At 41.6% G+C, this 72,089-nt stretch overlaps 1 protein-coding gene across 1 annotated transcript; it reads right to left on the bottom strand.

Moving 5' to 3' along the window:
• Positions 1 to 36,152: 36,152 nt before the first annotated feature.
• Positions 36,153 to 71,638, bottom strand: HEPACAM2 (HEPACAM family member 2). The gene is made up of 10 exons (XM_084786919.1): positions 71,461 to 71,638; positions 63,840 to 64,190; positions 59,995 to 60,279; positions 51,359 to 51,655; positions 43,674 to 43,799; positions 43,542 to 43,566; positions 43,417 to 43,454; positions 42,047 to 42,120; positions 38,959 to 39,065; positions 36,153 to 36,938 (listed from the first exon to the last, which is right to left on the bottom strand). The coding sequence occupies exons 1-10, from the start codon at positions 71,537 to 71,539 to the stop codon at positions 36,935 to 36,937; spliced, it is 1,386 nt and encodes a 461-aa protein (XP_084643045.1). The 5' UTR covers positions 71,540 to 71,638; the 3' UTR covers positions 36,153 to 36,934.
• Between the last annotated feature and the right edge of the window lie 451 nt (positions 71,639 to 72,089).

The following is a 72,089-nucleotide window of genomic DNA, read 5'->3' as shown; positions in this document are numbered from 1 at the left end:
TTATGAGTCCATTGGGTGATGATATAGTAGCGGTAGCAGTCTGAATGAAAATGGCCCCCATAGGCTCACAGATTTGAATACTTGGTCATCAGGAGGTGGCACTATTTGAAAGGATTACGAGGTGTGGTTTTGTTGGAGTAAGTGTGTCACTGGAAGTGGGCTTTGAAGTTTTCAAAATCCCATGTTTGAGTTTTATTGCTGTGAAGAGACACCAAGACCAAGGCAACTCTTATAAAAAAAAAAAAGAGACATTTAATTGGAGCTGACTTATAATTTCAGAGACTTAGTCCATTATTATCATGGTGGGAAGCATTGCAGCATGCAGATAGACATAATGCTGGAGGAGCCAGGAGTTCTACATCTGGACCTGCATGCAGTGGAAGGAGATTACACATCACACCAAGGATAGCTTGAGCATAGGAGACCTCCAAGCTCATCCTCCCAGTGACGCACGCACTTCCTCCAACAAGGCCACGCCTACTCCAACAAGGCCACACCTCCTAATAGTGTCATTCTCTATGGGACAAGCATTCAAACGCATCAGTCTATAGGTGCCATAACTATTCAAACCACCATACCAAGCCAAGCCCACTGCCTCTCTCTTCCTGCAGATCTGCTTGTAGAATTCTCTACTACTTCTCCAGCACCACATCTGTCTGCACGCTGCCATGTTCCTGCGGTTTGCCAAGATTACTCAGATTGCGAGACCCCCAAAAAAGACCACCAGGACTCAATACTGATGTAACAAACACAGGGTCCTGGATTACAGGCTCAGAGCTCTGCATCACAATCCTTCCTGATGGAGCAGGATAGGAGAGTGATCCTGGAGCTTCAAGGGTAATGGGTTTATAAGGAAAAACTGTAATCAGGAGTGGGGGGTCACAGAGAAGTAAGGAAAAAACATAAGCAGAGGTCGTGAGTCTCAGGAATGCAGTCCTTTAGGCAGGTTGGGTGGAGGCTGCATCTCAAGGGAAAGTTATGAGTCTCAGGAATATAGATCTTCAAGCAGGTTGGGTCCAGGAAGCTGAATCTCCAGGGCTCATTGGGTGTTAATTGTATTTAATTGCTCCGGTGCAGTTTCTGGAGAGTGCTGGCAGGTGTCATTCCCAGAACACAGGCAGAAGGGCACCTAGAGGACAAGTTCTCATACAGACCATCATTAATTACACAATATAAATTACATATAGGATATGGCATTAACTTTGCCCCTACACTGCCACTGTGGGGCGTGTGAACCTTGCAACAGGAAGAACCAACCTGGAGTAAGAAAGACTGAGGTTGAGACATGTTCAGACCTTGAAAATGTCATCTTGAGACAGGCAGGAGTAAAGACTGGTCCCTCCTTGTTCTGGGCCTGCATGCCCCGGTGCGCATAGCCTTGCCATCCCCACCTAGCCCACCCTTGAAGTAGTCACACAGACTAGTGACTGGGTTTCAGGTTTCCTTATAAAGACATGTCCAGGAAGCACCTGAAATTCTTCTCCATGCAAATGAAGCATTCCCAGCACCTCAGCCCCAGCCAATGATGTACACTCACCCCCAAAACTTTTACCCACTTCCCTAAGGCTTATGCAACCCCTATTCCCCTTACTAAAAAGGAATTGTATCACTGGAAGAACCGGGTACTGAAAGGGCTATATCACTAAAAGAACTGTACCAGAGAGGTTTTCTCCCTTCCCTCTCCTGGACATTGAGCAGCAGTCCAGCATCCTGCTAACCTGCCCACCCAGTTAAGCGTCATTCCTCCAGCTTGTGTAAGCATCCTTGCCTGGATGCCCCCACAGGGAGAAGCAGTACCCAGGCTGAGAAACCACATGCCCACTTACCACAATGACAATGAACTAATCCTCTGAAACTGTAACAAACCCCAATCAAATGCTTATCTTTATAAGACCTGGCATAATCATCGTGTCTCTTTGCAGCAATAGAACTCTGAATAAGACAGAAATTGGTACTAGGGAGCAGGGCATTGCTGTGACAGGCCTGACCATGCCACTTCTTGGCAGAATGTGGACCTTTGAGTTTTGGATTAGAAAAGCAGTTGAAGGTTGTAAACAGAACTTAATGAGCCATCATTTTAGGAGCCTGGAAGGCAGTAGTGCTGAGAGCTGTGAGGGCTGCGAAGGCTGCGCTCACCATAGTTCAGAGGGGAGCAATGTTACCATCTGGCCTCCAGTCCATTCTTGTACTATTTTGACAAGCAACGTTTCTGCTTTCTGTCCTCGTCAGAAGACATATTCTGAAGCTAAGTGGAAAAGTAATGGATGAATTTCTTTGGTGGGGATTTCAAAACAGCCTCCTACTGTCTCTGTCATGGATGCTAGGGCTCACCTCAAGGCGGTAGCCAAACTTAGAAGTGTCATCTATGTGGTACTACCTTTAGAGTCATGGAGCATATACTAGCTAAGGAAACGTGGAATCTTCCTTCAGATTTATGGAGAACCACTGAGGCCACGTGTGTGGCAGGGGAGCTCCCCGAGAGGCCCCTGGGAGAAGCTGTGAATATGATGCCCAGATTGAACTGGAGACTCAAAATGTTGGGGATTCCAGAGCCACGACACATATGCCAAGAAGAGCTGCACACGGGTAATAGAACCGGCCCCAAAGAAAGAAGTCTGTCATTGCCAGTAAGACCCGAAATGCAAAGCCATGGACCCTCTCTGGTGTCAGTCATGAAGCTCCAGAACTTGATACTTTGCTGAGTTTTTGTCTTGCTTTGATCCAGTATTTGCTCACTACGCTCTCATTCCTCCCTTTGGAATTATAATGTTTATTCTGTGCCACTGTATATTGGAAGTATGTAGTTTGCCTTTGACTTTACATGGGGTTATAGTTAAGAGGTTTTTCAACTTTGGACTTCTAAACAGTATCGAGACTGAAACTCTGTGAGAACTTTTAAACTTGAACTGAAAGAATGTTGCATTATGATATGGCCACGAGCCTATGGAGGTGACGGAGTAGGATCCGATGGTATGAGTGAGAATGTCATCAGCTCATATTTGAATACTTGATACCCAGTTGGTGAGAGGGTTTAGAAAAGATTAGGAGGTGAATCGTTCCTGGAGGAGGTGTGTCACTGGAGGAGGGCCTTGAGCTTCCATGCCAATCCCCGTGTGTTTGTGAAGGGAGACGTGAGCTCTCAACTGCTCCTTGAGTGCCCTGCCTGCCTGCTGCCATCTTCTTCACCATGGTGCTGACGGGCTCTTAACCCTCTGAAACTGCAAGCCCCAAATAAACTCTTCTATAAGTTGTCTTAATCATGATGTTGTATCACAGCGGTAGAAAAGTAACTAAGAAATCACCAAAATTTTCTTTTCCTTCCTTCCTTCCCTTCTTTATTCTTTTTTTAAAAACTATTCAATCACATTCCCTCCAAGTTCTTAAATATCCGGTTAATGGTTGTCGACAGCTCAGGAATAGGTATATAATTTCCTATTCGTCCACGTCTCATTCCAAGTATAGTTAAAACTAGGTGTGCTACTGCCTACTGGGAAGATTTTCTTTCACAGCTGTCCTAGAAAGGGACTGCTATTCTACAACTGTCCACTTTGTGATGGTGCCTACACACAGGGCAGAACCATTAACAGAACAGACCCAAAACTTTGTGTTTGTTTCAGTTGATTATAGGGAACTTTATATAAGGCACCTGCAATGCTTAGGAGAGAGAAGCCAGGCTTTCTAGAGTAGGGACAGTAAACATCTTGGATAGTTCTGTATGTAACTGACTAGGGCCATTGGGACTTTCTTGGATTGCATTGCCTCCCCTCCCCCTCACTTAATGATAGATATTGTCATACATATCCAAACCATTAGCTTGTTAAATCAAATGACATTCAGCTCATTCAAGTTGCTGGGTAACTTGTCTCATGATAACTTAGTGGAACATGCTTAAATGTATAGTCTGTGTAAAGATCCAGTAGCAAGTTACAAGCTAGTTCTCAAAAGTAGACCAGTTACTTTTGGAGGATTTTGGGGCCCTGATCCATCACCTAGAAGATCTGCCCTGTGATTTACCTGTAAGTGTTTGCCAAAGACTAAGTGGTGTCTACATCAGCCACTGTCAAGCAACTTTGGGTCTGCTGGATCCTACTATGGTCTAAGTGACAGGTAAATCTGCATAGCCATTTGGATCAGTTACAGAATCATCTATCTGTCTGTGCCCACTGAAGAGCAGGAGCCTTTCAGGATAGTTAATCAACGGACTTTAGTTACACACCCAGATGAGACGTCCACTCACAGGATACTGTTCCTTTTTTATGGTTTTAAGCTGTAATACTTGGAACTTTATTTTAGAAATGTTAACTTGATATGATCCAAACTTTTGGACTCCTAGAAATTTCTCTAGGCTAAAAGGCCTCTGAATTTTTGTTATATTTATTTTCTACCCAGTAGAAAATGGGCCAGAACTGTAATGGGCAATGTAATATCTTGTGCTGATTAAGCCGTGACATATAACTGGAGAACACGCATATTTCTGAAGTCAGGAAATGATGCTATACTGTTAATGTTGGCAACTGAATCCTAATTGCTTCATTGGAATGTAGGGGTGGGTACAGAGAAAAGATTGTCTTATCAAAAAGCTGCAGACAGGGTACCACGAGGTGTGTTGATTTGTTTAAGCTGTGAAGCCACATGTAGCACTGTGGCTACAACTGGAACGAGCTGGTTTGAATGTGAGTGACTCCCAAAGCTTACATATCTGAATGCTTAGTCATCAAGGGAGTGGCAACATTTGAGAAAAATTGGAAGGATTAGGAGATGTGGCTTTGTGGGAGTAGTTATGGCCTTGTAGAAATGCAAAAGTAACTTTTATTCTCCTGGCTCAATTGTTGTCTAGGAGGCTAACTGCCTCTGTCTGCTAACCTAGGCCTAGTCCTGGAAGCTTCTAGCCTCCGTACAATCTAACCTAGGCCTAGAATGTTCTCAGCCTCTGAGAACTACTGTTTAATAAGCTCAGCCTTACTTATTTTTTTCTTAGCTTTGGGTTGGCTGGTTCAACTCAGCTGTTCTGGCTCAAACTCTTCTCCCAGGTGATTTATTTAATCTGGCCTCTCTCCTGGCCTGGAATTGCTCTGCGTGGCCTCAACCTAACTCAGCAATCTGCTCTAATATTCTGGCTTTTTCTCATTTTCTGGCTTGTTATGTCTTTACCTGAGTTCTCTCTCTGCAACCAATCACTCTATTACTGTCCTGGTAAAAACTGCTTCTTCTCTCTTTCTCTCTGCACTGCCCCTTAAGTAGCTTCCCTTTCCTCTCTCCTCTTGTGAGAATTGGGCATATCCTATTCTGTCAAATCTTCTCAGATTCCTTACCTTTTCTGCCATTCAATTGGACATCACTTTCAAACGTGGATGCTTCTTTCTACAAACTAACTTTACCTTCATTTGGGATTAAAGGCCTGTACCACCATGCCTGGACCTAGCCTTTCTCTACCTGATACTTGTCTATACCAGGCTGGACTTCAATTTAGATCTGTTTGTATCTGTTTCCTGGATTAAAGGACTCTAGAGACTTTTGAAGTTGGAATAAATACATTTTGCATTATGGTATGGCTATAAGCCCATGGGGGCCAGGGAGTATGGGAGTTTGAATGTGAATATCTCCCATAGAGTAGAGGAATTTTAATCCAACAACAAGACTGCTCTGTCATATCCAAAGATATTCAGACACACCTTTAATCCCTTTGGCTGGAATACACACCTTTAATTGCAAACAATGAATGTAAGCTTAGTTTATAGCAGGAAGCGGCCATGCTTGAAAGTGAAAATCTAGCTGAGGGGCAGACAAAGTGACAAATCAGAGAAAGATTTGGCAGAATAAGTTAGTGGTAGGATATGCCCAACTCTCATGAGAACAGACAGGAGAGGTGACTTAAGAGAGTAGTGGGGGGAGGGGAGAGAGAGAGCGAGAGAGAGAGAGAGAGAGAGAGAGAGAGAGAGAGAGAGAGAGAGAGAGAGAGAGAGACAGAGACAGACAGAGACAGACAGACAGACAGACAGACAGGAGGCAGTTTTACTGGGACAGTTTTACAGAGACAGGGTATATATATAGGTGAAGACAGAATGAGCCAAAGAATGAGAAGGAGCTAAAAGAGGAGAATAGATCTACAGAGTTGGCTTGAAACCAAACATAGTAATTAAGGCAAAAGCTGAGAGAAGCCAGTTTGAATCAATCATCTTGGAGAGGAGTTTGAACTAGAACAACTAAGTTGAGTGAGCCAGCCAGAGTTCAGAAAGAGCTAGAAAGGGTGAGCTTATTCAGCAGCAATCCTCAGAGACAACAGTTAATTCCGCCAAATAAAGATTTGCCATTGTTATGGTGTCTCTTCACTTCCTCACAGAACAGTGAGGAAGATTATTAACTAGTCAAAACTGTAATAATCCATTAGACCCCTAATCTTTTTATTTCTACCTATCTTCTTCACAGGATGATGGACTGAATAAAATGGGGAATAAGGATACATCACCACTCATATCTCTCAAGAACTTGGGGTCACCAATCTTAGCAGTTCTAAGTCTGATGTGTTGGCTTTCTTTTGCTATTTTGGTAGACAATTGTAGAGGCTTTTACTTGGAATATGGAAGAACTGTAAATACTCTCACTCATCATGTCAGTGAACCAACTATGCAATACTGTGCAATACTGAACTGGGAAAGTCACCAACGATGTGTCTATAGGCCCACTGGCTTACTGTGAACCAAAAGTTAGTTACAATTGCATTGATTGTTTGACTTCCATAAGCCTTTTCCCTGTGTGCAAGGTTATAGTGATATAGTGGAAATCAGTGTAAGTTCAGAGTCAGTGTGCAGTAGTTCTCCAAATATCTAATTCCATTTTCCTTATCCACTCTGATAAAGGCCCTAAATATTTTTTGGAGAATTATGGAATATCAATTAAGATTATAAAATTTGGTGGCAGATTACTGCCTTTTTTTTTTTTTTGAGAAGACCTAGCTTCTGCTTCCTTTAAAGGATTCTATGGTTTGTATTGTTTGGTGTTTGTTTGTTTGTTTGTTTGTTTGTTTTTTAAGACTGACTGAAGTACATAAATTGATTGAGAGATCATGGCTTTGTATTTATAATTTAGATTAGGCTTTGTTCACACAACCTAGAAGTTTTCTGCTAAGAGATGAAGTACAAATTTAGTAGGCGTCCTACTTCATTTCTGAGAACATTTGACTAAGACTGGGTAGTTACATATACTTTATCTTTGACCATTTTTAAATACCACCATTTCCCTCTGTCACCCTGGGATCAAGTAATTCAATATACTTGGATTTTCCAAATAAATGCTTGCTGTTTTTATTCTGATGTCTGTTCTACAGAGAAGGGCATCACAGAGTTTTTCAAAGGACTCCCATAAAAGTTTATTGCTCATAGTAACTGTAAAGGGTGTGTGTTCTTAGTCTCATAGTGTTAATGGGCCAAACCCAGGTTAACTCTGTATTTTCCTTAGACTTTTAATCCTTCTTGTTAGAATGCATGCTGCACCTTTAGGTGAGACCTCATAGCCTGAGTCAGGCTATGCCTCATGCCTCTCTGCCATTCTCTCTGTGACTGAGGGTTAAGAATCTGTCTGTGCAGGGTAAGCAAGTCCTCAATAGTTCCTGCCTCACAAATATGTCTGTCAGATATATTGGGCCAGAAGGCTGAAGAAGATGCTCCAAAGTTATAATTTTGGGTGACTATTCAGGTAGAAAACTCTGTGTCATCTTTTCATTTGGAAAACTACTAACTTGCACTCCTGACATACTCAGATAATCAAATGTACTCCTTCTCAAGTCTCTGAGGGAGTTGAAGACCAGGTGGTTTACTTTTACAATGAAGCTTAATTATTTATGGGTTACAATGCTTTTAGGTCTAGATAGGTGTTCTAAGTTGATAATGACAATATGTGATGGAGATTGATTTACATTCAGAAATTTAGACGCACCAAGATAGGAAAGATGTCTTCTTCAAGGCTGTCAGATACAAAGAGCCAAAACACTAAGGACGTAACATTTATATAATTCTCCTGATTGTGTCACAGTTCTTCTTGCCATAGGCAATCTATTGTATATATGTGTAATAATATAAATGTATATGTACAAAGATAAAATAATTTAAAAAAGAATCTGTCTGTGTATTACAACAGTAGTCCTAGGATTATGGTCCTAACTAGGACGTGGGTCCTCCATGTTCTTTGTCATATATGCATGTTGAACTAAATTACATGACATGAAACTTCTTTGTAGAGAACAAAAATGTCCTTCTTCACACAGATAAACAGTGGAGAAGCCAGGAAAGTTTGCTCAGGCATCCTTCAAAGGAGTGTTTAATCTGTTCTCCTCCTGCAATGCTGGGAATGGGCGTAGTTTGCAAACTGGTGATCCTTTTCTGTCCAATGAGCTAGGCACCACCCATATCTTCCAGAATATATGTTTTACTTATTTCAGACCCTTTCTCCCTAAAACCTTGGGCATTACTTTCAGGCATAAAACTCATTCTTGTGAGAGATGTCACTTATACTTTACAACAGCCTTAGTGATTTCTGCATCATCTTAGGGCCAGGGCAAGTTGACCCCAACGGGAATTATAGTCACCTCAGGCATTATTGAACGTTGTTTTTAAGTCAACAAGAACCATTCTCATGGATGAAGCTGTAAGTGCTTTGTAAAGAGCTTCAGGTAAACATGTCTTAATCTTTGTTGTACTCACAAGGCTGAGTTAATTGTTATCTGAAAACTTTGTTTTCTAAATTGTCCTGGCCCAGCACTGGTACCAAAATTGGGCCAAACTGAGTTTCATTCTTGTCTTTTCATGGATCCTTTCCCTACTGACTGTAAAGCCTGCAGAGACCTCCCACACTACTTGCCTCTCCTAAAAGGTCTTAAAAAGTAGGTTTTTCTCTTTTGTTTCAAGGGATGGTCTGAAACATGAAGATCACAAGAGAGATTGTCTGAAGACTGCTTTCTGAAAGAGGCCTCTCCAGCCTCCTTCCACCATCCCTCTCATGGCAGCACTCTCTCTTCTCTTTTTTTCTCTTTCACCATCTCTCTCTTTCACCCTTTCCGTATCTCTTTTATTCTCGCTCTTAAGGAAGCTCCATACCATCTTTTAAAAGGCAGCCTCTTTATCCCTTTAATGGCCCATCATGTTTAGATTGCTATATATTGTATTAATTCTGTCTAATGCTCTCCCTCTCACCTTGAGGCCCAGTCATAGCCTTAAAATCTTTCAGTAATAGTAAACCTCATATGTCAATGAAATTATGAAGTACGTGTCAGCTTTTTTTTCTGAAATGACCACTGCTGTTATGTTCCATTATATTTAGCACTTTTATTTATGCTAAATCAAGGCATGTGTATATTTGCCAAGACATTCACAATGTTTTAAATCTTAAAAATATTATTGTATTATTTTATGAGTATAGGTGTTCTGCTAATGTGTATGTTTGTGTACAACATTCATACCTGGTACCAGTAGATGCCAGAAAAGAGTACTTGAGTTATAGGAAGTTGTGAACCACCATGTAGGTTGTTGGGACTCAAACCTAGGTCTTCTGGAAGAGCAGCCACTACTCTTAACCCCCGAGCCAGCCCTCTAATCCCCACTCACTCACAAGTTGTAGCCAAGCAAAAGCCATAATAATGATGATATTGATGATTGTGATGATGAGCACCATTGAATAATACTAACGCACTATAACATAGAAAACCATTACAGACTTTACTGATGCCCTCTGCTGCCATGCTGTAGTATCTCTTCTCAGTGAATCCATGTCAATAAATTAATCCCAAACCAAACTTTGTCTTTTTTCCCCCACTATTTTCTCCTTTTATTATCTACTCCTAGTCTTGTCCCAGAGTTTTCTGTCTGCATAAAATCTACTCAAGGGAAGTAGAATGATGGTGTGAAAATTCAAAGAATATAAACCCAAAACACAGTACATTTATTGCTAGGGAAATACTCTTCCATGATTCCAAGTTTAATGTCCTGGCTCAGAGATAATAATGTCTTACAATAAAATAGGTCAAGGTTATGGAGGTGCTTTGGAAGAATATTTAAAAAATGATCACAAGATGCAAAGAGAAGAATAATTCAGAATAGACATATTGTATTCTCCCAGAGATCCCACTATTGACTTATTTTTTCTGACAGATCATAATAGGATATTCCACAGCAGTTTGAGAAGCTTAGTGATGCCTGTTTGCTGAGGGCCAAAGTCAATTGCAAGAGATAGAGCCATAGAACACGGCTAAGTAAAGATAATACTGTTTTAAAATGGCAGTATCCAAAGGGCAGCACTTAAGTAAGGAAATTGTGTTGAACAAGAATGAATCACAAGAGCAGATTGGTAGCAACAATCTTGTGGTTATCTAAGGTTGCAGTGTGTTCCTGGATATAAGATTCATGCAAACAAACAAACAAAAAATATGCCAAGCATACCCAAACTCACTTCAAGAAAACGATTAAAAGTTAGATAGAAGTCATTGGATAGTAGTGATGCTGTAGCCATTTTCAAAATGTTAACCAGTTAATAGATCCAAGTGTCATGCCCCATCAAATAAATATAATTAGACCTGGGTCCCATAGAAGAGGGAGGGTAGCAGAGGGTGCTGGTACTAGTCCATCTCAGAGTGGAGATCAATTTGCAAATTCACGGTTGCTATTTCTTCTGATATCAAGTATGCAATTGTGATAGATAATCATTATTCCCTCACAATATTATCACTTGATTTCACTGCTTGTGGGATGAGCAGAAGTATCTGAAAGCTGTGTGGAAGCACCGCAACCTCTAGAGCCAGCACAATAAATCAGAAGTAAGTAATTCTTCATCCTGAAGAGAGATAGAGGTTAGGGTTCTTTTCGAAAACTTGAGTTAATTTTGTATCCAGCCAATTTGCTGAAGGTGTTTATCAGCTGTAGGAGTTCTCTGGTGGAATTTTGAGGGTCACTTATGTAGACTATCATATCATCTGCAAATAGAGATAATTTGACTTCCTCCTTTCCCATTTGAATACCCTTGATCTCCTTTTGTTGTCTTATTGCTCTGGCTAGAACTTCGAGTACTATATTGAAGAGATATGGAGAGAGTGGGCAGCCTTGCCTTGTTCCTGAGACAGAGGGGGAGGACATTCTAGTGGGACTCTAGATGAGAGAATCATGGGAGAAAGGCAAAGTAGAAGGATCCAGAGGGTCCTAGAAGCCTACAAGTAGAACATTATGATAGGCAGATTTGGGCACAGGGGTCCCGCTCAAACTAAGGCACCAGCCAAGGACAATACAGGCGGTAAACCTTAAACCCCTACCCAGATCTAGCCAATGGACAGAACACTCTCCACAGTTGAGTGGAGAGTGGGATATGACTTTCTCACATACTATGGTGCCTTACCTTTGACCATGTCCCCTGGAGGGGGAGACCTGGTGGCACTCAGAGGAAGGACAGCAGGTTACCAAGAAGAGACTTGATACCCTATGAACATATACAGGGGGAGGTAATCCCCCTCAGGAACAGTCATAGGGGAGGGGAATAAGGGGAAAATGGGAGGGAAGGAAGAATGGGAGGATACAAGGGATGGGATAACCATTGAGATGTAACAAGAATAAATTAATAAAGGAGAAAAAAATGAAAAAAAAAGAAAAGAAAACTTGGAGGAAGAGTGAGTGGTTATGCTTAAACGATTTCCATTCAAATCGCCTGCAAAGACATTGCAAAAATAGGTGGATCAATTATGTGGTAATGGGCTGCCATTACCTTGGTGAAATGGCAGTCTAAGCCACAGCTGCTGTGCAAGATTTGGTGTCTGCTCTGAAATGGCCAAAGCATTTACTTAAGCCTCTATCACTAATAACAGCCCAAACAAGTTTGCTTTCACACGGGGATGAGAGCATACAAGTTCTTGTCGGCGTTACAAAGATGTGTTACATCTCTTAATGTAGCCTGCAAGGATGTAGCTCGTGCTAATACTCCACAGGAGATCACATTTGTCAACCGTCTAAACTTTGGCTTAATCACTAAGTTAGATACATGCCAAAATGCTAGGTAACACCTCACACAAATCCACCATCACATCAGTACAGTGTGTTAGAAACCTTATGATGGGAAGAGCTCTGTAGAGCCAACCAAGCTGCTTTGCTGCTGGAGCAGACATCCCGATACTCTCTGTGGATGCAAATGCTGTACATAGTCCCCAGAAATGAGGCAAGTTGATGATTCTCCAGGATTCTTGAGTAGTAGCAGGAGTTCTGTGTAAAACATTATTTGATGTTTTAAGAACACCCAGAAGATACCTAGAAGAGGCGAGGTGCCTAACCATGGAACATTGAATGGTTATATGCTTAGAGTGCCCCAACACAAACAGGATATTATCATTTGAGTATGTGTTCTGTTCGAGCAAACACAAGACAGAATATTATCAGACCCAATTAGTCATTAGGGCCATCACATAAAATGGCAGTCTGTAAAAGAGTGCAATAATGTGGCCACGTCATATCTGAGGAAGTCCAGAGGGCACAAAGCAATATCAATAGTAGGCAACGTGAAATTCCACATGACCTGTTTCAGTTGGATTCTTGCCTCTCCCTCAAATTATCCTTATGCTACCACAGATATTCTTTCCACCTAAATGAGACCAGGCTCATAAATGGGCCAACTAAGTATGTTAACATTAAGAGAAAATAAACAGTTACTGTGTGTGAGCCATACTTAACAGTAATCTTGACAAAAATGATGGAAGAAAATCTTTTCAATGATATCGTATTGACAGTGATCGTTCATTCATGTAAAGGATTAAATTATTCAAGGTATGAATGTTTACAAGTCCTTGATCAGTAGTTCTTCATGAATCTTGAATGAGCGAAATGGAAGTATTAAAAACAAAGGCATTTGGGGAAGAGGCATACAGATAAATCCTTGGGTATGGCTACCTACTTTGAGCATTCTTTTGCCTTCTGTTTTAATCCGGGACCATCTCCTGAGAAAAGGTGTGGGAACTGGGGAGATGCTATAGCTGGTAAGTGGCTGTCAAGTAAGAATAAGAACATTACCTCTGAGCCCCAGCACACACATAAAAGCTGGAAACCGTGGTATGCTTTGATTCAACACTGTATTGGATTTATTACAAGGTCATTTAGATGAGAAGGTATGTAGATTGGGAAATTAAAAGTATTAACACTATTAAAAGTAGTAAGGCTGCTGAGACATAACAGTGACCCAGATCTGTATGGTGGTGGAGATGCAAAGAAGATGCAGCTGAGAAGTTGAAAACAATATCAGGGAGATTAATTAATGCCCATATGAAGACATAGAGGATTAAAAAAGACTTGTAATATTTGGGCTGCATAATTTGATGGTTTGTGAGGCCATTTGTAGAACTGAAAAGGAGCACTGAGAGAATAGATTTGAAAGGGAAATAGGTTAGCAGGTTTAACAGAAGTTGAGATGTTCTAAAGAAGTGAAATCTTTAGTAGTGTGTGTGTGTGTGTGTGTGTGTGTGTGTGTGTGTGTGTTGGGGTGATTTTTCTGGAGCCCAGATAAATGTCCTGGGTTTGAAATTAAAGTTTAAGATTTATTTGCAAATAGATGGTAATGGAAACCATTTCTATGGAGAAGTTGACTAGTAAAAGATTAAAGAGCTAAGAGGTCAGACCATATATGTCAGCCCTGACTACTACTATACCTAACAAAGTTTTTAATCACCATAGAGGGAGAAAACAAGATATTCCATGACAAAAACAAATATAAACAGTACCTACCCACAAATACAGGCCTACAGAAGATACAAGAAAGAAAACTCCAACCCAATGAGGCGAACTACACCCAGGAAAGTACAAGAAATAAATAACCCCACACCAGCAAAACCAAAAGAAGGGAAGCACACACCCACACACTCTACCACCATCAACATCAAAATAACAGGAGCTAGCATCTTTGGTCATTAGTATCTTTCAACATCACTTAAGCAAAGTGGAGTTAGTTACTTTGGTCCACCATTCCCCCCTCTAACTAGTTCCTTGAAGGCCTAATCATTAGTCTTCTTTGAGCTCCTATTCTATACTACCCATGTTTTGGAGGGAATGGGAGTAGGTTCTCATTACTATCATCTGGATAGCCCCCAATTGTTTTTTCTTAAAGGAGACTAACTTGTTCAAAATACAGGGTCTGATGGTCAAAAGCATAATAAAAATAAAGAGGGGGCCAAGCAAGGTTGAAATTAAAGTGGTTAGCCCAGGGGAACTATTGAGCAAAGTCTCAAGCCATCCTTGCTTGGCCTTATATTCATTTTTAACTCTAGCTACATTTTCTTTAACTTTAGCAAGAAATTCTTTAACAATCCCTCAATGATCTACACAAAACCAACATTCTTTGCTAAGGGCAGCAAACAGGCCTCCCTGCTGCATGAATCACAGGTCTAAACCTCTTCTGTTCTGAAGAACCACCTCTGCCAATGAGGTTAAAGATTCTTGTTGGTTGATACACACTTTTCTAGATTATGGATGTCTGTGTCTATCATTGCGCTAAGACTATGATAATTCTAATTCTGCAAAGTCAGAGCTGAGATTCCTGCTTCTGCTCCTGGAGAACAGACAAGGTAACAGCAGTGATGGCTTCTCTTTCCTGGTTGAGTTAAAGGGGTTCCTGCCCCATCAGGGCCCTGTTCGTATCTTGGTCTGAGTGATAAGTAATTCTGGGAATCAGCTGTACCAGGACAGAGAAGTCTGGTGATTGCTTAAGGAGTCCTAGATGAACACACAGAGTCAATCCAGAGGAACATGCTCACCAGCCTTGATCAGGTGGTAACAAGTATGAATCACTAGCTAACATTGACAGGGTCTGGAGGCATAGAACAAAATAACTACTAAGGGGCCTGCCTCTCCAGAGTCCTTGTCCTCACACATCTTGCAGAGCAAGTCTAGTTTGTGCTTGTTGAACCCATCTACAGATGTTAAGGTGGTATTTCCATAATTGCAATTCCCTCATAATATGGAAGCTTTGGAGAGTAACATAACCATGATAAAGAGGTGAAGTCTTGGAGCACTGAGTATACCTGGTAAACTTGGACCATCAATGACCAGAATGAATTTGTAGCCTCCATTTGTTATCTGCTGGGATAACTACTATTCATCTGTACCGTTCACAGGTGTGGTTCAAAGGTGGCCCCCAAAGGAAATATTAGGCCTCAAGGGGGCAGGGAGGACTCAATGTTGGGGGACTTCAAGTTTTAATTGTATAGAAAGCAAAGTTCTTGGGTCTGATTCAGTTCATCCGGCATAGAGTCTTATGTCCCAAGTTTTGCCTGTTTCCCAGCCAGCGGCTCTTTTTCCCTCTTCAGTAAAACTAATATGAAGCTTCCCATTCTTATGAGCATTAATGGGCTGTGCCTGGTTTCATGTTACTTTAATAAGGTTTGCCCCCTTAGTCTTCCATCCTACATGTTCAGTTATTTCACAGCCCCAATGAGCACAGTATGTGGCCCTGTCTCCTCCACATCTGTTTCTTTGAGACTTATGCTTTGGGGTTCCAGGTCCAGGGCAGACATAAAACTGGCCTAACTATGTATATGACCCTGAAAAGTGGACAGGACATAAGGGTATGCGCTTCCCAGGATTAAAATAAAAGAAAGCCCCCATACTGGTGTGCAAGTTTGAAAAGCAGGTGGCTGAAAGTAACACCTTTGAAATCTGAAATAGATTCTTGCCTCCTACTACATCTTGGAGGATCCAAGTTAAATTCATAGGTTGGTGCGGGTTTACAGAAGCAGAAGCAGTTATTGGGGAGGCAAAACACCCACAATTAGCACTTTTAGGAATGGATGCACTTAAACTTGAGTGGGTTGTTGGGATCCTTTGAAGTCTTCCATTTTTGGAACTGGAGCCACGTAGTCTTCCTTTACAGCGAACGGGTCTGCAGATGTGATGTGGGTATAATGGAATCTAAGGTGCCATGCCATCCACGTTTAAAGCTATAGGAGTGGTCAACAAGATGACAAACAAAGCCGCTCCCATCTGTGAACCAAATCACATCTGCATCCGATAGTGGGGTGTCGATCAGATCTGACCAGACCCCAGGATTCCAGCACAGTCACGTGGAGGGGCATCCAAGTCCGGATCTGGTAGGAGTGTAGCTGGGTTTAAGGCTGCTGGTCCCTGAAAAGTAATTCTGGCAGGATTAAGTAGCAGTGCTTGGTAATGAGTTAATCGGGTATTTCTTAGCCATCTGTCCATGGGCTGTTTAAAAACCCCTGCAGTAGTGTGTAGGGTTGTAATAGTTACATTTTGGCCCAGGGTCAATTTGTCAGCATCTTAAGAGTGCATCAGCAACAATGATACAGGAGGCAAGGGGGCCAGCCTGCAGCCACTGGATCTAATTTTCTTGACAGACATGCCACTGGGCGGCGCCATGGACTAATCAGTTGGGTCAAGGCTCCCTTTGCTACACCTTTGTTTTCATCCACAAATAGGTGAAATGGTTTAGTTATATCTGGCAATCCAAGGGCAGGAGCAGACAGCAGGGCCTGTTTTAAAGTCTCAAACAATTGTTCATGAGTCTCTGTTCAGGAAAATCCTTCTGGCCCTTCCTTAGTGACTTCGTAGAGGGGCTTAGAAATGTCTACAAAACCTGGTATCCACAATCTACAGAACCCTGCAGACCCCAAGAATCCATGTACTTGGCGTGGGTTCTTTGGGGTGGGGATCCTGAGAACAGTTTCTTTCTGAGCACCCGAGAGCCAGCACTTACCTCCTTTAAGGATATAGCCTAGGTCCTGGCCCTGTTGTTTGCGCAATCGAGCCTTTGAGGCAGAGGCTCTGTATCCTAGGTCTTCCAATGTCTGCAGCAAACATCCTGTGCTAACCATACAGGCTTCTTGGCTGTCTGCTGCCACAAGTAAGTCATCTGCATACTGTAAGAGAGTGAGGTGGGGGTGCTGAGCATGATGCTCACTCAAGTGTTCATGTAACACCTCATCAAAAAAAAAATGGTTGGAGAATTCTTAAATCCTTGAGGGAGCCTGGTCCATGTCAGTTGTCCATTGAGTTCTTTGGCTGTACCATGCCATTCAAAGGGGAAGTAGTCCTGAATTTTTGGTGCTAGGAGGAGGCTGAAGAAAGCATCCTTAAAACGTAGGACTGTGTACGATTGGTGTTCTGGGGGGAGCGCACTTAATAGAGTGTAAGGGTTGGGTACTGTGACATGAATGTCTATCACCCGCTTATTTATTTCTCGCAGATCTTGCACCAGTCTGTGATCATTGATCTGGGGGCATCTTTACTGGTAGCAGAGGGGTATTCCAAGATGACTGGCAGGGCCTTAACACCCTCAAGTCCAACAGTCTCCTAATATGAGGGGTGATGCCTATTCTAGCTTCCAGGGATATTGAATACTGGCAGATCCTAATTGGATCAGCCCCTGGGTTAAGTTAGAAGAAGATTGGGGCCTGATGTTTGGCCAGTCCTGGTCCTCCAGTTTTGGACCATGCTGTAGGAAGTTTCTTTAGCCAAGAGTCAATGGCTGAATCTGGTGTTAGGGCCGGTTTGTATAACCGATATTCATCCACTAACGTGGCAGTCAATACATGAGTAGGCTCCCCTGACTCGTTTAATATTCGAGTGCCCTCTGGTGAGAAGTGTATCTGAGCTCCCAGTTTGGTTAACAGGTCCCACCCCAACAAGAGGGAGGGGCATTCTGGTATGACCATAAAAGAGTGGGTTACCCGGCCCATTCCCAAGTCCACTGTCCTCCTTGTAGTCCATGGACATTGTTTCACCCCAGTGGCTCCCTGTACCCATGACACTCTATCAGACAGAGGCCATCTGACTGGAGGAGCACTGAATGTTGGGCCCCTGTGTTCACCAGAAAAACTGGTGGGTTTCCCCTCCACTTTTAGGGTTACCCTTGGTTTGAGGAAGGGGGGCCAACCCCGTCTCCCCTAGTCACAGTTTTCAGCCCCAAGGTTAAGTACCTTGGGGGCCTTCTTCTTAGGGTGTTCTCTTGCCCAGAGTCCTTCTTGCTTGCAATATGCACACTGATTCTTCCCTAACGAGGGTCGCCCTTTCTTCTAGAATTGTTCCTTATCTTTTTTTCCTGATACCGTCTGTTTCAGACGCCCCCCTCGGGTCTTCTGGATGTGCGGTGACTGCTAGCACGATTCTCGCCAAGACCCTGTTCTGCCATTATTTTCTTTCTTTCTGATTTTATCTGCTTTTCCTCTGCGCTGTGCCCATTATTATACACTTTTTCTGTCACAGTTACTAAATCTCTCAGACTCTTTTCACCCAATCTCTCTCCTCTCTGAAGCGTTTCTTTATGTCTGTTGCAGACTGATTGACGAAAGCCATGGCCAGAGCAGCTATCTTTTCTTTGGCCCCCGGATCGAATGGAGTGCACCTGTGGAAGGCACCCATGATTCGCTCCAAGAGTGCAGCTGGGCTTTCGTCTGGTTCCTGACTAATACCATATACCCTAGACTAATTAGTTGGCCTAGGAGCGGCCACTGAGACCTGCCAACAGAGTCTGGAGGTAAACCAAGAGATCTCCCCTTACCTTCAACAGTACTATAATCCCATTCAGGTCTAGTCAACAGAAAGCCAGCATCAACTGGGGCCTGGTCTGTAGTGGGAACTCCGGTGGTGCCAGGCGCCAGTTTCCTGGCTTCCGTTTGGATACCTTCCCTTTCCTCTGTTGTAAACAAAACCTGGAACAATTGCTGGCAATCGTCCCATGTTGGCTGATGAGTGAGCAGAACAGTTTCTAGTAAACTAATAAACTCCTTGGGATTTTCAGAGAACGGGGCATTCGGGTCCTCCAATTACAGAGGTCATTAGTAGGAAATGGCCAATAATGATAGGTCTGACTGCCGATCGTATTTGCAGGACCAGCAGCTCTTAAGGCAGAACACTAGAGTCCGGTCTTTCCGGTGTGCCCCCCCCCCGCCCCCCCTTTTTTTTTAACTTGTAGTTCCCTGAGCCAATCCTGATGATGTCTGGGTTGTTTGTATCTGGCAATGGTGGTACCGGAGGAGCTGACAGGGGCTTCTATGGAGCCACAAATTGCTCCTGCGGAAGTGGCTGCTGCGAAGGAGAAGGATAGGGAGGGGAAGGAAAAGTTAACTCTTCATCTGTATCACCCGGTAAAACGGGATACAGCAGTGGTGCTGATGCTTTGGCCCCAGATTTAAATATTTTCCGGATTCCCGGTTTCCGCTCTGTAGCTGCCAGCACTTTAGTCTTCTGTGGAGGAAGAAAAGATTTAATCCAAACAGGAGGGTTGTTATTGACTAAATTTTCCCAGACCACAATGTATAGCACTCGGTCTGGGTGTCTTAGGTATGGGCGGAGAATAATTTTCTCAATGGCATGCATGACGGCGGAATAGAAGGTTCTCTCTGGTGGCATCCCACACTAAAATTGGGCCATTCGGAACTACAGAAAGTAATTAGTCTGTCCTGAACATTGGCGGAGGGGTTCTGAGCACGAGTTTTAACCTTCCAAAAGTGAGCAAGCATTAGGTGCAAAGGTGTGGAAGAAATTTATTCCATGTCGTCCGTCTTAGTCACAGAGAAAGTAAACAGTCAAAGACAAGACAAAGAGCAGAAAAAAACAAAAAACAAACAAACAAACAAACAAAAGACCCACAGAAAAACAAACAACAAATCCAGCCTGCAAGGAAGACACTCTGAAGCCTCAGTGAGTGTCTCTGTCTGTGTCTGCACAGAAGCCTGAAAGCCTGACAGCAGGACAGCTGCAACCTGCCGCACTGTGGGAGCGACCTGCTCTGTCCTTTTACACAAATCAGAAAACTGTGGGACTTCCGGTCCCCTCTGGAGCTGAAATGCCTCTCAGCCCCCCTGTGGTCACAGCTACCCAGAGCTTCTGCTACAACTGTTTCTGACCACGCACAGATCCAGCATAAAAACCTGGGATTCAGAAACAGACAAACACAAACAAGACACTTACTGTGGTCCCAGACCCTCCGATTCGGAGGCCTTAGTGAACTTGGGGTTCCCGGCCAATGCACCAGAATGTTGTGTCGGGTTTTAATGAAACGCCAAATGATCATTAGGAGCCGATGTGGATACAAACACTCAAGGGTCTTTTAAGTTTCAGCTTCAGCTGGGCCCACACTATCACTGACCCAGCAGATCAAGTGTGAGCCCTGAGTACAAGGAGGAAAGAACTTTGTATAGATTGTAGTAAGCGAGAAAACAGGTAAGTGGGTTTCCAACCTGGCAAGCAGCCTATTGTTTATCTCTTAAACTAATTGATATTCATCCGCTACAAGTCTGGTATCAAAGCACAAATAATTAACTTCTAAGGAGTAACTCTTGAGAGATCCGGGGGAGCGTCCGAACTTTTAGTACTTTCCTGTTTTCCAGCTGATTGGTTATTCTTATACCTCTGTGCCAAGTATATCTTTGTAGGTTTTTCTAGATCCGGAGTTCAAGTGTAGATCACCCAGTACCCAACTTCGCCGCATTTGAAACAGGTTCCTGAAAGAGCTGACTTAAATTGGTCTTTGGCAGGATGGAGCCTTGCGAGCCTCCCTTGTTCCCTCTGTGGGAGAGCTGTTGGCCTCAGAGCAGCTGCAAAGGCCTGTGCCTGGAGTGTAGCTTTCTGTTTTAGTTGAGCCTGTTGGGAAGAAGACTCAGCCAACTCCTCTCTGTGTTAAAGATCTTATATGCCATTTTTACCAGCTCCTGTAAGAGGATTTGGGGACCATCCTCAAACTTTTTTTTTTAAGCCCTTTCCGAGTATCTGGACAAGATTGAGAAATAAAATCGGTAGTGAGGACCGTGGTTCCTGCTACAGGATCTAGGCGGGTATATTGGATCATGACCTCATGTAATTGATTTGGAAAAAAAAAAGACCAGATTTTCATTTGCTTACTGTGTGATTTCTCTGAGCTTCTCAAAGTTAATAACCTCATTTGAGACCAATTCCATACCCTGAAGGAGGCAGCGGACCATGAGGTCCCTCCTCTGGTGGCCATTCTGCCCCAGCTGGTAATTCCAGTTGGGTTCTGTAGCTGGCATTGCCGTGTTACACATGGGGACTGTGTTGTCCACTAGGTGGGTACTGCCTGAACTTAGGAGTGAGGGTAGAAGCCTTTATATCATAGGGGTCATGTCACGTTAAGTCATAGGCCTGGCAAAGGCAGAGGAACTCTTTATTATAGGCAGAAGGCTTGGAAGAAAAGGAGCCTGGGAGAGTCCTGTAGGGAGAAAGGAACACGAGCTCAGGCAGGTCCCTCTGTTCCTGCTACTTCCTGGAGAGGGCAGAGAAGAGCAGATGCCTGTTTGGACCGAGTGTATGAAGACAGGAGAAAATCTAAGTTTGGTAGACCAGTGGGAGGACAGAGAGCAGGTTGTGGGTTCTAGGGTGATAGAAGGGAGGACAGTGAGAGGAGAGGGGAGGTGGGGAAGGGGGAAGGGGCTGTTCCTTGGCCTGTGTCTCAGAGGAGGGGGGAGGAGTAGCCTGGGATTGGGAAAGGGGTGAGGGAGGAACAGGATGCGATCTAGGGAGGGGTAGGGGAGGAGCAGGCTGAGATCTACGGAATGGTGGGACTGCTAGTGACTCAGGCGACTCAGTCATGGTGGATGGCTCAGGATCCAGGTCCCCAGATAAAAGAGCATTTGGGGGCTTTGTAAACCTGGCCAACAGGACCTGGGCCATTGACCACTGGCTACAGAGGGAAAGGCAGGAGTACAGTTTCCAAAAAAAACCTGAAGATAAAGAAGCTCAGTCCTTTTGCCCAGCAGAAAATTTCAAGATCATGGAGAATGTTAAGATCTAGAGTGCCCTCTGGTGGTCACTCGGATTTATTATTTAAAATGTACTGTGGCCAGGCCACAGAGCCGAGTTAAGACCAGGAGTTTAGGGTGCAAGTTCTGAGAGCATCCCAGTTTAGGTAGATTTTGAAGCAGACACCTTAGAGGTGTTTGGCGATCAACTTTAGGCCCCCAAACACCCATCTTCCCAGCTATTGCCAAATCCCAAGAATATGAATGTGGTTTCCCAATTCGATATTCTGGGATTGCTAGGCTTGGTAAAGTTAATCCATGAACAGATATCTCTGAAACATGAGATTACCTCGGAACAAAGACCTGGCTTTGTTCCAGACTCTTCTCTCTCTCGTGGGGCCATGTCGTCACAGAACTGTGTCCAAGGAGGTCCCAGACCCTCCAGAAGAGACACCTTGTGCCTCTTGGCAGGAACTGGGGGACAGGACACTTACTGAATCCAAAGTTGCCTCAGGTAGAGGGGTGGGGGGAGAAGTGTTCCCCAGGTGGCCAGGGAAGACCTGGGCCACCAGGTTTGGGAACTTAACTTCTTCTGGGTTTCGGCACCAAGATGATGGGTTATCTTCATCTGTGAAATAAGCCAATCCAAGCCAGATTAAAAGCATAAAAGGGCAGGCTTATTTGGGAATTGAGGATCCTGGGTGAGTTTAGCAGCCTCAGAGGTGGGGTGGGGACGAGGCCAGAAGAAGTTGCACCCCAACTATGGCAGGCAGCGTTTTTAAGGATTGCAGGTGAAAGAAGATAATGTGTCTGGTGTCTGTCACCTGCTGAACTTGGAGAGCCCTCCATGTGAGGGGGTTGGGCAGGTCCTCAGGAATGCCAGCAATGTGGAGGCTTTCCTGTGAGGGAGCAGGGTTGGAGAGAGGAATGGAACTTATGGGACCATGTCAGGGAGGGAGGGATGCCACCCAAACATCTACATGTAGAAAAATGCAAATAGATCCATATTCATTACCCTGCACAAAACTCAAGTCCAAGTGCATCAAAGACCTCAGCATAAAACCAGATACACTAAATTATTGTTTTTAAATTATCTGTATTATCTGTAGGCCCGGCTAGCAATCAATTAAGACACAGACACTTGTTATATTTTAAAATAGCCTTAGTTAACCTGGGGCAGGGCAGATATCAATCCTCTAAATTGCCTCCCATAGTGGGGCAGGCAATGGGATCCCTGCCTCAATCCCATGCCATCTGTTTCTAATAATTTCTATCAAGTTACCTCCCATCCATAATCCCAAATTCTTGTTAATGTTTTTTTTGTTTGTTTTTTTGTTTTTTTTGTTTTTAAATCTGGAATGGATTCTTCATCCACGCTGCCAGCCATGTGCTTCTCCTCCAGCTAACCCATGGTGACCTTCCGCTCCTCTACTCAGGTCTCTCTCCTTTTTCCTCATGGAGGTCTTTTTTTTTCTCTTTCTTTCTTTCTTTCTTTCTTTCTTTCTTTCTTTCTTTCTTTCTTTCGGTAGTCTCTCTTCTTTCCAGAATTCCTTTCTCTCCTTTCTCACCTATCTCTTTTGCCCTGCCCAGGTGGGATGGCTTTTTATTAAGCAAAAGGTGGGTCACAGAGACAGTAAGCAGTAATTAGCATCGAAATACATCAGGCCATCCCCCAACATCTCCCCTTTCCTGTCTAAATAAAAAAGGCTATTTTTTTTATATATAGTAAGTACAATTATGAAAAATTGTAAAAACCAATAGGTAAGACTTACGCACATACTTTTTAATTAAAATATATTTGGCAACCTTGTAGAAAGTATTGTTTATTTTATTTTGGCAAATCTAAAGTTTTGAACCTACATCAACATTTATTAAAGCTCAAATTTATCAATTTAAAAGTATCTATCTAGACTTAAAAGTATTTTTTAAATTTTTAAACAACTAAGCTTAATTTTAAAATTAACTATCTGTTCTTTAACTCCATCAGAGACTTGAGAAGGAATAAATTTAATTACCTGAGTAAACAGGAAGTGTAGGTTAGCAGCTTTTAAAGTGAAAAAATGACAGTTTACTGTCTGAACAGACACTTAAAACTTTTTATAACATTGGAGCATTATCTTTAGCCTTTGGCCCAGTATATCTGACAGACATATTTGTGAAGTAGGAACCATTAAGGATTTGTTTGCCCTGTCTTGGCAGAGTCTGGCCGCAGTTCTGCTTGTCCATTTTAGGCAGAATTTTGTCTTTGGGAGAAACGAGGACATTTTTGTCCAGTGGCTGTTTTATCATACTCAAAGCCATCTCTATAAGGAGGTTTTTAAATGTTTATTATCTTTTTTATGGAGACTAGGTGCTGTCAGGAGTTAACCTGTCTTATTGTCAAAGAATCCTTAAAATAATAAAAATATTTTAAAATATCATATTTTGTAGATCTCTAGGGTTTCTGAAGACCTTATCTAACTATTTTACCATATCTATCTATAGAATTATATCTGTTAAACCTTGTACATATATTCTTGATATAGTTCTTGACATAACTATGAATTAATCAACAATTGACTTGTATTACTTAGTTATCTTAAACAACTTACAATAGCAACCATGTATAAATTGAGCTGTATATGTACAATACCTTATATTAGAATAGAAATATGTGTGAAGATAATATAAAATTTGAATTTTATTTTAATATATCAAAACTAAACTTATTTTGTATCAATATGCAAAATTTTATATCAATGAACTAAAATTAACTTTATTTGTGAGTTACCATTAAGGAAGAAAAAACGGGGAAGAGCCTTGAACTCATTGGTACAGGAGACAACTTCCTGAACAGAACACCAACAGCTCAGGCTTTAAGATAAAAAATTAATAAATGGATCCTCATCTAACTGAAAAGCTTCTGTAAGGCAAAGGGACACCGTCAATAAAAAGAAATGATAGCTATTGACTGGTTAAAGATCATCACCAATCCTAAATCTGACAAAGGGCTAATATCCAAGATATTTAGAGAATTCAAAACACTAAGCATCAAGAAACAAAATAACCCAATTAAAAAATGAGCTAAAATAGAATTTTCAATAGAGGATTATCAAATGGCCAAAAAGCACTTAAAGAAATGCTCAGTGTCTTTAATCATCAGCAAAATACAAATCAAAATGACTCTGATATTCCATCTTAAACACGTCAGAATGGCTAAGAACAAAAACTCAACTGAGAGCACATTCTGGTGAGGATGTGGAGAAAGGAGAACACTCCTTTATTGCTGGTGAGAGTGCAAACTTGTACAACAACTTTGGAAATCAATCTATCTCAGAAAAAATGGGAATAGTTTTACCTCGAGACTCTGATATGCCCATACCTCCTGTGTACATACCCCAAAGATGCTCTACCGTACCACAAGGACACTTGCTCAACTATGCTCACTGCAGCTTTATTCATAATAGCTAGAATCAGGAAAGAACCTGGGTAAAGAAACCATGGTGCATTTATACAATAGAATACTACTTAGCTGTTAAAAACAAAGAAATCATAAAATTTTCAGGCAATATGACCATATAGAGGGGGAGGAGGTTCCCCTCGGTTATAGACCTAGGGGAGGGGCATAGAGTGAAAGCAGGAGGGAGGGAAGAACAGGAGGATACAAGTGAGGGGATAACAATTGTGTTGTAATCTGAATAAATTAATTAAAAAAAAAAAAGAAAAACAGTTCAGGCAAGTGGATGGAACATCCTGAGTGAGGTAACCCAGATCCAGAAAGACACCCATGGTATGTACTCACTTATAAGTGGGTTTTAGTTTGCAGGATAAACATACCACTATGCACAGGCCCAAAGAAGATAAGGAATGAGAAAGATCCAAGGGAGAATGCCGAACTATCTATCACTCAAAGGGGAAATAGAAAAGACAGAGGTAGTGGTTTAAGAGAGGGAACAAGGTGAGAGAGGGAGTGCAGAGAGATATGAAGGTCAAGATGTGACCTGGTGAGAGTCGGGGTGGGAGGACAGAAAGCCTGCAAAGAAAAGAGAGACTGTAGGTGGGGGCATCTCTGTGACAAGCTACAGACCCAAGTCAGGGTGGTCTCCTGGGAGGATAGGAGGAGGGACTCTGGCAGAGACTCCTAGTAGCAGGGGTCATAGTGACTGAAGAGGACACCATCTAACTAGACAAGACTCCTAATAGAGGGAGGGGAACACCAACCTGTCCATAGAAACTTCGACCCAAAATTTATCTTGCCTACAAGATGTGCAGGGATAAAGATAGAACAAGATAGAGCAGATACTGAGGGAATGTCCAACCCATGGCTGGTCCAAGCCAAGACCCACCCCATGGGAACAATGTTAGGATTCTGCTTCAGTCTTCGTACCTGTGATGTCATCGCCTACCTGCCATATGAGGCGGGACCCTGCCCAGGGCTATATAAAAAGACAGACCCACCTCGCCCCTTTCTCTCTTACCCCCTTATTCCATCTCCTTCTCTCTCTCCTCCTCTCTCTGTCTCTGCCTGTGTCTCTCTCTGTCTCTGTGTCTCTGTCTGTCTGTCTGTCTGTCTGTCTGTCTGTCTGTCTGTCTGTCTCTCTCTCTCTCTCTCTCTCTCTCTCTCTCTCTCTCTCTCTGAGGTACCCCAACCCCTTTCCTTCTCCCTCCCATGCTCACTTAATAAACCTCATATTATCTAATATCTGGTATCTGTTGTCTTATTATCTCATTTCTTATTAGTAAACATAAAAAAGAGCCAATCCCTGCCAATATTAACCATAGTCTGCTATGCTTGCTAGGAAAGGGAAATAGAATATATAGTTGTGGATGGAAGGGGGTCTGGAATTGGAGGATCAAACAGAGAGGGATTAGGGAGAAGGAGTTGTGGGAGAGAATATGGGGAGAGATTTGTGTTTCCTTTGTGAAGGACTTTATATCATTTATCTTGGCTGGTGAGCGTGTCAGCACTAGAATCTCCTTTAGCACGTTCAGAAAGGAGTTGAATTATTTTGAGGTGCGACTGCGTATTACAGAATTGTATGGTGACACAGGTTTTAACTCTCTATAAAAGACCTAATAACTTCCTGTAAGGAGAAAAGTTAGAGATGACAACTGAATGGATTTTTTTTCTTATAGCAAATTTCAAAGTATGTATTGTTTCATAATTAGTTATTTTGTTCTTCTAATTTGTACTGTATACCTTCATCATTTTTTAGACATCCACTTATTGGGTTGAAGAGTCCACATATCCTGAGTCTTGTCCTGTCAAATAACCCTCCTGAGTGTTGTCCAGTTCATGGGACTAAAGCCAAGAGGCAAAATATAATCAAATGATGGAAGTTATTCATTTTTAGCCAGGAGACCTCACTGTATTTATGGCTTGCCTTACACAAACACTTTCTAAATTAGAACCCTAGGTGGCACTAATAGATTAACGAATGTGGGCATTTGGAACTTTGGTTTGGAAGGTCTCTAAAATGACATCTCAGACACTCCTTGAAAGCAGGTGGGCCATCAGCCAGACTAGAGAAAGATGCTTTTAACATCATTTCTAGCTTTGGCTTCACTGTAACTCTGTTCAGGAAAGAAACCTGTAGATCATGAGGCAGAAAGGCAAGCCACTCCCATCTCCTCATAAAGAGGAGACAGACAGACAGACAGACAGACAGACAGACAGACAGACAGACAGACAAGACAGAGAGACACTTCTGAGCCTTCAAACACAAACCTCTATTGTTAATATTCTTGAAACACTTAAGTATTAGAGACAGGAGTTGAAATTCTGCCTGTTCAATTCTAGAAACGTAAAGAACAGCACTTCACCTTTGTATGCATAGAAAGAAGTTTCTGATCTGCTTCATAGCCACGAAAACATCATGTAAATATAGACTGTTTAGACAAATAAACAAACGCACACACGTGTATAAAATTAAATAAGTGCCACCAGAGGCATCCTTTTTCACAAAATCACATTTCTGAAGAAAAAGAAAAAGAAAAAGAAAAAGAAAAAGGCCTTCACATTTGTTTCCTTCTATACAATAGAGGTCCTCTGAACCTCAGACAAGCTAGCACTTGATATAAGTCTAGACAGCTGAGAGCCTCTGGGGGCCTTTGCCGGTGACCTTCCTGCTTTCGGAGATGTGACGCTAACCACATAGACCAGCACCTTCTGGATATGGCTGGCAGGAGCTGAGAGTGGAACGCAATTGTTCACAGTTGATGGAGCCTTAAGGTTAACCAAGTTCCCAGGCCTCTAAGAACCTCTGTTCTTCATTTATAAACTAGGGAGAACTCTCCAAACCATGATAAGGGTTAAAAGAGAAGGCACTTTCAGTACTTGGCAGAGTTTGCTTCATATTTCACACCAAATTGCAACAATAAGCCAATGAAATAAATTCAGGAAAAGTCTTTGTATTTCCTGTCTCAATGTGGTCCAAGTCAGTTCGGTGCAGTTTTAAGTCACAAGACAAAAGACTCCCCGGTACTTTATACTGTTCACCACCACATGAGCCACAGATGGGAGCTTTTTTTTTTTTTCCAAGTTTCACCTCTTCTTTCTCCAGCCAGTGGGATAGATAGCTCCAGCATTAAAGCCAACTATACACACGTTGGTGAAGAGCGAATCTGTGAGAGCTTTTAGTTAAGTGCTATGATCAGCTGCTGAATCTTCCTGACCACACAGGTCAGAACCTTTTATTCGAGGATCCCTCAATTTGACCCTGAGTCACCAGCCAACACAAATGTCACTCGCTTGCCCTCTCAGACTTCAACCTTTCAAGGATTAGGGCACAGAGAAAGAAAATGAAAACACTATGTAACAAGGAGAAATGAAAGCAGGACAAAGGGAAAATAAGGAGGTCAGAGATAAGAAAAATGTAGAGGCAACAGAAAGAATACAGATGAAGGGGAGGGTAAGAAGAATGTCCACACACGAGATATATGCTTTATAATGCCAGATATTCATTTTGTGTTTTATAATATATTCATAACAATGTGCTTTAAATGTTGCATTCATTCTTTGGTGACTTCAGATAGGAATACAATGTATTTAGATAATATTCACTTTTCCCTACCTCCAACTCCTCCCAGACTCCCCTTCCACATCCCCCTCCCAATTTCATATCTTCTCCCTCCCCTGTCACTTCTCTCCTTCCCACCCACCCCCCCGAGAGCCCCCTGAGTTCAATGACTGCTGTCCATAGTGCCTGGGTGTATGGCACCATTCACGGGCACATGGGTAACCTATCATGGGCTATACCACTGGAGAACACCGACTTTCCCTTAGTGCTCATCAATTGCCCATAGCATCTCAGTTAGGGCTGGGGCTTCTGAGGCCCTCCCCTTTCCATTATGGAATGTTAAATGTCAGCACAGTTTTCTGTAAAATCAAAATGAAAAGTAACTAAGCCTTTCCCCTGTTGCTTCTTTATTTTTTCTAGAAGTAGCTTATGAAATATTTTCTGTATATGTAGAAATATGTTTTAATTCACATATGGAATCCTAATGTAAAACTGATCCATAATGTTGTTTTTTTCTTACCTTGTTATATTCACATTTGACATATATATATATATATATATTTACAGTTTTTAACATAAATACAATACACTACATACAACAAGAAGTACATGAAACAATCCAGAGTTATATAAATGTTACATTCATAGTGTTTCAGCTATTTGTATTTGACAGCCTTGAAGAAAATATCTCTCCTATCTTGGCGAGTCTAAAATTCTGAATGTAAATCAATATCCATCATATCTCATCTCTATTAACTTAAAACATCTCTCTAGACCTAAAAATAACTTACCCCCTAAACAACTAAGCTAAAACTAAACTAAATTAAAGTAAAACTAAACTATCTGGTCTTCAACCCTATCAGAGACTTAAGAAAGAATAAAACTTAATTACCTTAGTAACCTGGAGGTGCAGGTTAGCAGCTTCCAAAATGAACAAAAATGGTAGAGACATAACTTGTAATAGCTGGAGTTTCTTGACTTTATTTAAATGGAGGCCTATTGGTAAGAAGTTTACTCTGGTCTCTTATTTCCTTTCTTTAAACATGTGAAAACGGAAAAAATATTGGGAGATGTTTGGATATTGTGTTTAGTAGTGGATATCTGGCATTGGTTATTTACGTGTGTGATTTTATAGTGTTTACAGTAAATGATGCTGCCCATGGATGGTGAGGGTCCCAGTGAGTTTCTGTGATAGCCCTCCAGTGAAAAAGCAAACTTTCCATCCAGTTCCTGGTTCAGCTACTAAAGCAGAGGCTATAGTTTGGGTAGGAGGTTTGGGCCAGGTGGTATCTGCCTGTTGAGAAGGTACTTATATTTTTTAGAAAACAAATGTAGTCTCAGGCTATGGGACTTTGAGGAACCCTAGAACATAAGAGATCTTCCCACTCAGATTAGGTGTCCAGGAGATAGGCACTACAAAGGGTTTGGTTTGATGTGGTTATTTATGCTGTTACAGGGATAAAATGATTTATAAGTTTGTAACCTTGGAACTGATTTGTTATTTTAAAGTAATTTCGTATTTTGTAAAGTATAGGGACTAGACATGCGACTCCAGCAAAACTTTGTAGCTGCAGTATTATGACATATCTTGGACATCTCTGGAGAAGCAGCTCAGCAAAGGTGACAATGGCCCGCAGATAGTCTCAAAGAATAAACAAGGTGGTTTTTGTTTTTCCAGATGGAAAAGGAGGCAAAAGAGAGTTTTTATGTATGGTCATGATACAATTTATTGTTCAAATTGAAACACTCCTGGCTGTGAAGCTTTGAAATGCATGTGCTTTAACTGTCTATGCTGGCACAGTAGAAAGGCAATTTCCTGCACAGTGTGGGGAGCTAGGTTAAGGTCAGAGGTGGTTTGATGGATCAAGCCCGTGTGTTTGCTAGCACCCAGGTCTGGCTGCCTGTCAGGCCAGCCTGTAGTTACGAGTTTCCTTGAAACTGAACCAGCATGTCTAGCTGTTAATATTTCTCAATGTAGAAAAGGCAATAGTGAAAACAAAAGTAATTATTTAATATGTATGTATTCATTAGGCTAATCAAATTTCACTAAAAAATAATTGTCTGGGAAAAATGGCTTTGGGAAGCCAGCACAAACATGGCAACTTTATAACCAGGGTCTGGCATTCAGAGGGCCTTTCTTTCTTTAATTATTGGAGGCTACACAGTACAAACTCTATCCTTCCCTGATCCCACTTCAAATTTCTTTCTAAGCTTTTCTCTTTCTCATTTAACTACCACATCTTAACTTTTCCTCATTTGTTTTGATCCCTGTAGTGTGCTTTTCCAAGAGTACTTAGTATTTCCTGCGACTTGCTTTCCGCCTTTTTGTTTGACATCTGTTTATTCCCTTTCCTTCTTTCCTATAAAGGCCTTAATTTTATTGATTGTTCTCCTCCCTAAGCATGATCTTGTTTGTGCCTCTGGGGATGGTAGCTTTATCTCCATCTCTAAGGATTAAATTCTGAGCATTATTTTTTAATTTTTAATTTATTATAATTGATCCAGATTACATCCCGAATATTATCCCCTAGCTTGTATCTTCCCGTTTCCACCCCCCCCCTTTCTGCCCTATTCCCCTCCCTAGACCTCTGATAGCAAGGGACCTCCTCCCCAACCATATGACCACAGCCTATCAGGCCTCATCCTGATAGCCTGTTCCCCCTTCCTTTGTGTGCCACAGGGCCTCCCCACCAAGGGGAAGTGAGTTCGTGTCAGAGGCATCAGAGTTCATGCCAGAGGCAGTCTCTGCTCTCCCAACAACCGTGGAGAATGAGCTGTCCATTGACTAGATCTGAATGCCGGATCTAGGATTACTGCATGCATTGTCCTCGGTTGGTGCAACAGTTTGTGCAGGTCCCCCTGGGTCCATATTTTCCTACCTTGATGGTTTCCCTGTGGGTCTTCTGAGCACTCTTGCTCTTTCCATCCCTCCAGAGTCCCATACCTTTGCCACCAGCTGTTTTGTGAAAGCGTCTGTAACTAATTTGGTCAAGAAAATACAAATGGAATCCCAGCAAAGGCTACTGGAAAACATTTTCTGATGCCCAAGAAACTATCACTGGGAAAGGCTGAGCATGTCAGTGCCATTGTGATGAATGTTGAGGGGGAAGTCCAGGACACTAGCTTCTCTCATTGGTCCTTGCCTGGCTATTCTGTGCCTTGCTCTCCATCACTATGGCATTGTCGGCAGTTATTCAATGGGCCATGATGCCACTTGCCACCAAGACTTTGCCCAAGCAGTTCTCTGTGCCTCAAATGCTTCTCTCACATGTTGTCACCTGACTGATTCTTGGTCCTTGGAGGCTCAGCTCAGATTTCCTCAGGAATCCGTGTTTGAACCCCCACCCCCTGGAACTCCATCTGACCCAGTCACTGAAGCTTCCATGGTGTGGTCTGTGTTATTCCTTCATGGCACGTGTGCCGTTATTGTACTGATGAGCTGCTGGCGTTACTATCAAGCACCCTGCCTCTCTTTCTCTGACTGATTATAAGTTCTCAGAAGACAAAGAGGGGAGCATATTTGATCCTTCTCTGTCTCTTGGCACATGGAAGATAGGTAGCAGAAGAGTCCCACCATAATTGTGCTTAAATTTCTCACCAGATTTATTATCCAAGCACTAGATGTATTTGCATGGTTTTACCAGTTATTCCCCCACATGTTCCCAGCATTGCACGTCTGCACTTCATGTCACATGCTCAAAAGATGATAAACTCTTCTTCAACTGTGATACCATATATGCCGTGAGAAACTTTTCTGGATTGCTTTGACATTCTAACATACTCCTACAGCTGTGTTTTGAATACATAACTAAATATATAGAGTAATGAACCCTATATAATTGATCCTCAGCATAGCTACAGTAGGGTGACAAGGGCTTCAGTAGACGTGTGATGAAAGCATGGGAAAGAACCTCGTCACCTTGGTGCCATCTTCATGAACTGTTTACTGTGATGAGGAAAACTATGGTTCTCAATGGGGTGGGACAGGGTTTTGCACACACCACTGATACTATACCAACGAATCACAATCCAAGCCCACTGTGGGATACATTAAAACTGGACAGAAACCTTTTTGTATTTATTTTCTGCCATGTTTTGAGGGCAAACCTGAGGCCCAGGCTACCTGAGTGTCAGTTTTACTATCCATAAAATATCCGTTGACCACCGATCTGTATCTTAGAAAATACTAAACATTATTTTATAAGTAATGAAAATAACATATCAAGGTTTGATCAGACTTTCAAGACTCTACTTAAAGAGCAAACAACTTTCATAGGGTCTTGGTGACAGTAAGAAAAACAAAAACAGCTCTCAAAGTTATTAAGTGACCCTGGGAGTCAAAGGAACTTGGCTATTGGAAACAAGGTAATTTATTTGTCTCCTCTGGATGGCATTTTTACTAAACATAGAAGGGGCCCGTAGGGTTGGAGAGATGGCCCAGAGGTTAAGAGCATTCTCTGCTCTTCCAGAGGTCCTGAATTCAATTCCCAGCAACCACATGGTGGCTCACAACCATCTACAGTCCAATCCGATGCCCTCTTCTGTCCTGCAGGTGTATATGCAGGCAGAGCACTGTATACACAATAAATAAATACATCTTAAAAAAATAAGTAAAGAAAGAAAGGGCATGCAATTCAACTCAGTGAAGTTCAAAAGATGCTTATTGTGTGGGTTCTAAAATGTGTATAGCAGGAAAGAGGCCACAGGAGACTCTCAGAAGAGCAGGCTGCTGTTGGGCCTCCGAAGCCCCAAGCTCCTGTGACAACTGCTCATGTTAAATTTAAAGAGGGCTTCTTCCTAAACCCAAGGTACAATTCTTCTGGGGATTTTCTCAGGCATGAAAACGATCTCTCAGTTTACTCTCCGTCAAGGGAAAGCCCTGGGGCGGTCATCTTTCCCAGGAACATATTGAAATGTGCAAGTTCTTAAAGACACAAACAAAGTGAGTAAACTGTTTGTGGAAAGCCACTTGGATTTGAAGCTAATACAGTGCTCAAGGAAAGGCTGACAGAAGACCCATTGCTCTCTGCTCTGTTTCAGGATGCCACGTCCAGAGGATCATGTGGTGCCTTGAAACGGACGGTTGCCCCCAGGCTCGGAGCCAGACAGTGAGTTACAAGATGAGCTCTGCCACCCATTGTCCTTGGGGAAATCACCGAGGCCCCTCGGTCTCACGGTCTCCGAGCACACTTGTTGTAGTCCACAGGTTTGTCATGTTCTCTAGTTTCATCGCGAGCATATTATTTATGCCAAAGTGCTTACAGACGGCAAGGTTAAGGGGCTGGGGGTATGGCTGAGTGGCCGAGCATTCCCCTAGCATGTACAAGGTCCCAGCACTGGGCAGAAAGACAGAGAGGGGGGGGGGGAGAGAGAGAGGGAGGGAGGGAGAGAGAAGAGAAAAAAAGAAAGCAAGGCTACTTTGTAGTCACAATACACACACTGTATCTATAAAATGAGAAGAAAAGATGAGTAATAAACTTACATCCACATCTAATCTCTGTGCCTATGGGGGGCAGAAACACTGTTTTTTTTATTGTCTCATGAAACTAAACCATATGTATGCATGTTTGACTGTGAACTATAGGGGAATAAAAAGAATGACAGGAATAAACATGATTATTTAAAGCAATGTAGAAGGAGAAAACAACGGCTTCCTGAAAAATAAATGAAAACTTGGAGAAAACACAGTAAAATTAGCTGCCCACCTGCCCAGTATTTACTGTGTTGTCTCACTCAAGTTTTATTATTGCAATAAAACTTTTGAAAGGATGTAAGCTCCTGGAGTGAAGGGTCATGTGGCCTGTCTTCTGAGAGTGTGCCAATTTAATTGAAATCGCCTTATTCACATGGAAATAAAAACAGATAACCAAGGAAAGCAGCATTTTTACATACTTCTAAGTTTTGCTTGAAATCCAACCATAGGATGAGAGCAGAATTCTTTTCCAAGTGATCGGTGCTACCATAAAGCTAAAATCCAGCGAAGCTAAGATTATGTTTAGTAATAAAGAAAGAACTTTAGGCTGGCTTTTAAAGATTAATTTGGTAATTAGGTGAACATCTGGGTTTTGGTTCGTCACTTCCCTTGGAAACCTTGATTAATTTATGAGATTTTTTTTTTCATCCCCGTTTACTAAAAAAGCAGCGAGTCGTCCGGCGTTCCACACCAATGAAGGCAAAAGTTAATTGGATTCGAGATCTTTTCCCATTTCCCCCTTCAGCAGTTCCTTGCTGCTGCTCTGAGTGGAACTAGGCGCGAAGGGATTCTGTCTGTTTGTGTGTGTGCGAGCGAGATACAGAAATGAGAGGAATTACAAGTGATTGGAAAAGTGAGCTTGAAAAAAATATTATTTGGTATTTCCTTTGGTTTTGGGCAAGAAAGTCTGGAAGGATGAACAAAAAAGCTAACCCTAGAACTAGTCAACATATTTTCTTGCTGCACACTTTAAAAAATAAAAAGGATTTGATTTGGGGAACATGTGTATGTGCTACAAGAAATGGCTGTCTGAGGGTTTTTTGCTTTGCTTGTTTGCTTTGGTTTAGGGTTTAGGGTTTGGAAAGAGAAAGTTAGAAAGGCAGCCAGAGTTCACAGTCTGCCCTCCTAGCAAGAGATGCAACAGCAGGTACCACGCTTTCTGGCTCCCCTTGGGGTGGGGGTTGGGGGTGGGGAGGTGGGATGGGGTGGGGTTGGGGCGGGAAGGGTAAGGGAGGGCAGGCGGAGGTGGTTACCTGACTACCAACATGGACAACTGCTCACGGGCAGGCACTTAAGGAATCATAGGCAGAGAAGAGTCATGAGACTTATCTCTTGATCTCGGTAGCATAAAACAACACACACACACACACACACACACACACACACACACACACACACACACACGGGGAACTCAGCGCACCGGCGGCTATAACCTCACTTCCGCTTTTACTTTGCCTCACATTGTGTCTCTCATCTGTTTTTCTTCACAACGTTATTTTTCCGAGTTATATTTGCCCTCGTAATCTACACATTCATATGAGCTGCTTTAGACCTTTTCTGGGGCTTGAAGGAGCAGGGTAGACATATGAAGAACGCAGGGGATGTCGAGAGGTTGTCTCTGAAAGATAAGCCAGGGATTTCAACTGTGGGAGAGCCAGCACTCTGGACACCCAGATGAATGCATAGGTTTATGGTGACCCTGAATTCGTTTTCTAATCAGATAGAGTAGTTCATGTTTTTACTAAGTACAGAACAAAGTATTGTGGGTAGCAAGAGTGGATGCTTTCATCAGAAATATCTGTAAGCATGGCTGCGCAAGAAGGCAGAATGGAGCTGTGAGACTCAGCCCTCATTGAGCATTCACCATGCACCTTCAGGACGGGCTGCGCAGAGTCACTTCAAATATTTTTAAAAAGAAATTCTATTAAAATGTTTCTTCTGCATAAAATACAAAAGAGAGAGGTTTTGATTTTTGATAATTTTCCATAATATCTACTTTATTTGCACCAATGGAAAATAAGAATAAAAACATCTCAACTCAATCTGACTTTAAAGTAGGACTTTACAATCTAAAGGATCAAGGCTGTGTCAAAGCAAACAGAATAACTTATTTCAATTTTCTTTCTTTGAACGAATGTGAAAATGAGACTTTAACAACCATTCCCTTAAACATTTTGACAGTCTTTAAAAAAAAAAAAACACCACAGGTAACAAAGTTCACTGAGAACCAGGGAAAAGGCACAGCCTTACTTTTATGTTAAATATCCTTAAGTTTTTGTGTCACAAATAACAAGAAATCAATTTGGGACACACACACACACACACACACACACACACACACACACAAACACACAAAAGGGTGTTTTATTTTCATAACTGTAGTGAGCATTTAGTAAAATAAAGTTTGTCACAAACATTTACCAAGGTGACATCTCCTGATTTGTAGGTGGCACAGGGCGGTGTCCATGCTGATGGCAGTAGAGCACAGGTGAGCCCTAACTGGGCTGCTTGAAACTTTCAACACACAACAACTGGGGAGCTTCATTATCTTCTTGCTCCAAGTCTGAATAATAAACACTGTCCACAGAGGAATGTTCCTCGGTCGCACAGCCCATTGCGTCTGCTCTGCGTTTGAACGTGTGACTGAGGGTTGCTGGGATTTTATTTTTTCACAGGTTCCAGATGTTTTCTCTCGAAATGTCCCTTTATTATCTCACGACGATATACTATTTTGCCCATGGACTCTTACCTGGTGAAGAGATGCAGGAAACATAGTAAGTGTTCTGTAGGTTTCTATAGGTTTGTGGGTGAGAGAACCCTAACTGCTCACTCCTTTCTACAGAAGTGAAGATGAAGACTACGAATGTTTTGAGCTGATTCAAGCTCATTTATTTATCAATAGTATAAAGGGCAAACAATTGTTTTGTAGATAATTCTATTTAGCATTCTTGTAGTAAAGATAGATAGATATTTAGGACACAGAGTATGTAAAAAAAAAAACTGAATTTAAATAGAGATTTCAAAATTACCACAAAAATTGTGTGTGTATGTGTGTATGTGTGTGTGTGTGTGTGTGTGTGTGTGTGTGTGTGTGTGCGTGATGTATAAGCGTGCTGTGTTTCCATGTGTGCACATGCACATATGGGTGGGGACATGTACAAGAGTGTATGTATGTGTATGCGAGTAGGTGGTCCATCATCAGGTGTTTTCCTCAATCGCTTTTTACGTTGTGTGTGTGTGCACGCTTATTGGAGACAAGGCTTCCCTGAACCTGGAGCTTGCTAGTTAGGTTAGAGTAACTGGCCCACAAGCTCCTGAGATTTTTATGTCTCTGGTTTCCAGCACAGAATTAACAGGTGTTTGCTGCTTTGCCACACTTTTTATGTGGGTTATGGCATTAAAACTCAAGTCCTCACTTTCATGGCATGTATTTTACAAATTGAGCCATTTCCCCCCAGCTCCAAAATAATTTTTATTTTTTACCGGATTCAACCTTAAACAGCAGACAGAGTCTCAGCAATGGTGACAACATGCTAAGTAACCTGATTTGATCCTTATGCAATGTATTTCTGGCCCAATATAGCACACTGTACCCTCGTACCCCACAACTATACACAACTAACATATATTAATCAAAAAGTAAAAGAAAAGAGAATGAAAACAAAAAAACCTTCCCCTGCTTCACATTCCAGAAAGTTAAGAGGGCCAGGTATTATTTTAGAGTTTTATTTTTCAAGAATCATGGTATTGTACTTCCTTCTTGTACTGCCTCAAGCCAAAACTTTTTTAAAAATTCAAACCAGAAATTCTTAGTTCCGTTAGGAATTGGTTTTTACCTACCTGACTTTGTAAGTATTTTCTCTGAAGTCTCTTGTCACACATTTAGCCCTCAAACACTTGCAGTGCCCCTGAGTGTGGGCTTTTTTTCCCCCTCCATCTGATGGTTTTCACTGCACTCATGGACTCCTAACTGTTGTTTTTAGTATATGCCCAGAAGTGAGCAGGGATTACTCTGTTGGGACTGTTCCCTTTGCCAGAAGGGCTGTGGCTATTGAGGTTCTTTTCAGAGTCAAAAATGATAGCTAGAGAAAGGGTAGAAGATGATTTGTGGCAGCTAGGCCTGCAGGCGGCTACATACACCAAACCAGAAGCATTTCACTATTTCAAGACTGTGGGCTTAGTCTCCATGGCAAAGAAGAGACAGATGTACTAGTAACGGCTTTGAGCTTAACTGGATAAGTGGTTGGCTACCTTTGGCCTTGGAGGGACCAGTCTTATGCAGCTGGAAACAGTTGGCCTTGAGTGGAAACTTGTTGGGCCTTAGATGCTGACGGAGCCACTCACCCCTGGCAGCCTTCTTGCCTGGCCTTCTCTCTACATGAGAGAGCACTGTGGCTATAAAGTTAGTAAGGTCACTGGGAAGTCATGAGGATAACTTGAGCACTGGCCTGATTAACCGTTTCACACCAGGTGCGGATTCCTTGGAGACACACTGAAAAGCAGACACGTGTGCTGTAGACCGGCGATTTCAGAGTTCTGCCTCTCGTCCACCTGGCCACATGTATGGCTCTAGGTGGTATTTCTACACTTGCCTGTTTCACTTTTCAAACTTACTTTCAAATGACTATGTTTCTTGATGAATTTCACATATTTTGAAGATATGGTTTCCTCTTTTAATATTTTTGGAGGCTTCCACTAAATCCGTGGGGATGCAGAAGCTGACCTCTGAGGGCCTCCACTGTATCCACCAAACGCAGACTCATACTTACTCTGCATGGTCTTGCTGCACAGGGATGTGCTGAATAACTTCATAAATGGTTCCGTGAAGATCTGGCCCTGTTACACCATCGGAGGCTGCAGCCGACCTACTTGGCATCTAAAAAAAATACAGCATTTTAAAAGGAAAAACTTCAGCCAGGCGTGGTGGTGCAGGGCTTTAATCCCAGGACTTGGGAGGCAGAGGTAGGCGGATCGCTGTGAGTTTGAGGCCAGCCTGGTCTACAAAGTCAGGCTAGGACAGACAAGGCTACACAGAGAAACCCTGTCTTGGAAAAAAAAAATAAAGAAAAAAACTTAGGTGAAGATTAACTGGAAACATGCAGCCCCGAGGAGGACAGATGATCAGCCCCATTGGAATGAGGCTTCCTCCTTGCTAGAGTTTCCTGCACTCAAACTATGTTGTTTCAGGAGTAGCTTGACAAACAATCAACTTTTTTTTTTCATTTGAAGAGAAGCTGGAAATAATAGAAAGAAAAGTAGCAAAAAGGGAGATTTTTAAAAACCAACTTAGTGTAGAACTGAAAAACACATATAACTATTGTATTGTATCTTAAGTGCTCTTTTGAGCACTTTTTGTCAATTACATATGCAAGGATGGCTTATCAGAAAGAATAATGTGAAGTCAAAATCCTCATCATATTGCAAGTGAGTGAAGAGACAAAGGGTTCGGGTTTAATGTGGGGGATGACGCTGAAAACTAAAGCCTTAGCCGAACGTGAAAGAATGAAGTGTATTTATCTGGGAAAGATCACCACTGTGTTGAAACCTGCATTTTAAGTGTTTTCCTCACATTCTTCATATTTTATAATTTCTTTCTTCCTATAACCATTGTCTTCCAGTATATTGTGAGTCTAGTATTCCTTCCCACTCATCCTTATTTTAACCACATGTCTACCTACCTGCAGTCCTTTATACTTACACAGCACCTCCTGGAGAAGTGCTTGCTGGGTGACAATGAGGCATGGCTTCACGTGCCCCCGAGCTGCACTGGGATGCCCTAGCTTCCTGTGGTTTTGGAAACTGCTTCATTCCTCTTGTTAAAGTTCTCAAGAGAAGCACGGTGGCCACAGGCCATGGCTCCTCTAGTCGTTTTGTGTTGAGATTTTGATAGAACTTTCACTGAGATTGAATCTTCATTTTCCTTGGCATGCAGATGGTCAGTGGCTATGGTAGGTGTATGCTAACATATGATCTAATATTAGAACTATTGAATAATAGCAAATCCTTAATTTTATGCATTTGTCTTCTCTCCAACTCCTGGAAGAGGTGGTAAATGAATAATGAAACCTATGACAGGTAAAGAGAGAGTGAATCTCCCATATATACTACAATAATCAGATTGGTTTTATTTTATGATGCTAATAAATTAATAATTCAATTTATTTCCCTTCTCAGTGACAATTTAGAGAATTTTTTATTAGTAGTTTTCCTCGTATGTTCATTGCCTTGGACTGCCACTCTTCACATGTCAGTGCCACGCTGGCCTCTTCACACTCAAGAGCTTCCTCCCCATGTCACTGTCCTCACTGTCCTCCTTCAGTTACTCATTTTAATTTCTCACTTCAGCCCCAAAGCATCTGACATGGCCAATTAAGAATGTCAGAAAAATTCTCACGAATTCGAGCATGGTTCCCAATCAAGTTATGTTGTGCCTTACAGAATTAAGCAAAGCTTCCGAGACGCAGCTCAAGGGCACGTTTCTCTGCTTCAAGTCCCTGACACTGAAGTACTTGGAGGCAGCAGAAGCTTCAATTACTGTCCCAGTCTGCCTGTAATTAATACCCCATACTGTGTACCCAGTATCAATCACCGGGCTCAATGCAAACTCCTTACATACATTTCACTGCTTTATAGTGAACTATTAGGAATAAAATATGTGTATTAAAAAAAATAAACTCTATGTTTCAAAACTCAGTATATCTTTTACCTCTTCAGTCTCCTGCTCTAATCTTTGACGATGCACTTTAGAAGAGGGTTTTATAGCATGATGGGAGTTCTTCTAGTGAACAGATCAACCACATATTTATTTTGTCCTTTCGGTTGTAGAAGTGAAGAGCGAAGCACTCCTGCCTAAGATTGAAGAGGGCAGTACAAATCCCCTGTCAGGTGCATCTCCTCTCTGGGACAATACGGGCACTACTGACTCGCCCTCAGGGAGGATGGAATCCAATCAACTCCTCTCCCATTACTCACAGGACATTTCCGAAATAAACTCTGTAGCTAGGAAACTCACTGGATGAAGCACCCAGAGTGATAGGATGCTTAGAACAAAGGGACCATTTCCCTAATAGCAAATAGTTCCTTTCTAAAAAATGGAAGAAGGGACACCCAGAAGCAAGCGATCCATTTTCGGTTCCATCAGTAAGTGGACTATTATAGGGTAATAAGGAGTCAGGGGAAAACTGCCCTTCCCAACCCTGCGAGTGCTCATGAGTTTATAGTTCAGGGGCACATTCTGCATGAAACTGATTGTTTACAATTCTTTAAAAAGAGACTGACTGAAAACAAATGGTTTCAACTATAAAAGCCCCTGACTTTTTAAACGATTGCACCTTTAGGGTAATAATAAAACTGTATAGCTGTATATTATTAGGCTTTTCCTATATGACAGCTCCCTTATGGCAAGCAAGGAGCTTCAAGGATGTGATCGAATATCTTTGAAGAGCTATTGAGAGTTACAAGGCAGAAAGGAAGGGAACCGAGGAATAGACCAAGCTCTGCAAAGTTAAGGGCTGAGGTCACTGAAGCTATGTGAATAACTTAAGCCAGGGACGCTGGAGGCCATGTTTTTCTTTTCTCTATGTATCCAGCCTAGTTAATTCTCTATTCATAGAATGTACCAGGTAAAGAGTGTTTCTCCTCATTTGTGACAGCTTTACTGTCTCTAGAAGAGAAGAGAAACAAGAAGAGTGCCTCAGCCCCACGGATCTCAGGATCCAGGGAGTCAACACTGCAGAGCACAGCGAGGGCTAGCGAAGCCGTTGGGGCATCACTGCTCCAGTTCTCAAACGAATTCTGCTTACACCTCTGGGGAAAGCAGAGTTCTACTTCTTTTAATCAGCCACTAGGAAAACCAACCCTGGCAACACCAGATGCATCTGGAAAAGTCACAAATTCGTATATTCCGAAGTCACCCAGAGCATCTTCATGGCCTGAAAGGAAAAAGGACACATACTTACAGAAGCTTTCCTCTGAGACTTAAAAGTCTATGCATTTGTTTGTTTGTTTGTTTCTTGGAAATATCAGAAGAGCTTATCTTTATTGTCAGCCTTAAGTGGTATTTGCATGAAACCATTTCGTATTTCCTAGTCCTGTATGGTCGTATTGGCATTGAATGGGTTGGGGAATAAATCCGTCTTAGGAGGAAAAAAAAAAAAGATGAAACTAAACTTGACCAGGCTTGATGTGGGAATATTGTTTTACCCACTCAAATACACTAATCCGGACAAGAGTGGAGAATGAAGATCACTAAGGCCTTAGCCTAGAGGTCACAGCAGCCTTTGAGGCACTCCTAGTATCTACTGTGTTCCAATAGATCTAACACAGAACATTGGAAACACGAGTAGTAACAGCAGACACACACACACACACACACACACACACACACACACATACACACACGAAGGGCCTGCTGCAGCACAGTAGGGATATCACGCAAGGCTCATCTGGGAAATGAAGGGCATGGAGCTGGTTGGGAGGAGCCAGATGGTCTTGGGACCCCTCCCCTCTGTGATGCCCAATTACTAGATAAGAGCAAAGACTAGAAAAGAGGGAAAGCCTTGTTTTGTTTTTTTAAATTAAGAGCCCCATTAGGCTTTTCACATCCTTTCACTTTAATTCTCATAGCAGCCCCAGGAGGAAGTTTTTATCTCTTTTAAATAGATAAGGAAATTGAGGCCAAGAAAAATAATTTTCCCAAGGGGGAACGTCAGATATAGGACTGAAGCCTCTCAGTGACACCACTGTCGTAAGCCTAAGACTTATTGTTAACTTAGAACAGTTCAGTGCAGGGTCAACAATGACGGCTGAGGGACAAAGGAGCAGTCCCGGCCCTGCTGGTTCCTCCACTTCTTCCTCTCCTTAGGATGGGGCCGCCAGCACTGTGTGTCCTCCAGAAAACCTCAAAAGGGCCCCTGTGCTCTCACAGACTGATGGGTGAGAATGGAGCAGAAGTCAGTAACGTCACCTCTCTGATCTTCAGTTGTCTTGTCTGTGAATGGAGAGACGAGTCCTTCCCTAGCTCACCCTACAGCCGTGTACATAAAACCTTCCACAGAGCCGCTGCAGAGGCAGCCCCCATAAAGGGAAGACACTGGGCAGCGGAGGGATTGCGCTTGTCCTAACTCATCCGCTGCACTGACCGTGCTGTCTGTAACTACCAGCAGAGAGCACTGATGATTACCCATGGCATCACCATGGATAACACTCCTCCCCAGTCTGATGTTTACCTGAAAACGTTTGAGCTTTTCTGTATTCTGACTCAGGTCTGGAAAGACAAACAGATTCATTAATCAAGGGTTATAATTGAGGAGGGGAAATTCTAAAGTTATTTTCATAGAAACATATACATTACCTGCCTTCTAGCTTCTGTCTTATAGCTAAAGGCAAAAGAAAGGGGGGGGGGGAGGAGACACAGTAAGGCTTTAAAAAAAGTTTAGGGTTGTTTAGAAGAATAAAATGTATTATTTGTTCCATTTTAACTTACCTTTGTAAGGTTGATATTTTTTCCACAGAAAAAGAAGACACATAGATATAATCAAAAACAGTGATATTCCAGTTATACTTGCTAATGGGGACAGCGATTTTCCTTTTTGTGCAAGCTTCTCCAATCCTAAAAAAATAGCAATAAATTACTATATGACCTGAAGTGTTTATGGTTGCTCTCTACTTAAATAGAACACCACTGCCTGCCTCACTCCCTCTTCTTTCTCTTGCCTTCATCCCCAAATGGCAGGATACATTAACTTCAACTTTAAGCCCCAAACTCCCTGGGGATATTTATGACTGGAGATGTGGCTGATTTACCTGGGAAATGCTGGCATAATGTGCCAAAATTGTTCCTTCTCACTTTTCACATGTGTTTGCCACTTCCCCACTGAGGAGTGGAGAGAAACCTGTCTCCTGAAAATTGTTTTCTGTTTTGTTTTGTTTTTCAAGATAAGGTTTCTCTTGTAGACCTGGCTGTCCCAGACTTGCTTTGTAGACCAAGATGGCCTCGAACTCACAGATATCCGCCTGCTTCTGCCTCCTGAGTGCTGGGATTACAGGCATGTGCCACCACGCCCGGCTCAAGATTGTCTTCTGATCTCCACATGCGCACTGTGGAACACGTGCATCTACACACACACACACACACACACACACACACACACACACACAACACACAACACACCACACAACAATGAAATGAAACAGTTAAACATAAAAATCCCACCTTGAAACTTAAAGTCACTTTATTTTGTAGGACATTCCTTTTACTACTGGAACTGTATTAAGTATGGTGCCAATAGATGTAGCACATGCTGAATGCTTACAGTATACCAAGCTCTGAGCTAAGGATGCATGATCCATAGTAACTACTGAATCTCCTTGGCAGTCTTATTAGACAGCAATTATTTTATCATCTCTTCTGGACGAGGAAGCTGAGGCTCGCAAAAGTCACTTGGGTTATAATAGTGGGGACAATCCCAGGCTTTCAGTATTGCAGTCTGCCCCCTTCCAGTGCTGTTTAATACAACTTGTTGTATCTTGTGGTTATGTTAACACCAGCTCTGGACTATGATATGCTTAGTAACATATTAACCTGTATGGAAGGAAGTAGTTGTAATCTTTATCATGCAGCTCTGATATTGATGTGGAAATGAGTTGCAGCAGTCACCAGTCTGCCCAGACTGATGTGCCCTGAAATCATAATTCAAAAACTGTAATAGCACTTCCATTCTGGACAGCCTGAGAATCTCGGTGTGATGAAGAATGTAGTGGCTACTCAGTTCTTCAATACATGCCTTGCCAGCATCCTCTCCTTCTTCCTCCATCAAGGTTCTGTTAATGTCCCCAGGGGTTAAAATGAATGCCAGCCTTTACCCACCTCTTTTTCTCAATACAGGGCTACCTAAGAAATCTCAGGTTTCCTCTGTAGAATATTATCATTTAAAAATGTCTAGTCTTTTTCCACTGTAGCATAGCTTGTATACCACACTCTAGTAGACAGGTTATGAAAACCATGCTATCTCCTCTAATTTGAACATACATTGCTACTCTCATATCCACTTTAAGGCTGAGAGACAAGGATGTTTTTTATTATGAAAAACTCTGTGCCATTTTGAGGCACTGTGGTCTCGTAAACTATCCACTAGTGTTCATGTTAATACCTTGTTTGCTCATCAGTGATGCAAGCAATTTCTCTGCTGAACTGTTTAATCAAGCATTTATTTTTGCAGTCTAATTTTGTCATATCATGGTTGAATGTCACCATAGGTTGGCTATGGATAAAAGAGGCCACCAAAGTCAAAATTATTCTGTTGTAAGAAACAGCCTCTCTCTGGGTGGCATGCTCTCCCTCTGGCTGGTATCAAGGCCCTAACATCTTCCTTCTTTTTGGCATGAGACCCTGGGAAAATTGTTTAAAAGATTTGTTATTTTTATGTGTGTGTGTGTGTGCGCGCGTGTGCGTGTGCATGTGCGTGTGCGTGTGCGTGTGCGTGTGTGTGTGTGTGTGTGTGTGAAAACAGGTACAAGGAACATACTTGTTTGGTGTTTGGTACAAGGAACACACTTTCCCGCATCCTTCATTTTTAACATTTCCCCACTTAGACAAGTATTTAAGTGATCAAAATTTTAGAGTCTCTTCCACAGAAGGCCCCAACATTCCCATTCCTCATTTTTATGTCCTTAGACGCCTCGCCTCTCACTTCCTCCCATTGGATTCTACTTGTCTGGAGCCAGAGACTCACCTTGTTGTGATCCATTCCTGCCAGTCCAAAAGCTTGGGTGAAGTGAAGGCCAGTGTTCTCCCCGCAGAGAGGGAGGATGCACATGGTCATCTTCTGAAAACAAATAATCTTTCTTGCTCCACCCCACCCTCCATCTAGAGTGCACTGGTTCCTTGCCCTGGTGCCTGTTTCTCCATGTAGAATGCACATCAAAAGCAACGACTGTTGCTGTAGTCTCAGTCCTAGGCGACTGTGGTTTGAGATAGATGAGCTTCTAGAACTCTGACTTGAAAATGGGACAGTGGGGGAAATTCTGGCCTTCTTGCTCAGAGTATATATTGGGACCTATGATGCACATCTGGGCACTTGGAAGAGCTTCCTTTTTTCTTCTTTCAGAGTTTATGCTATTCATTTGTACAGAGCACGCCATCCTCCCCACTATTTAAACACAATGGACTCATTTACCAAAGCCAGAGTGCAAATGCTACTTGCCCCCTCCTTAAGCAAACAAATAAAATGGAATAACACGTTAAGTGCAAATATGGGCAAGAGGTGTGGTGTCCACAGTATCGCTACCCTGCTGTTTGAGGCTGGACCCCAAACAGGACAGCCATATGTTACCTAGGCAGTGTGTCTATTTGTAGATAAGAATGGAGCCCTGAGAACTCTTCCATCCAATCTGCTCATTAATTATGGCAGCTGCCTCATGTCCCCATGGAGATGTGCTGTGTTCCTTGCACACTCCTTGTGGCCCCACATGACACACACAGTTATTCTGTGATACATTCTCAAGCAGCTATCAGCAAAGTTCTGAGGGTTCAGATGTCAAGGTTAAAGTTGTATCTCAATCTCTGTTTTCACTGACTTAAAGTTGGGAAAGCTGTAGCTAAATGGGTGAAATGAATCACTTTCTCTTCCTATTTCATATCCTTTTGTACTTTTTTTTTTTGACAGGGTCTCTCTGTGTTAGCCTTGGCTGTCCTAGACTCGCTTTGTAGACCAGGCTGGCCTCGAACTCACAGTGATCCGTCTGCCTCTGCCTCCCGAGTGCTGGGATTAAAGGCGTGCGCCACCATGCCCAGCCCTTTTCCTACTTTTTAATAATGAGAAGATTTGGATTATAATTTGGAAATGAATGATTGATCCACATTACATATACATCTAAAACACACCTACTATAGATACCTTTTAAGTTATGTGCACATTCCTCAGGGCCTTGTGATTATATACTTGAATATCTTCATATACAAATCTTAAAATTCTAAGCAGATGGCTAAATTTCCATAAATATTCTTATTATAGATATATGTACAGTATAATGAATCTCATAGTAGTAATTTAAGTTCATTAAATACCTAAAAGATATTTGTATTTAAAAAGTCTTTGATTAAGGTAATAAAATAATTACTTTTTAACTATAAATGCTGATTTGTTATTTTAATGGATATTATCTTCTGAAAACAATTAGGCATTACTTTTAGCTATATATATTTCATTGTTTCTCATAAGTATGAAATAGCATGTCTTGTAGACAAAGTTTATACATTAAATTAGTTGAGAAAATTACTCAAAGAAAACTTCTTTAAATACATATCCATATTTTAAATTATTAATTGACCCCAATTCACTATTATGAGATGCAATACATAGATACTGCTCTATATGCGTGAACCTATAGATATTGATTAAGAAGGCAATAGTCACATGAACAGCTCAGTGACCTGAAAAGAATAGAATTTTAAAAAGATTTTAAAACAGAAAGGCTTTGAATTCAGACGTTACTTTGTCATGCATTTGCTGTGTGACCCTGGCAATTGCCTGTTTTCTTTAGATATCTCTACTGAGCTACAGAAAGGTCTATTAATAATATCTCAGGCTAGATATGAATCATAGTCCACAGAGGTGGACGTCTCCATCTGTCCAGCTTCACACAGGCCGAAGACAGAGAGGTAATTGTCACATTCTCTAGCTGTCCTCTCCCTAACTGAAGGTCGCCAATAAAACTTCTGATTATTTCCCGGGTTATTATTTTCTTTCCATGTCTGTGACCCTGGAGTCATCATTGAGTCCCTTCTGCCCTCTGCATCTTATTGCTGAGACTTTAAAGCAGCTACATAGTTTTGTCTCATTAAAAATAAAGAGATTCATCTGATTCCTGCAACTTGCCTCCGGAGACACAAAACTTCAACTTAGTTCTAGAAATGTCTGAAAGGCAAATATCCCAGCCTTAGAAAAAGATTTAAGACTCCCCACAAGTCTTAATACAGGTTGTTTGTCAGAGCGATTTTTTTCCACACGTGTTCAGCTGACCTTGTAAGCAGTGGTCATATGTGTCAGTTTGTGTATGCTTAATCTGGTTGCAGAAATTAATTCGTTTTGAAAAAGAAACATTGAACACAACATATCACATTGGCACTACTGATTTTCTTACTATTTTTACTATTGCTGGAGTCAAGGCTCTGTGAGCATTGAGGACTGGAAAATAGCTCTGAAAACCACAATGAGGCCGCTAATGTTGACAAGCCTGGATCCCTCTGGAACATGAGCACCTGCTCTCCTTATTTACTACAACAATCGCCAGTCACTGTACAGGTCGAACAGGTTTTGAGACTCTGCTAAAGACAATTATCTGATAGGAAGACTGTAGCTGTCTTTGGAATAAGATCTTAGTCAAATACTGGGGGTTTCTGATAGTATGAAAACTTCCTGGATGAGTGTTAATGCAGGAAGTTTAAGAAATGGGGATGTCTCAACTGTAATATACTACTACATACTATAGCTATATTTTCACTTGCAACAAACATAAGGAACACGTCTAACATGATGCCAAGATTGCCACCAAACAGTTCCGTATATGATTTGGTACATACACACACACACACACACACACACACACACACACACACACACACACATACACACACACACATATACACACACGCATGCACGTGTGCACACTTTGTTTTAAACTATCTTTCAGTTAGCTACATGCTGAAGAGATGGTTGAGATTATAAAATGTGTTAAATTACAAGGCAAAAGACATTCTTTAGTTGTGTGTTTGACATTTTATATTTTAAGCAGGAATTCTTGTAACGGGTTGTTTGATTCTCAGTGCCTATCCCTTATTAGGCCCAAAAGCAGGTGCCATGTAATGGATTAATGAATGCTAATTTTAATCTTTTTGAACACATATTCTTTGGGGTGTCTACAAAGAAAATATAGTATCTTTTGTTGCCCCAGTGAGACACAATTTAGCTAAGATTTTAGTAGCTTTATTCTCTAATATGCTAAGCACTAGAAAGATGTAGTTATGTAAAATTAAAATTCAAATTAATGGAAGGAAAAATAAAATTAAAACTTCAATTCTCAATTGCATAGCCATGTTTGGCTTGCTGAAAAGCTAAGCAAGGTTAATGGCTGCTATGTTGAAAGGTGATGATATTGACCATTTCATCTTAGCATAAAGTTCTACTGGACAGCAATATTCTAGGCAGTATTACCTTCCTCACGAACATGTCCAGCAAGACACTGTATGAACCCCAATGTACAAGACACTGTATGAATCCAATGTACTTGACCTTACAAGTATGGTTACCTTAAATCTCAAAGCGCTCTAAGAGAACACACATTTCTTCATCAACCTGCGGGCTTTATACACTTTGATAACTCTGTGTGACTCCCTAAGATCTTTTTAATGAAGGACTGAAAAAATAAATAAATAAAATATCACATATAAACAGGTGTTTTATCCTGGCTTCCTTTATTGAACGCAATATTCTGAGGTTCTCTCTGTTACGTGTCCTTTTCTAGGCACCAGGGATAATGGCAGGGAACAGAAGGCACCAGTGGATTCATGGCTGTTATGTTTTTCACACTCGTTCCTTCACCAATACAATCATCTAGAGCATTGTTTCCTAGTCAACCCTGTGGGATTCTTTTTTCTCAACTTGGATCTGTTTTGCCTTTTTTTCTGTATGCAAAGATACTGATAATAATAGAAGGAATAATAAGGGAAGATTTAAAAAAGAAAAGAGTGAATGAGGAGAAGGAGAAAGGGTAATAATAGAAAGGAGGACAAAGAGAAGGGGAGAAGAAAGCACAGTTGGGATGTCAAGCTGTAGATTCGACAGAACCTGGTGGCTGGCTGCGGCAGGGGGTGTAAGTAACAGGAAAGAGTTGGAGGTGGCATTTGGTTTTCTGCTAGGATGAAATAGTCTAGGGAAACTCACTTACAAAGCAGGGGGGGGTGTAGACAGAATAGGTATGAGGAAAGGAGGAAAACGGTCAGGTTCTGCTAATTTGAACTTATCTTTGGCTTCCGAGAGAAGAATCTAGAAGGTGGACAGAAGGTGGAAAGCCTTAGAGCTTTGAAGATAAAGATGTAAGATGGCCACTGTTACAGGACTCTATGGGAACGAGTAAAAATGTACAGGAAATCACACCAGGAAACAGAACCGCATTCCACAGAGAGGCTCATGGGATTGGAGTCTGTTACATGTCCTTAACAAGCTGCAATTCTTATCCTTTTGGACCATGGTAGTTCTAAAGATGCAACTTCTAGAGGATGCAGACTTTCATAGACTTTTGAAAGTGGTTTCCAAGATGATGAGGCTCCTGAGAAATATTTCTATTCATTTCAGGTACACCCAGGGTAAGGGAGAGAGAGAGCGACAGAGAGTGAGAGTGAGAGAGAGAGAGAGAGAGAGAGAGAGAGAGAGAGAGAGAGAGAGAGAGAGAGAAAGAGACAGAGAGACAGACAGAGACAGAGAGACAGAGAGAGAGAGAGAGAGAGAGAGAGAGAGAGAGAGAGAGACAGAGAGAGAGAGACAGAGACAGAGACAGAGACAGAGACAGAGACAGAGAGACAGACAGAGACAGAGAGACAGAGAGAGACAGAGACAGAGAGACAGAGACAGAGAGACCGAGAGAGAGACAGAGAGAGAGACAGAGAGAGAGAGAGACAGAGAGAGAGAGAGACAGAGAGAGAGAAGAGAGAGAGAGATGAGAGAGAGAGAGAGAGAGAGAGAGAGAGAGAGAGAGAGAGAGAAGGAACCAAGGAACCAATGAAGACCAAGGAGTGGAAAAATGAAAATCAAAGACTCTGAGTCATGCATATTTGCTCTTCTAACTTAATTTAACTGTGTACATAAACTCTTACATGATCAGTCTAATTCATTTCATACTCCTGCTTGTAAAAGAAGGAAAGCAATAATGTGCATTTTGAAGCAATTTACTGACTCGTTCTTCATAAGCTCCTCAGAGCTGACATTTGAATTTCTTTCCATTTTGTTTTGAGTTTTCATTCTTCGAGCCTCAAAATCCATGGTTTAGTTAAGTGAGAAAAGACACCATCTGAACAACAGCGCAGTGGATGTGTTCTCCTCTGCAAAGGCATTTGGGAAAGCAAGGCGAGCATGCCTCTATGCTTTATAACGGTTTGTCCTTTCACACACTTACCTACGGAAGTGATGATGATGGTGAACCGAGTTTCATCTTGTTTTCCCGTTATGTTGTTGTAAGCACAGCACACATAGTCAGCTGTCATCTGGGCCACTTTCTCAGATGCAACTTCCAGACGAGGCCCGTGCTTGATGACGTGTGTTGTGTTGTCAGATCGTCGGATCCAGGAGTAAGTGTTGGGGGGATATGAGTCAGCGGAACAGTCAAACAGGACAGCTTCTCCCAGGTCAACAGTGAACACTTCTCCCACTTTTAGCCCTTTATCAGAATTCACCTGAAGTCCATAAGGTCCATCTGTATTAAAGAAAAACAACGGAGGGCGTGTGTCTCACACTCAAACAGCCACAGCACAGTTTCTTCCAGGATTGAAGAGCTGAGTCTCAGCTTAATGTACCCTTGAAGAAACAGGCCCTCATTCAAACTCCCAGCTAGTGATGAGATTCACAAAAATGGAAATTACTTGATTGAACATATTTGTAATAGAGCTGGAACCTTAGTTTGCAGATTACAGGCACTGCCATCCTCAGTGTGGGGCTCTTTCCAGTGCCCTGTTGATAAATACACACTGTTGCTAGGCAAACACATTCTTTCTGGAATAGAAATTACACTTGAAAATATTTTTGCAACATATAAATACTATTTTCTTCTTAGCAAGCATACTTTAAGAAGTGTCTGTTTTTCTTCTCAATGCCAGGTCATGCAAATATTTATTGAAGGCAGAGTTTCAGAAGGAACACAGATTTGTGCAAACAGGTCTCGGGGTGTTTCATATTTTCTTAAACTTTTAACATATTAAAAATTATTATAAGCCTCAAATTCCATTTAAAATACACACACACACACACACACACACACGCACAAGCCAGTTTGCACGCACACACATACACACTTGTATGCATGCCCACACATTTGCACACCATGACTCACTGTGTCATTAACAGATATTCACTGAAAATCAAAAAGCTATTTAACTATGGTTATTTGACTGCGTTTGGCCACACTCTATACCTATGGCAATTTCTATAGATTCTTGTAGAGAATAAGGAAAATATTGAAAATATTTTCCAGATCCCAAGTTTCTCCTCTAGTTTAAGGCTTTTGGGCATGGCTATATTCAGTTTTTATTTATTAGACATGTGCCATGGGAAAGGACTAGAGGTAACCAGACATATAGCCTACATTTGATCTTGAAAGAAACCTCATGAGATAGAAGTTGTTATTCTCATTATAATATTTTAAAATGTACTTTCCCATGGTCACATAGCTAATAGACAGCAGTATTGAGATACTTAAAGCAATAAGTTTATGCTACATAATTTTTCTATGTCAGAATATTGTTGGATAACAATACTGTTTTATGATAAATTATTTTCTCATTATGTAATTATGTAATTGGTCAAACAGCAATTTACTTGACAAATGTTTAAGAGATAAGTATAAAATAATTTGTATTTATGTATTTAGAAATATATGTGTGTATTTGTGACAACAATTTTAAAAGGCTATGAACTTGAAAGAGATCAGGAGGTGTGTGGAAGAGGTTGGAGGGAGGAAAAGGAAAGGGGGAATATTACACTTATAAAAATTATAATATATTTAGTACTTGAGAGGCAAACAACTTGCATTGATAAGGAATTTGCAAACTTGATAAAATGCTCAGGTGGTTTCATTCTTTTTTAAAAACTGCCAATAACTCACTAAATATGTAATTGTGTGATACAGGGATTAGGTTATGGGTTGACACTTGTCAGTCATGAATTACATGTTCTTTAGGAGTTGCTTAAACTTCTGGGATCTCTTTATCTTTTTATATAAAAACATGGGTTAGCTGACTGCCAAAATTATTTATGTCTTTGGAATTATGTCAGATTTCTCTCTGCTGATCCCCAGAGTGATTTTCCATTGTGCCATCATTTTCTGATCCATCTGCCATTGTGAAGACAAATTTCATAACAGAAACTGGAGACACCACTTTATAGACTCTACTTAGCTACGGAACATGTTTTCTTCCTAAAGACGTGGGAAGATGTTTAGTGTCCCCACAGTGTTATGTACTCTGTTGACATGAGGAATCTACTCTCAGAAAGAAAGCCCGGAAGCTAGCTTAGTCAGTCCTTAGTTCCAGGACCCACTCAACATACACGAATCTGCAGATGCTCAAGGCCCCTATAGAAAATGCTGCCACCTTTATATTTTACCAACACATATCCCCCTGGAAAATGTGAACATGCCTGGGCTACTTATAATACCAAATACAATGTAAATGTTCTATGAAGAGTTGTTATGCTCCCATGTGATGATGATATGGAAAAGACATGCGTATGTTCAGCACATGTACAATCGTTTGACTATCTTCCATCTGACTTTGGATAGATCTGCTGAGGTAAAATGCCTGGATGTGGAGTGATGGCTGTACCTTCAAGTTTAAAGCAAACAGGGCGTGAAGATAGATGATGACAGGGAGGAAGCCTAGATGCCCTTTCTGTGAGTGACTTAGGACTTGCCACACTGCCCCCTCGTTTCAGGCTCTGGTACAGTCTCAGGAGAAGCCATTGTGATGAGGGGCTAAGAACAGTGAAGCTCAGTCTCTTATTCTGAACTCTCCTGGGGAGTGATCAGTTTATTAGGATTGAACAGTTGCTTTTACTGATTCAGAAAAAAACAACAATAAGGTGTGTTTATGCACAATACTGATCTAGGCATCATGGGCAAACTGGGATGTTGAAAAAAATAAATGGCTCCCGAGACTGTGTCTTCTGCTCTGTGCTGTAGTAGAGGCTCTTCCTTCTCATTGCCAGCCTAGATGAGATAGAAGACAGGAAATCCAGGGGCCACTGACTGCTTCACATAGAAGATAAGCAAGGAAGGGATGGTACGTGGTTTGGAAGGAATGGTGAGGCGCAGGAGACCTACATTTGTGTGCACAGCCTAAAACTGGAGAGCCATTTTAGAGTAGGGCAACACAGCGTGGAGAAAGAACAGCGGAGTGAGCAAACAGATAAGGCCTTAATGTCTAGATCTCCGTCCTCCCTCTGGCCTCCGGGGTTTACAGACCGTGCCTCTAAAAACAGGTTGCTGCTTGATGGATCTCACGTGGGAACAGCTGTGGTGCCTTTCAAAGTGTGCTGGTGCTCTTCACAAACCTGGGAGGAACGTCCCTTTGGAACTGTCTTAGGATCAATGCGACATATCTGAGTATTCCCAAGACAGCGTTTCTCTAATCTTGGATGGTGGGTTGACTCCAAGTCTGTATTTAGAGGCATGTGTGGTGAGTAAGGTCAATAATTTAATAAAAAAAAAAATTAACCAGTTTGACATAAAACATACTTTGAAAGAAGAGAGTCTGGTTATGCAGCTTCCTTCTCTCTTCACGCGTCCGTTGATTTTGCTACTTCTTTATTTCTTGGGGTTCATGGCTTGCATCATCTCTTCTCACTGCCCTACACATGCTGTATCTGGCTCCCCAGAGTCAATTTCACATCTCTCGACTCTCTGTGAACCCTTCCTGCCAACAGTTTCTTTCAGCCTCTGGAAACTAACACTTTGAGGCATTTGAATTCATTACTTCTGATAATCTTTTATAAAATTTATATTTTATCTGATTATAGAAAAAGAAACACGTGTTCATTGCAAAAGAATCATAAACTATCCCTCTTTCCTGTTCTTCTCTTGCACGTCATTTTTTTCCTACTTCTTCTGCTCCTCCCTCAGCCCCTTTTTCCCTGTGTGTGTCTCTCTCTCTCCCCCTCCTCTCTCCTCCCTCTTCCCCCCCTCTCTCCTCTCTCTCTCTCTCTCTCTCCCCATCTCTCTCTCCCCTCTCTCTCTCTCCTCCTCCCTCTCTCTCTCCTCTCTCCTCCCTCCCTCCCCCTCTCTATCCCTCCGTCTCTCTCTCCCTCTCTTTCTCTCCCTCTCTCTCTCTGTCCCCGTGTCAGTTTCTCCCTCTTCACAACTTCATCTTACACTGTACACACTGTTTACGTTCTCTCCTCCTCTGACTGGACTGTGCTCTTATTTTCTCTACCCTGGTCAGTGCTTCAGCATTTCAGACTGGACATTCTTACATTTTGAGGTAGAGCAGAGCACATCATTCAAGTCCCATAGGAGACGTTTGGAGTGGCTCAACTGCAGGCGCCTTTGATACAGATAAACGCAGATGGATGACTCCATTTGGCTTGGGATTATGCTTCACTGTCTTGCCTTTGGCAGAACACTCTCAATGGAAATGAACTCTTTGCCTCCGGGGTGGCTGTTTACTAAATGACTTGTAAAATCACACATCATCTGTTCTCTTTAACAATTTATGACTGGGTGGGAGCAGGACCTAAGTTTCCACCATGATGCTGCTTGCCACCCCGTGAGGGAGCAGATGGTAAGTGTTTACTGTAAATGACCTTTTTTCCCCTTTAAATTTTTTGATCACTTAGAGTACTCCCTGCAGCAGCGCCATGAGTTTCACACAAAACGTAGCGGTTACTGGGCTATTATTTACAGTTGGAGCTGGAAGCCATTTACATTTTGTAAGCCATAAGTAGGCGTTTGCTGACTTTTTCACTTGGCATTGTGTCCTACTGACTCTAATAACAGATTATGATGTCTCGACCCAATGAATATACAATCAATCTTGACAGATTTTGTGATAACTTTTCTAACAATACAAATAAGTTGCATGAAGAAAATGTCATGGAGTCAAGGAAAACAGAATAGATAATTTATGATGGAATTTTTAAATTATGATGTGGATATATTTGGGAGACCAGTAGAATATGACAGTCACTTGAGCATTGATCTTTGCCTGACCACAGAACCATGGAGTAAAAAATGGGATCGGAAGCATTATATAAACAAAATAATCTATTCCATTTTAGTCACATTAAATGGAGTTCCTAACTGTGTTGAGCATTGTCCTATAAAATTAAGGATGTGTAAGCAATGCAGAGCCCCTAGGAGAGTTTGTTGCACTGGTCCTTGTGAGTGGAGAAGAGTCGGGGAAGCCCTAATGCAGTGAGGACCAGAGACAGACATGTAAAGGATGCTATCCTTGCACAGAGAACTAAATTTCTTGGTGACCTCGAGGAGGGAACTGGCCAGGACAGATGGGCCTTTCAGTGGGAGATAACACTGGAAGCAGGAGAGTAATCACATTCAAGTGGAGCACTAGGGAATAGCCCCAGACATGGAGGATATTCCCAGTGTACACAGAGTAAGAAACCTGCGAACATCTTTATGCCACACCAATAGAAGATCAGTGACAAACCTTTATGCTATTTAAACCTTATGCTGAACCCAAGAAAGTAAAGCAAAACAGAAATAGGCAATAAAGCAGGGCTGAAGTAGTGACAGCTGGAGGAAACGAGGATGAGTCTCGGTTGTGTTTCTACATCATGGGATGGATAATTGCCAACCAAGAACGTCCTGGTGATGTGGCTTACTTCTGATTCAGTTCGTCTGTTCATATTTTCTTTTCACTATGTTTGCTAGGCTCACATCCTTACATTTGTGCTCCTTGTGTTTGAAGTTTTAACTCATGTCATAATAACTTGTTTAGAAAAAAAATACACATATAAATGGGCTGCACTGTTTCTGAATCTTCGCGACAATTCAGCCCCAGTTGTGCAGCACAGCTTCAAAGGCTGACAGAACATTCTCACGATGCCATCTGAAAAGACTGTTTAAAACCCTTTAAAATAGACCTATGAATTCAGCTATAGAAATAATTTACCTTGATTAAACACAAATCTGGTATTGTAGTTAATGCCTGCAATCTCAGTATACAGGAGGCTGACCCAGGAGGTTGCCTTAAACTGGAGCCTTGGAGCCTGCATTATGTATTAAGGACCAGGCCGTCCTGGGATATAGAATGCAATTCTGTCTCTAAAACAAACGAGCAGGCAAGCAAAACTAACCAAAGTGTAAACAATTTCTTTCAGTCCTTGAAAAATACTTTTACTTCCTCTTTGTGTCTGGACTCTTGTCTTCTGTGCATGTGATGGTTTTCCAGAGCTTTCCACTTGCTCAACCATACTCATCTACTCAAATGCCACTTTATGAAAGGAGCTTTTTTTTTTTTTTTTTTTTTTTTTTTAAGTAAGCAGCAATGTTTCCAGTCTTTGTAGTCACATGGGATAACAGCAGTATAATGAGACACTGGCAAACCATTCTACAGCGCTTGCTATGGGCCAGTCAAGTGTTCTATCACTTTACATACAGTGACAGGTCAGCCCTCACAATTGCTACATGAAGTAGGCTTCCGAGAGCATCACTATATGAATGAAGGAGAGGATGTGCAGAGAGCTAAGCTTGCCAAGCTGGGATTTGAACCCTGGCCCATGACAGGCCTTACTCCTATCTGCGACTCTTCTTGTTACCCATCTCTATGATAGCCATGACAGTTTATTCCACATATTTTATTACACATACCCTCTCTCGTCTGTTAAAACAGGATCTGTGTCTAGTTTCGAGATCCACTACTTCTATTTCCTTCAGCTGATTTTTTGCTTTGTCTTCAAGCAAAGTCACTGTGAAGCTCTGCATCATCCCTCTGTCCTCTGACCCCAGCCGCTCCCTTCGCTGCCTCAGGGCTGCCGCTCAGTTTTGTTTTAAGCGTTACATGGTTGCAGAAGGCTATATGACTACATTTTGTTCATGTGCTGGTACATTTCTTTAAAGATATTTTTTTGACACATGTCCATGAGAGGACTCTGTCAGTGTTCTAGTGAAGAAAGTAGTCACGTGCACGCGGAGCAGATAATGACAGATGTGTTAGTGAGTGCTTGTTTGTATGAGACTTTGTCTAATTTTGGGACAATATCTTGTTTAATCTAAACAATACAGTGAAATCATTTCAAATATCTCCATTTTATAAAGGAGGCCCAGAAAGACCCAGGATTTACTGAGGTCACATAAGTTATCTTCAACCCCATTTCTCACCCCTGTCTGTCTGGCTTGAAAGCACTAAACGCAAGGTGCACTGTCTCTGTGACTGTTATGAAGATATAGCTGTTGTGTGAAGAGATATAAATGCCAGGCTCAGTTCTGTTCAAAGAGGAAAGCTTGACCGTCCTGCCACAGAGGTGACACGGTGCCCTCTCCCACATCTCACTTTGGCCGTATGGTTGCTTTTGCAGCCTTATGCAAAGGCTTCCCACAGAGGTAGGTTTTCAGCTGAGAAGAAATGGCCCATGCCCACAGGTAGCACTGTAGTTCTCAGAGACAGATTTAGTTACTGCTGGTGCGCACTGCTGAAGGACAGGGAAACTTCTAAATATTCTGAACTGTCCAGGACAGTACCACAGCAAAGTAATCAAGTCCATAAATGTCACTGTTCTACGAAGCTGACTAATGCCACATTACACTTTCTTTGTATACAGTATTGAGCAATTAGAGGGTAGGTGAGGTGACTCAGTGGGGAAGCAACTTTGTTTCAAGCCTGACAATTTTATTTTCATCTCCCAGGACCTACATGGAGGAAAGAGAGAACTGACTCTTGAAAGTTGTCCTCTGACTTCCACAGGCATACTGTGGCATATGCACACCTAAACGTACACACACACACACACACACACACACACACAAACACACATGCACACTTATAGAAAGACACACATGTACATGTGCACTCCAGAGAAAGAAAGAAGGAAAGAGGAAGAGAGAGAAAGAAAGAATATTACAGAGAGTGCTATGGCTCTGAAGTGACTGGAAAATACTAGAATAAGGAAAAGGAGAGCCCTTGCTTGGGGATATGGTGGTAACGTGATACAAACTGAAGAGTTTGATAAATTTCATTTGCATGTGAGATTCAATGTCAATAACGAAAGTAATTGAAGAGAATGAAAATTGCCAAGTAGCGATTGATCTGTTTGGGGAAACACCTAAGGTTGCTGGCTAGGATGCTTCCTGACTCCTTCCCTCAGAAGTGGCAGGGAGAATCACTTCTTGGCCTTTGTCTACGATCAAGTGTAGAAGTGGTGGAGAGAAAATGGGGACAAAGAAGGGCACAAGCCCACACATAACGCAGGGGCGCTCCTTTCCCATGCAGGCCGTGATGAGCACACCCTGCTGCGGGGTCCTCACTTCTCTGTTTCCAGTCCGTCCAGTAGATGAATGAATCAGCACCTCCCAGTGACACCAGACCCTCATGACTGAGAACTCCACTATACACGCGATCACCCAATGGTCCGAACCCCACTCCTCACTCTGAATGCCCTCCAACTAGTGTTCCAGCTTGATCCTCAAAAACTCAGGTTGTGTGAGTAGATGTATTTCCTGAGCAGACAATGCCTAGGTCAGTGGTTCGCAACATTCCTAACGCTGTGACTCTTTTATACAGTCCCTCAAGTTGTGGTGACCCCGCCCCCGGCCATCACATTATTTTCATTGCCTCTTCATTACTGTAATTTTGCTATTATGATCGTAATGTAAACATCTGTGCTTTCCAGTGGTCTTAGGTGATCCTTATGCAGGAGTCAGGTTGCACCCCACGGCTTGAGAACCACTGGCCTACGTGATATGACTACAGCCAGCACTGAGCTACAGTACTGTTAAAGACCAAATGAAAGCTGGCTCCGATATTGTCTATGCCTATGCCTGTGAGAGAACTTCCCACAAATCCAGAGAAATGAAAACAAGTTACTTACAGTATATGGTGGGCACAACAATATCACTTTCCATCTCACTGACAGGGTTGGAGACGAAGCAGCTGTAGTTCCCAGTGTCCTCCTTTGTCACTGGAACAATCCAAAGGGTGTTGTTTTGGGGAGAAAGCGAGTGGCTGGAGCTGATGCAAATCGGCTTCCCGTTTTTTCTCCACTGGTAGACTAGCCTGGTACCTCCTTCCACTTGGCAGGACAACGTAATGTTGCCCACGTACTCCACAGCCCCAGAAGCAGGATGGTACTGAGCCACTGGCTTCGTCACAGGATCTGCAGCACCAAGAGACATAGAAATGATTTTTTTTCCATCTGTAGAGCTATAGTGAAATTCCAAGAAGCCTTTCCAGTGTGGAGTGGGGAAATTATCCCAACATTCCAATAGTTTGTAAGTGTAGACGGTTTGGGTAATTGTTAAAGAGGACATTAAAAGGTCACAGAAATCTTAAAATGGCAAAATTTGAAATATATTTATACAGTTAGAGCTAGTCAAGTTTTTAAATCTGTTCTTCAAGTATTGCCAATTAATCTCCTTACTTCCTATATAATGCAGTTAGTGGCTCAAGGCCCAGCGCTCCACTCTCCTGTTCATTATGGTTTCTCTAGCAGCAAAGCTTTTCTCTCCCTCTCTCCCTCTCTCCCTCTCCGCCCCCTTCTCTGCCTAAGAGTTCATGCATGCTTGACAAATGCTTATCACCCATGAAGCTACATTCGCAGGCAAAATGTACACAGCAATTTCCCTTTCTTGACTTATAATGTACTAAAGTCATCTGGCAAGAAGGGATGTGACAACTTCAAATTTTTATACAACATCTGAAAATTCAATAACATAGCTCACATATGGTATACTTCTGAAAATGTGTACAGACATTTTTGGAGAGCAGCATATACGCAATTTCTTTGACAAGCCAAAGTCTACATTTTGATCAATACTGTATCTATTTGACAGTTGGAATTTTATTAAATTTGAAATATAAAAGACAAATCCAACGGAAACTCCTCATCAAGAGATGAGAAACTAGCTTTGTTTTTATAAATGTAGCATGCAGAAGGCAAATGGACAAATATGGAAGAACATAAATGTTTCTTCACTGTCTTTTAGCTTTAAGTACATGGATAAGATTGGTAATCACAACATGGCAGTGGTGACACATGCACATGCCTTTAATCCCAGCATTTGGAGGCATAGAGGCAGGAGGAAAGGAAGGAAGGAAGAAAGGATGGAAGGAAGGAAGAGAAGAAGGAAGGAGTTGGTCATTACATATGCATTCACTATCAATTCAGCAGATGCCACTGGCCTTCAGAGTTCTTTACTCTGTTGGATGAAATGGGCCAGTGAAATGGCTCAGTGCTAAAGGCACTTGCTGTCAAGTCCGAGTTTGCTCTCCAGATCCCACATGGTGGAAAGAGTGAAATGACCCCAGTAAGTTTTCTTCTGACCTCTCCATGTCGTCTGCAGCATGTGGGGGAACACATACACCCACACCCATGTAAATAAACACATCGACAGAAGACATAATAAAATAGTTACTTGCTCAGACTTATACACCTTTCACTGGCAAAGAGAAGAGGTCTTTCCACCTGCCAACGTTCTTTTCTTGCAGTTTGGAGAGATAGACATTTAACAGTCTCCACCTGTATAAGCTCACAGAGCAAAGAGAGGCTGAGATAACACATAGGCACCCTCTGATTGGATCCACTACTTTAGGCCTTGATTTCCCATCAAGCGCCCAGTTGAGTTTGATGCTTCTTCCTCAGGCAAATTTATCATGTATTATCATTACATTTTCTTACAATGGAAACTGTGCACCGGGGCACAAACAGACCTAATTCTCCAGCCCAGGGGAGTTAGAAGCAAGTGAAAGATAAGGAAAAATGAGGTTGGAAGCACCTGGGAAGGGAACTGAGTAACTTAGGGACAGCTGGCATTTTTCAAGGTGGATGTCATCTACTGGTTAGTTCATTTCATTCAACCCTTTGTCTTCCCATGACAAGAGCAAAAGGTTTGCAATGGCGCCTTGTATATGTTATTATGTTTTTAAAAGAAAAAAATGAATTGTGTACATTGTTCATAGTTGAAACACATCCAAGACATCTCTGTGTGGGAAGGTAAGTGGTATGAGATAACCAGGCAACACAGAAACAGTATTGTACAAGGAGAGCCACTCACTGGAATAGCCATCCAAATCATACACTTGTCTGTAACAATGTAACTTAGCCCTGAAGTTTCCCTTTTGAAAAGGTTTTTGTTTAGATCCTTAAAGCCTGTTAAGATTTCGCTACATTTCTTTGTTCGTTTCCCTAAACAAATCCAAAGTTACAATACATGTGTAAGGGCTCTTATAACTTTGATGAAAACCTGTTGCAGGAGAACTTTATGAGTGTTTCTGTTAGGTATCTCTTCACTTTCCCACAATTGCTTTGCAGGCATTTGATCACCATATAAATGTCTTAGTCCTCGGAAGCCTCTTCTGTCTCTTGCCTGACTCTACTCCATAGGGGTTATGGAATGTGCTATGTCCAGCAGAGTTCTGACTCTAAGAAGAAACAGACAATGTCCCACAGACCTTATGTTCCAGTCATGCAAGAGAAACAAAAAACTTAAATACACATACTATTAACAAAGAGATGGACAAAGAGAAAAGCAGAAATAAAGGCAGTGACCATTTTGTGTGTGTGTTGTTGTTGTTGTTGTTGTTTTGGACTAAGATAATATTTTTATATAGCATGTAGAGTGGTCAGGAATGATTTCACAGGCACGACAATTGAGATGATGCCTAAAAGAAATAAAGGAAATTATCTTTGGAATGAAAACTGTCTAGATAAAGAGTGAGATCAAAGGCCCTGAGTTGTGGGTACATTTGTCCTGTTCTAGGAAAAGCAAGGGACTGGTGTGGCCAGAACAGAGAGTATAATGGACAGAGGTGAAGAATGGGGTCAGATAGGTTCTGGGTGTGCTGGGCTCTGACTGTTGTCATTAGTAATTTGACCCCCATTTTGAATGAAATAGCTATGGCAGGCCTTTGCTGGAGGATGTGAGAGCAGAAGCAGAAAGACCAGGAAGCAAGCTATTCTAACAGTTTAGGATATAGTTAGAGGTGTGAGCATGACAGTGGTGAAGGGGTGTGTGTGAAAGCAGCCAGTGTAATTTTCTTGCAGACTAGGTGTACATCACGAGAAGACAGGATGGCCAGTGATGTACGCAAAGCCTTGGTCTGAGGAAGTAATAGGATCAATTCAATATATACCAAAATGAGTTAGTTGTCAAGTTAAAGTTAGTTGTCAAGTAAAGAGTAGACAGAAAAATATGAAATTGAATTTTGTGAATAGTATATTCAAGGTATGCCACTTATAAATCTTAGTAAGAAAAAAGAAATGCCTGGAAGTTCGCTAACTCCACTCTCCCTCAGAGAACATTCCTACAAACTTTTATTGTCCTTACATAAAGTCCTTAGGTCGTCTTCCTTTAAACATTATACCAAATAAAAATGTTCACATGATTAAAAATAAGGGCCTTCCCAGGATATATGGTCTACAAATGGGAAAATTAAAATGCCCTTATTTTATTCTTTATATAAGTCCTTAAAAAAAACAGTAAGTTTTGCTTACTGCTTGAAGATCTTGTGCTTTGCACTGGGCACCTCCCTTCTACACACATATAATTAAATCTCAGAAAGCTTTACGAGGTGGGGAATGACACTGGGCAGGGGGTTGTGGGTTAGCTAAGTCAGTCAGCGTTGCAAGGGCCAGGGCCATAAAGCCTGGGAAGCTTGGGTACCCTCAGCCTCTGCTGACCCGACCTGGCCTCCCATAGGCTGTTGCTGAGGACTCACCGTCAACAGTGACTTGTATTTTCTGACTTGAGGACAGAGTTCCGTTTCCCTTGATGTTGACTTTCACAATGTAGTTGCCCTCATCGGCGAACTGCAGCGGGTTGATGAGCAGAGATGCGTTGGGTGGCATCATGGTGAACTTGTGCTGGTATTCCAGGTCAGGAACCACAGATTTATTTACAGAGCCTAGCAAGTATTTGGGCATCGTGTGGGATCTTTCAAACAGCCATATGATCTGGATGTCAGATGCCGGAGTGTGGAAGCCATAGTGCACAGGGAGGTAGAGGGCCTGTCCCCTGATGCCATGGACGGTGTGTGATGGCACGGTTACCTTCAGCCCCAAACAAGTACCTGCCACGCAGGGAAAGAAAACTGTGAGCACTCTGAGCCACATCTCATAGTACAAAAGCGCAGTTGCAGAGAGAAGCCAGTCAGGTGGAAATCCCTTTCCAAGAAGAAGCCTTCTCAATACTGACTATTCTCGGACCAGTTACAGGGAGAGGTAAATATTTGTCTCTGAAACTTTCTGCATTTCAAAGACTCCACCCAGTGACTATGCTGGTTGCACGACTTCTCTAAAGGCAAGGCCAAAAAGAAAAAAAAACCCAAGAAGCAGAAGTTATTATCTACTCCCATTACAGAATAATAGGGAACGAAGACCTGAGAACAATTATGAGCTCTGAAGTCCAATAAAACCATTAAACAATTTGAAATTCAATTATGCCAATGCCATATCCTAGTGAAACTATGCAATTCCTGATTTATTAAGGGACTATTTCCCCCGCAAGATAGTTCTGCAAAGCCTTCTGGAATAGCTTAATATTCCATTTTTGGAAGTCCCCTTCTCTTTCTGTTAAAGTCACACCAAATCTGAGGAACCTAGTAAAAGTGACAGTAAACCGCATTCAGTTGAAGCCAATTATCCCTTTTCCATAGAGGGCTGTGATTGGTGCTTGAGGAACAGCAAAGGGCAGAGTGATGGGACAGAGTGGAGGAGGAGAAGCGCGGACAGAGCTGAGGTCAGCGATAAGCAGGACAAATGGGGTGAGATTGTAAAACCACGGGAGTCTTGGGCGGCTTTATGTACAATGAAAATGCAACTGTGGCTTTGCTATCAGAAGAGGGACACGGCTCTTCTAATGATTTCCTTGTCCCACACTAGCTGGGATGAGAACAGACCGAACACAGAGAGAAGCAGAGCAGTGAGGTGTCCTGGGAAGGGACCGCAACAAAGCAGGCGGGAGATGGGGGTTGTCCCGAACCTCGGTGCAGTGAGCAACGTGAGAGAGGGCTGGTGTGACCTAAAAGATGAGCTGCTGCACTGCAGGATGGGATACACAGTACAAGGAGGAAGAAAGGGCACCTTCACATGCTTGGCTTAAATCATCTGGAATAATGGAGCTGCAGCTGGCAGGTAAATCATGGGGCGGAGACAGAAGACTATTAGTTTTGGGTGTGGTGTGAGGAAATCAAAAGTCAGTTTAGGGCATACTCATTTTGAGGAGAGCATTGAACATACAAGAGGCCATGCTGAATGGATAAAGTGATCATGCTTTCATTATTAAACCGATTAAAAGTAGTTAAGGATACAATTAGAGACCTGCATAGATGTGAGGTATAGAGCTCTTCCTAATGTACAGTCCTGTGCAGTGGCTGTGTTGTTTGGGCCCATGAACTCACTGCTATGGCTATATATTATGTTCATACATTGTTTCTTAGATTCTGGAACTTGTAGATGTCCCAATATAATAATAATTACAAATACATTTATATATTAGTATATATACCATTGCAAAGTATAAATATATACAATATGCACAATAAAATATATTATTATATTTTATATATTATATATAATAAATAATATTATATTTTTTACCATTTGCAATGAAAAAAGTCCTTTCAGGATACTATACTTTTAGAACTCTGAAAGCTCTTTGCTTCATTTTTTAAGTGGGTGGTATTGGTATGAAGCAACCATCAGAGGAACATTTGAAATAATAGGGTAATGTGTGGAGCTTAAATGTAGACTATTTTCAACACCAAGAGAAAAACAGTGGTGCAGGGCTAGTGAGATGGACCTGTGAACAACGACACCTGTCACTAAGCCTGACAACCTGGGTTCAGTCCCCAAGACTCACATGGTCGAAAAAGTGAACTAACTCCCTACTTCATGTTCTCCTGTGACACCCCCTGCCACACACACACACACACACACACACACACACACACACACAGAGAGAGAGAGAGAGAGAGAGAGAGAGAGAGAGAGACAGAGAGACAGAGAGACAGAGACAGACAGAGACAGAGACAGAGACGGACAGAGACAGACAGACAGAGACAGAAACACAAATAAATAAAATTTAAAACAATTTTAAAAAAGAATGGCACAGAAAGTTAAAACAGTAAGCATAGATGCTTTGAGTAACTTTGTTGAAAGTGTGATGAGAAAAATGGGGAAGAGGCTGGGCTGAAATGTAAGGCATGAAGCTGAGTTTGTAGGCACTGGGAATGAACTCGTCAGAAACAGAAAGGGTGAAGCATGCAGTGCCAGATGCAGGTGGAATGAAACTGAGTAGGTGAGAGAAGATGGTAGCTGCGGAGCATCCAAAGGATTTTTTTTTCTTTCTCATTTCTCTTTTCTTACATACATAAAATGCTTGTCCTATTCAATTGCTTTCCATTTTCATTGCTTCCAGGAAATGTGAGGGGTTTAAGCCTCGTCTAAACCAACTTATGGAAGGCAATTGGAATAAAGAAAAAAAAAGGCAGAAAGGTCTGTTTGTCTTTCCAGTGGTTTCCAGGGAGAAGCTCACACATGTTGCTCCAGTCCCATGAGGAATCAAGTTCTACCAGGGGTCAGTGGTCTCTTTTCTTCCCAGCGTGGAGAGCTGGGCATGCCGTGCAGCCAGGCTCCTGGGCTCTCCATGTACTGTGGACAAACCCACACTACACTTTCACCTTAGCTCATCCATGTCAAAGGTGTTATAAGGTGCGTGGTTTGTTTCTGTGTGGGCAAGTATACAAGAGTGTTCGAATTGGAGTTTTCCTGATTTGAGAGATTAAAAATAAAAAATAAAAAAATATCTAAAGAGTAGAGCTGCTTAAAGCAAAAGCGTGGTGGGTTCTGTGAGGACATTGTAGGAAGAACTAAGGAAGATGGTGAGCAAACCAGTGTCTTACAACTGGTGATGTGTAAGGCTATGTGAAAGCAGAGGCTGCGAGAGAGGAGACGCTCCAACAGTCAGACAGCTACAAAGACACTGGGCTGTGGGGTGGGAGCTGGAACAAGAGCCAATCGCTTCCTCAGATATGTGGTTTTTTTTTTAAACAAATAAAATGCATCTCTGTGTTTTTCATTGAAATTAGAGACACAGAGTTTTTTGATGGACAGTAAATAAAAATGGTTTTAGTTTATTACTTCTATCTTAAGGCATGAAAAATGTAACTTTCACTAATTGTGTTGCTATGTTCCCTTTTTCCCCCCTTGGCTACATATGAAAATATCTACTAGCCATGTGTCAGGGTTCATATCTGATCCTAGACTCCCCTGAAGCTATGTTCACCAGCACTTCTTAGATTCATCACTTGCAATTTGCCCTGAAATGAAGACAGGATCATGCGCATTTTCTAAACTTGCAGAGAGAATATTTCATATGATATTTTGTCAAAGCTGGAAATGTGAGGTCTTAACAAAGGAGATATACTTGTCTTAAAGTAGTGTTTAGTCAGAAAATGTGGTTTTAGGTAAGCATGCCACTTTAAGTCTCTGCTCATTGCCTTGTGTGTGGAAAGATGGTAATACTCGATGACGCACAGAGCCTCTCTCTGATCTCTAATTACGTAGGTGCTCAATATCCTGAGGTACTTTTCTCAGAGTAGCCACTTCAAGAGGAAGGGCTCACAGGAATCTGAAATAGCGAGTTGCAGCATTTAGTCCACATATTAAGTTGTCAATCTCGGGCTGTGCTCTGACAAATTGGCAATTCCGCGTTTGTTACCAAAGCAATCAAGGGGGTATGCTGGGAATCACAGCTGAGAACGCACGGGAAAGAACTGCATGGCTGCTGACAGAAAGTGTGTGTGGGGGTGGGTGGTAGCGTTACCTCTGGCATGGAGCTGCTTTGTCAGAGACTTACTGGGGCATTTACTGTGTCTCTCAGCTCAGCCTGGGAGTCCCTGCTAGACCAAGGGCGGGGGGATGCACGAAGCCTGATTTTGATCTTAGCCAATCCACTTTTCTCATGTGGGGAAGTGGCTGAAGAGGTTCTTACTTTTCTGTTTTTCTATGGTTTAGTTGATGTAATTGTAGTTGTAAAGAATTGGGTTAAATTTCATTACCATGTTGGAGATGGTTGCTAGGCACCGTCACTGGAAAGAAAAGGTTACTAACTTTTGAATCTTGATTCAAACGTTGGCTCTCAACTATGAGCAGGATAATTTAGAGATCCTAAGTAAGTTATGAGGAGAAAACTTTATTTCAAAAGTCATTAAATATACCACAAATACTGTAGCCTGGGGTCAAAGTTACTTTAATAGATCAGAATGGTGACACACAACTTTAATCCCAGCACTTGGGAGGAAGAGAAAGGTGGATCTCTGAGAGACAGAGGCCAGTCTGATCTACACAGTAAGTTCAAAGCCAGCCAGGGTTACACACTGAGACCCTGCTTAAAAATCAACCCTCTGCCCTTTCCCCTCAGAAAATAACTAAACTACCTTATTAGGAAAAATTTATTTTGAGACATGGGTTGCTAGATAGACCTCACTAAAATGCCTTTGCTGGCCTGCACCTGAGGGTTTCCCCTCTTCAGCCTCCTAAATACAGGGGGTCAGAGGTGGGTATCACTGCGCTGAGTGAAAGCAACACAATTTACATGGCACTTACATTCACCATATAAACGAGGAAAACTAGTTCATTGGGCTATTTAAGAGAATGAACTATATATTACTGCCTTAAATAATGTATTGTCAAAGATATTTCTGAATATATTCAGTAATTTAATATAAAATGAAAAATTATTTACCAAGTATGTGTGCACACAGTACAGCTGCTATGCTAGTAGTTTGCCTGGAGATTGCCTATGTCATTATTATTAATTATTAATTTGGATATTATTTTATTGTTAGAGACAGGCTCTTATTATGAAGTCCTGGCTGGTGTATAGACCTAACTGGTCTAGAAATCCCAGAGATATGTTTGTCTCTGCCTTGAAGTGCCGGGGTTAAAGGTGTGGGCCACTACCCTCAGTGCCTATATTATTTTTATGGGCCAAGATATAGGTAACAAGTATCAACAAGGAATGAGTTTCCTTATTGAGTGCCTAAAACATTCCTACTAGGAAAGACCTGAATCCACTGATATGATGCAACCATTGTGAGATTCAGAGAATAAACCGGTAACATTATGTTTCCTGTGCATTTTAAAAGTGCACATTATATCTATTGACGTGTTTCTTGCTATAAATTTAACAGACACAGTGGTTACTAATTTAGAAAATAATGTTCATTTTGAAAATTTTTAAGAGCTTTTATAGTCGTATGAGAAAACATAAAAGACTAGCTTTCTCCAAGCTCCCTCTGTACAAGCAGAAAAACTTCAGGAATGTAAATGATAGAAATATTAGTGAAATTTTAATTTTCTTTTGATATTCCAAATATTTGCACATAAATGAGAATTTTGGTTTTATTAGATTGACCAGTACTTCCTGAATGTAAGAGAACTGTTAAGACCTTCTACCTTTAAGACACTAACAGCAACCTGGAGGAACATTAAAAACCCCTCTCATAAGCTGGCACACAAAATTACAGCAATAACTTCACTTCAGAGATGTGTGTAGCAACGGTACCTATGAAAAGGATAGCAAGCTAAGGAATACTTGAAAGGACACTGTAAAACTCATCCTTGTTCCATCAACAAAGGACTCCTGGCAGCAGTTCTACTGTATTGAATATAAACACCAGGCTTTACAAAGTGACCTCTACGGCAGCTCAAAATAGTTGGTATTTATTTCCCCATTAGCACACACAGTATTAGCAAACAAAACACAACTACTGTTGACAGAAAATAAACTCTTGCATCGCTAGAAAAAAATAGGAATTTATGAATCTGTATCTTGAATGTACTATTTAACTATATAGTTGGAGCTTACTTTTAAAATCTTTTGAAAGTGCAAAGACAAGTTAGTACTGTAAAAGCCAAAGGAACTGCACGTTACTCAGGGACCTTTATGACTCACCACTTTCAGAGAAAATGCTTTTCTGTGAGGACGGAGATCTTGGCCTATAATATCAACTTTGGTTTTGAACTTGGGAGAAATTGCAAGTACATCTTAAATTTATTTTAGTTGAATTTTCTCAACTGAATTCATTCTTGAATTTTTCTAAGGCCATTAAAAAAAAAAAAAAGGAAAAGAGCCAGTTCCACTGTTTTTTTTTTAAAAGCAAACATCAAATGAGAAACCAACATAGAATCACTTAATAGCTAAGAATGATGTTGAAATTATGGTCACAGATGCTTTTATAAAGAACATAGACCATATTACAGGTTTAAATTTGATAGTGTGGCCATATAGCACTTGAGACGACTACAGTTATGAGAAACAGACATTTACAGATGGCAGTTTTATGCCAGTGAGATTTATATGCATCACATACAATGTGAATAGTAATCATGTTTATAATGAGAAATAACAAAACATGTTAGAGAAAATAAGGCCTTAAATGCCCCCAAAACCCAAAGCTCAAATTGTTTTATATATCTAAGCTATTCTTTAAAGAATAAAGGTCCCTTTACACTTCTATCAGATTAATGTAAGCACAACAAGGAACTAACTTGGCTTTTAAAACCTAAAATAGAAAGAATGGAGAATAGGACAGTTGATGAAAAGAATATTGCTGGATAAAAGCATGTGATGATATGAGGGGGGCAAACTCTACAACAAAAGAGAATGAGAGAAAAATATTAAGATACAGCAAAAAAAAAAAAAAAAAAAAAAAAAAAAAAAAAAAAGGACTAGTCATTGACAAAGAGAAAAACTAAAGGCATTTTGGAACATTGATCCTTTTAAACACATTTCTCTCATTTGTCAGTTAGCTATAACTTCACATTTTCCAATATTTATATTTAAAGAGGAAACAACAGTTTGTATACTATCTTTAATTTAAGCGATATTTTTAATTAAAAGAAAGCCACTACTATGAGTTGTTTTGAATTTCATTCTGTGTTGTAATTGAATGCACTATTAGAACATTTGTCAATTAAAACATTCACTATTAAAAATTATTGAGCCTATCCGTAAGCGCTGGGAAAAGAAGAGACTCGGGAGCTTTTTATACTGCCTTAACTTTCTTAGCGAGTCCCATTGACAATAGCTGGTCCTCCAAGGAAACAAAAGCAATCATTTCTTGCACCTCATTTCTCCTACACGTTCCTGTGTCTTTGCTGGAACAGTGTGTTATTGTTAAAAGGTTCTGACCTAGTCTTCAATTATCTGAGAAAATCTACAGCCCAAAGCAAATATTTACCTTATGCCTACCAAAATAAGCCACAAAGAAAACCAACAAAACCCCCACAACCCAAACCCCAAGTACCTAAAAGCCAGTTCATGCATAGCCTTACCTATAAGAAGAAGGCATATTTTGCAAAGAAAGGTCCCAACCATGCTGCTGAGGAGCTCCATGAAAGCATCCTGTCCCATGCACAGCGCGCCCTGATCTCAGTGGCAAGTTGGTTCATGGACCAGCAGCTGCTGGCTTATTTGCTAGGGAAATTAGCAGTGAGGTAACAGACCCTATCCTGCCTCTTGCTTCTGTGATTTGAATACAGAATGAATGTGTATACAAAGGACACAGGGAGTAGGAACACCTGTTATGTGCTTTGCAAGAACACAGGGCTGTGGCTTTCAGAATAGTTTCTCAGTAATTTTTCAGTATAGCTTTATAAAATTATACTGAGTAATTCATAATCAGAAAATGGAAAGCAATCTCTTTGGGTGATCTCATGATAAATAAAACCCAGATCTGGTTTCCTGTCATAAAATTATGCCATTATTTGAAATTTGAAAAAAAAATAATTTCTATGAAAATTGAAGTACTTCATGAATTTGCTAAGTAGCTATTCATCTTCATGAAGTTACTAATTATCATGTAAAGACTGTACCAAATAACCAAAACAGGGCACTAGAATGTGTTTTAAAGTATTTTTTTCTGCACTATATTTTTCTATTACAAATGGCTGTGATAGTTTTA

This window comes from Acomys minous (genome assembly GCF_964271855.1).
Source record: "Acomys minous genome assembly, chromosome: 6".
NCBI lineage: Eukaryota > Metazoa > Chordata > Mammalia > Rodentia > Muridae > Acomys > Acomys minous.
Note: the sequence above shows the minus strand (reverse complement) of the source record. Positions and strands in the feature narration are given on the sequence as shown.

Coding starts and splice junctions, on each gene's coding strand:
- HEPACAM2 (XM_084786919.1), bottom strand. CDS start 71,539: ATGGGACAGGATGCTTTCATGGAGCTCCTCAGCAGCATGGTTGGGACC. Junction 51,656..59,994: donor TGTTGTGCCCACCATATACT/GTAAGTAACTTG, acceptor TCTTTAATACAG/ATGGACCTTATGGACTTCAG. Junction 43,567..43,673: donor AAAATATCAACCTTACAAAG/GTAAGTTAAAAT, acceptor TTTTGCCTTTAG/CTATAAGACAGAAGCTAGAA.